The 61,246-nt window shown below is 41.9% G+C and overlaps 1 protein-coding gene and 2 long non-coding RNA genes across 3 annotated transcripts; all 3 read left to right on the forward strand.

Annotated features, from left to right (window-relative positions):
• The first annotated feature begins 8,595 nt into the window (after positions 1-8,595).
• Positions 8,596-59,219, forward strand: LOC121859316. Its single transcript, XM_042356111.1, is given in 14 exon segments — positions 8,596-8,707; positions 11,897-12,153; positions 16,773-16,892; positions 17,944-18,076; positions 18,496-18,683; positions 29,224-29,297; positions 31,667-31,862; positions 52,106-52,380; positions 53,045-53,126; positions 53,424-53,491; positions 55,846-55,972; positions 56,766-56,844; positions 56,847-56,920; positions 59,106-59,219. Coding segments are annotated over 11 exon segments (1,392 nt in total). The 5' UTR covers positions 8,596-8,707; positions 11,897-12,153; positions 16,773-16,892; positions 17,944-17,961.
• On the forward strand, positions 53,019-53,864 carry LOC121859253. The gene is made up of 3 exons (XR_006087625.1): positions 53,019-53,126; positions 53,424-53,578; positions 53,824-53,864. It is a non-coding gene; the product is annotated as an uncharacterized LOC121859253 (long non-coding RNA).
• LOC121859254 lies at positions 53,904-55,962 on the forward strand. The gene is made up of 3 exons (XR_006087626.1): positions 53,904-53,955; positions 54,932-55,069; positions 55,803-55,962. It is a non-coding gene; the product is annotated as an uncharacterized LOC121859254 (long non-coding RNA).
• Positions 59,220-61,246: the final 2,027 nt, after the last annotated feature.

A 61,246-nucleotide genomic window follows, 5' to 3' on the forward strand; every position in this document is an offset into this window, starting at 1 on the left:
CAATTACGATTACAAAGTATTAAGAGGCTGGATTTTTACACATGATCAGTTTTGGAAAATGTTTGATTATCATTAAATTATAATTACACACATACAAACTATTTTGATTACAATTATTATGAATACACCGTAATCATTTACAACTGTGATTACAAGATTATCATTATAATCAGCTCCTTGTTTGCTTGGTATATACAGGTGACAAATAATGGACACAATTGTTTAGTTAATTGTTCAATGTATAACGTCGGGTTACCAAATATTTAGATGAACACAGTATGGAAATATTGGTGAAATTCACACATGTGCATCTATTTTTCTTGCCACACAATCACTGCAACAAAGCAAATGTTGCAAAAGACTTTCCAAATCACGTCATTTCAACATTAGGGACATTCCATGGCTCCTTTAACACCTGACTTTACATCTCCAGACTATTTGTATTGGGGTTACCTCAAGTCCACGGTCTATGTAAATAAACCAAAAACATTACCTGAACTAAAGGAAATTTGGTGCACCTGAAGAACGCCGCGATGTTTGGTAGGCTCACACTCTTCTCACATCTGACCCGGGGATTGAACCTGGGACGTAGTAGTGAGAGACAAGGTCGTTTACCACAGTTAGGTACCCATTTACTGCTGGGTATATTGAGAAATGTCCAGACGGATCGTACGGGTAACTTTTATACTATTAAGCTTTTTGGGTCACTTCGTCACCCCCAGCTTATTTGACCTAAATATTAACCACCTTAATATTATTTGGGGGATGAGATTAAGTTGAATTGAATTGAAACAGTTTATTTAGCCAGAAAAACACAGATACAGAGTGGATAATAATAACAATATTAACATGGCTGAGCCAGTTGAGAACCTGAGCTCTCTTTGAGGCACCTGATATATACTATACATTTATCTCAAGGAAGTATTATGTAACATTTAGTATCATCTGGAATAGTACAATAACATGGTGGTAATAAGAACATCTCATAATGTTACCACGGTTATCACTTCAATATTTATTTATTTTATTATTTATTATTTATTATTTTTTATTTACTTATTTTTTATTATTTTTGTTTTATTATTATTTTGTTTATTTATTTATTTATACATACATATACACATATACACACACACATATATATATATATATATATATATATATATATATATATATATATATATATATATATATATATATATATATATATATATATATGTATGTATATATGTACACACATACACATACACACACATACATACACATACACATACATATAAATTACAGTGGAATTGAAAAACATAAGTATAATGGGGGAGCAGTACAACCTGGGTTGTACAGTAATAAGGTTGAACAAGAGGACAGAGCTGTCAGGATTATGTCTAGTTGGCAATTATGTTTATTGCAATGGTAATTACTTATTTATTTACATGATAATTTCCGATAAAACGGTTTTGATGGTACAATAAAAGCAGGTACTGTAAATATAGTAAGTGTTACAAGAAATATTAATACTTCGACAATAGATATTTTTTAAGAGATGGTTTAAAGGAAGGGAGGGTAGTCTTTGCTCGGATGGGTGGGGGTGAGCTGTTCCACACCTTCACACCTTGATATTTTATGGAGGTCTGGGACTGAGAGGAGCGCATAGGGGGTGGTCTTAGTAGCTCTGGGTGCCTTAAGTTGTATCTCTGATTATTCCGGAACTGGAAGTAATTATTGTCAAGCAAGTGATTGATAGATTTGTAAACAAAGAGGGCACAGCCGTAGGTGTTAATATCCTCGAATTTTAAAAATTTCAATATAGCAAATTTTTCGTTTGTGTGATCTGTTTTTTTCAAGTAGGTCATTGTCCATACAACCCTCTTTTGTGCAGTAACCAGAGATTGTGTTTTTGAAGAGCCAGAGGCCCCCCATAGAGTGTGACAGTGTATCAGGTGTTGGTAAACAAGATCATGATAGATTTCTTTCATTGCTGTGCGTTAGGTTAGGTTAGGTTGGGTTAGCGTTAGGGTGGTTAATCTTTAGGTTAGGTTAGGTTTGCATTAGGGTAGTTATTCTTTCGTTGAAATAAGCTGGGATGGAGATTCTTCAGGTGATCCAGCTTTTATTTTGCATGTTATCACCATCATAATCCATGTAAGACATTATACATTAACATAAATTTCTCGACATTTAATGAGTCGCCACCACAGTCATGCGTCAGATCATGAACTAAGGCCACACGTTTATATGATAATCCTGACCTGAAATAATTTTACAACCCCATTAAATACTTAAACTAGACTATTATTATATTTAAACAACGTGTAACCACATAATGCATTTTATATTTACGTACATACATTCACCACTATGTAATGACTAACCAATTCATAGACAATAATTTAATTCGCGCATTTTCAGGATAACTGGCTTATAATGGAAGTCTAACTCAGTCAAATACAAATTGCAGCAAAATTGCGAGATTAATGGAAATTGTATCATGAAACCATTCACGAAGGTTCTTGCATCTCTTTATTGGAAAAAAAATGACGCTCATGGAATATATATACTCTTATATTACTAAATATCAATTGTGATATGTTTTTGGGCAGAGAAATATGTTTGTGGGCTTAAAACAAATATTGTGAATAATTCGCCTCATACAGTATACTCGTAATTTATATTTTGCATTTGGTTGCTTAACATATGAAGCTTTATATGTGCTTCAATACAGGTCAACATGTTCACCTTTAATGGACCACAGCACAGCCACCCGATAATCTACTTCCGTCTACGTGTTGACCTCCTCACTCTTCTGATGCCATCGGTTATAATTGCACCAAGTGTCTCAATGTCAACAACTAGAGTCTGGAGAACAATCTTTGACCTTCCCCCACAAGTAGAAATCTAAGAGCGTAATATCAAGAGACCGTGGGGGGAGGGGGGACAGACCCATCACGTCCAATACATGTGCCAGGGAAATTTTCGTCAAGGGTGTCACGCACAATCAAAATCCACTGCTGGAAAAGAATGTTGCAACTCTACCAACTACGGACCACGTAACTGTACAGCATGTCAAGGTACTTCACCTCCCATTAAATATGCTTTGTTTATACTGTGTGAATTCAGATTTATCTATTACACATTCACTCACAAAGTTACAACTAGGGTGTGGATTATATTATACGTAAAACCAATTGCATCTTAGATATATTGTAGGGGTATCGAGATATTAATGTTGTCTAGCACTCAGGATGGAAGGAAACTCTAATGTGGTTTTCTTATATAATATATATAAGTTATATGATAGACAGTCTGGTGCTGGAGATGCCGTGTGGTGGGGAGCAGCACGGTAGAGACGTTCGGTGAGTAGCTTGTTGAAGGAGGTAGATGTGCAGGAGCTTCGTTAGAGAAGATGTTGCCTGTTGCTGGCCTCCTGGTTGAATGAAATGTTAACAGCGTGGAGCTTGCTGGAGGAGATGTTGCTTGTTGCTGGCCTCCTGGTTGAATGAAATGTTAACAGCGTGGAGCTTGCTGGAGGAGATGTTGCTTGTTCAGGAAAATGGGCAGAATGAGAGTTGGTTGGTGAGGAAGCTCAGGGAAGGACAGCTGGTGGGTAGCCATGCTCGCCGGCGGGAGGGAGGGCCGCCAGGCAGGCGAGGAGATGCGAGGGGCAGCCAGGCAGCGGCGGAGGAGGAGGTGTTGCTTGTTCAAGAAATATGGTCAGAATGAATCTCAATGGAGAGACAGAGCTTATATACACCCAGCAGCAGCCGCTAGTCCTCTATGAGTCATGTTGGGAAAACCCGAGAAGTCGCCGGTGAATAGTTTCGTTGCTAAGATACGGTAACATCTGGTTGGTTGCTAGGGAAGGCGGCACATTGGAATGCGATACGCAGTTTGTAGGGGAGACGTCCACTACAATATTCTCAAAATTCTATGGGGCAGCCTTGATACAGTTCCATTTTCAATTTCGGTGCAATGTCCACCTCTGACTATGGTGTTATGATGGTAGGCTCAGGGGTTGGAAGTTCACTACAATATAACAAACTAGACAAGCACATTCAGCATAAACAAAAGACATCATGATGGAGTATAGACGTGAATTTCATATTATCAAGACTGCTTAGATCTTTTGGAAACACTACTTACGGGAAACACGACTTATTTGACCTGAAGCACTACTTATTAAACGGGAGACACTACTTATTTGACTTGAATCACAACTTATTTTACAGGGAACACTTTATTGTGCAGGGAACACTATTTCACGGGAAACGACTTATTTTACAGTTAACGCTATTTATTTTGTGACCGGAATTTAGGAAAGCTGATCCTGATGAATTTAATTTAAATGCATTTTCGGTTATAATATATTTACGGGTTTATCCAAGTGTAAGAGGATGCACCTGGGGCGTACCAACGGTAAGGAGGGGTATCATATGTCCCAACGGGATGAAGAAACTGCACTATAATAATAATAATAATAATAATAATAATAATAATAATAATAATAATAATAATAATAATTAACGGTTTTTTGAAAAAGTTCTGCAGCCCGAAGGCTGAAAATATACATTGGACATAAATGACTTATTACATACATTGGTGGTTTAACAAAAGCTTTCATTAGAGAAAGGTAAAGGAACATACAGTGAACATACAGATTAATGTTTACAGTGGAGGTCACGTAGATCATGTGAGCTGAGGTGTTGAACAGCAGACACGTAGTGAGTGTAGTAACTTCCTCCCAGATGGTGTTAGGAGGGACCTCACGTGGTGTAGTAGTGTCCTCACAGATGGTGTTATGAGGGACCTGACGTGGTGTAGTAATTCCCTCACAGATGGTGTTATGAGGGACCTCACGTGGTGTAGTAATTCCCTCACAGATGGTGTTATGAGGGGCCTCACGTGGTGTAGTAATTCCCTCACAGATGGTGTTAGGAGGACCACGTGATGTAGTAATTCCTAACAGATGGTGTTATGAGGGACCTCACGTGATGTAGTAATTACCTCACAGATGGTGTTATGAGGGGCCCACGTGGTGTAGTAATTCCCTCACAGATGGTGTTATGAGGGACCTCACGTGGTGTAGTAATTCCCTCACAGATGGTGCTATGAGGGGCCTCACGTGATGTAGTAACTTCCTCACAGATGATGTTATGAGGGACCTGGTGTAGTAATTCCCTCACAGATGGTGTTATATGAGTGAGGTGTGGTCCCAGGCCTTCCTATCGTAGACGGATTAACACATCGCTGGTTGCTGTTGGGTCTCACGGGCCGTTATCACTGGGTACCTGGGACCTCACTGTGTGAAGGTTAGCTTGGGTACGACTGTTACTGTTGAGTTGTTCTCACTGACTTAAGCACTGTTCACCACTGTTCACCTCTGTTTTACACTGGTTTCATTCCTTTCCTAAATGAAATTGTAACTTCTGGCAAGAACTTGTTGATATCCCGGTGGGGAGGGGGGTTCAGGGGAGGGGGTTGGTATGGGCCAACTTAACAGTTGACCTGGCTGCTCCGAGAGGAGCGCCAGGTACGTCTTGAGCCTTCGGTAAATGTGAGAAAGACCTAGGTGTGTATGTTGACAATCAGCCGAAGTTCTCGGGCCATTGCGAGAAGAAGGTAAATCAGGCAAATAAATTATTGGGTCTTATAAGAAGGTCGTTCAGATATCTAGACGGTCCGTCCCTCATAACGATCTTCAAGAGTGAAGTGCTTCCCCATCTGGAGTACTGTCACCCCGTCTGGTACCCGAGATATGCTAGGGACTGTCAGTTGGTTGAAAATGTTCGAGGGAGGGCCACCAGACTGGTGCCTGCACCTCGGCACCTCAGCTACCCTGAAAGATTGGAGCGCCTGAACTTGCCTAGCGTATAATACAGACGGGCAAGGGGTGACCTAATTGAGGTGTATCTACTTTTCGGAGTGACAGTTGTGAACTTGTGGGGTATGTGATGTTTGGTTCACACTCAGGATGGGATGGAGAAAGGAAACTCACAATGTGCTCTCTGTATACATGTTGTATTGGATGTACAATGCAGCTTGGTGCTGGGAAGTGGCAGCGTGGTTACAAGCGTGATGTAGAGAGAGCTGGTTGGTGAGGGTGCTCAGAGGAGGACAGCTTGTGGGTCTCCATGCTCGCCGGCGGGAGCGAGGGCCGCCAGGCAGCGGCGGAGGAGGTGGTGTAGCTTGCGGCTGTAGCTGGAAGAAGAGAGAGAGGTCACCACGAGGTCAGGTCTTATATAGCGGAGGTAGGCGTGGCTTAATAGTTGACCTCCATCATGTAAGGCGGCGCTGGTTGACCTAGACCACGAGGAATACACTGGGGAATTCGCGGGGTTGGCTACTCAGCGACAAACAGCGTTTGTAGGGGAGGGATCCACTACAATACTCCCTCCTTCCCTCCAGGCGGTGTAGGAGACTTGTTGTCTGCAGGGTTGCATGGCACATGTGAGGCAAAACGGGCGGTGCATGCCACATGTTAGCCATAACGGCGAGGGCGTGGATGAGCCGGCCGCTAGAGGAGACAACTGTCTAGATACACAATATCTGTGGGAGTAGAGAGGGAGAAAAAGGGTGTGTGGAGGCGATGAATGTTGTGCTTCCCTCACGGCAGGTACAGAGTCGCCAGATGCGCCTGCTGGGGTGTTTGGGCCTGGGTCAGTAGCAGGGGCTGCGTCAGCAGGAGAGGAGGAGAGCAGCATGGTGCATGAGAGCAGCAGGGTCCACGACTGCAGCAGGGTGCAGGACAGTAGCAGGGAGTACCTGGGGGAGAAAAGAGGGGTGTGTGGGTCCGCGCTCAGGCGCATGGGCCGCGTCGGGAGCAGGGGCTGCATCAGGAGGAGCGGCAGGGGGTACTGCTGGGCCGGGGGCGGCGTCTGAGGCAGGACGGGTTTGTTGGGGTCGGTAGGACGTGGTGCTTGGGGCAGGAAGAGGAGCGGCTGTCTGCTTAGAGTAGCAGAGCTGCTCTAGGGTGTCTAACCTGCGGTGTAGAGACAGTAGCTGTAGAGCCGATGAGAGCTGCCTCTGCGTGGGTAAGCCAGTCTTCCATGTTGCTTGAAGACTGGGAGAGTGATCAGTTTCTCCTCCATCCTGTGTGAGTGCGAATCTCCGGGGGTCACCATTTGTGGGGTGAGAGATGTTTGTTCGGACTCAGGATGGGATAGAGAAAGGAAACTCACAATGTGCTCTCTGTATACATGTTGTATTGGATGTACAATGCAGCTTGGTGCTGGGAAGGCAGCATGGTTACAAGCGTTGAGTAGAGAGAGCCGGTTGGTGAGGGTGCTCAGAGGAGGACAAGCTTGTGGGTCGCCATGCTCGCCGGCGGGAGCGAGGGCCGCCAGGCAGGAGGAGGAGGAGGAGGTGTTGCTTGCTGGTTGGTGTAGGTAGAAAAGAGTGAGGTAGGTCACCACGAGGTCAGGTCTTATATAGCGGAGGTAGGCGTGGCTTAATAGTTGACCTCCGTCATGTAAGGCGGCGCTGGTTGACCTAGACCACGAGGAATACACTGGGGAATTCGCGGGGTCGGCTACTCAGCGACAAACAGCGTTTGTAGGGGAGGGATCCACTACAAACTCTTGGAACAATCTACCAGAAAGTGTTGTGACGGCACGGAGTGTGAGCTCTTTCAAGACAAGACTTGACCAACACTGGAGCAGGTTCAGGTACATTCAGGAGCCGGTACATGCCCAGTACTTGCCAACAGTGCGTGACAGAGACGTGACCGATCACCCAAGCAGCTAACGAGTCAATCATTTGGTGAAGAGGATAAAAAGAAACATGTAAGAATTATCTGGTTATTTATTCTAGAGAGGATCTTAGAGTCAGTCAAATGAGGGCGGCGCATAGTGAAGACATTTTTATAGAGTTGTAAGAGATATAAAATGAAACTTCTGTTAGTAGAAACTCTGAGTGAAAATTATCTGTTTCAACAAGCAAGATCCTTCAGGTTTAAGTGTTCCTTAGGTGAATAATAACGATGTGGATTCTTCCTGAAAAATCATAGAGGATAAAGTTTAGTATTTGATGGGAATTACATCCTGTATACACAAGGTCAAGTAGGGAACTTTAATGCATGTAGATAGATAATTATTCAGTAAGAATCAACATAGAAGTTCGCATTAATTCAACTTATAGATAGACATTGGAAGTATACAAACAATACACATATACAGTGTAGGTATAGAATGTACATAGACAGTACATAGACATTAGACATTAAGACAATTAGATCAAGGATAGCACGAGAAAGCCATTGAGAATAACTATATTTTAACAAAAAAATATAGATAACGTATATAATAATTGTGACTGAATATAACAAGCATTACACCATACTTAGAGGTTAGGAATAGAGTTAATCACTCCCTTGCTGTAACTATCATAAACTACGACGTAATTTTTTTTTATTCTAGTATTTTACTCTTTGATATCATTACTCGATTTAATATGTAAAAGTAATGTCTAATAACTTAATATAAACCTCAGAGGATACCAACACTCTAAGCTATAATAGTTTCAAATATCCCGCTGTTTAAACATAGTATTGAAAGTCTGGAGTAATTGGCTGGTCTTTACCTAACCATCCAATCCCAAGTCTCCTTTAACCTGTATTATCATCTGTGATGTTTTGGCAATACCTCTTACCATGAGGATATATACAGTCTAATCAGGGATAGTGACTGGGAACAGTACTTTCTGTGACCTTAAAGAGGTGAGTGGACCGGGGGAGTGACCTAGAGTACTGTAGAGGTTGTCTGTGTAAGGTGATTGATGGAATAAAAATTGGGTGTGAGGCGGTACAGAGCCACCCCATACACTAATATTTCTCTCATAGCTGTGTCTTGGCTTAACCTTTAATCTTCTATCAGTCATGGCTTCATTAATAAACCCAACAGCAAATAGGTTAGAGAAGTATAGAAGGTTACCGGGTGGTTTTGTCTGTCAGAACTGGTGTGGGAAATGTAACTTCTGGCTTGCCTCCTGACCACCAATAAAGGGTTGTCCTGTAGAATAATGTCATGGGATAACCAGAAACTTGAAGGAAATTTAGTAATCTTATATTTAAAGGTAAAATTACACACTTCTTTCTTTACATTTGTGTGTCTTGGGGTATACTGTACTGTACTCCTATAATATGATATATTTTTCATGAAATTATAGCCTAACCTTAACAGCTTAGATATAACCTGACCAGATCTAATCTAACCTACTTACTCAAAACAAACCTAAGCTAACCTATCTACCTAACCTGCCTACCTACCCTACCCACCTACCGTACCCACCTACCCTACCCACCTAACCTGCCTACCTAACCTACCCACCTACCTAACCTACCCTACCTAACCTGCCTGCCTAACCCCTTGCTTACCCACCTAGCATTGCCTGCCTAACGTGCCTACCTGGCATTGCCTGCCTAACCTGCCTACCCTACCTACCTACCCCACCTGCCTACACCACTACCCTACCTAACCTGCCTGCCTAACTATATACCTAACCTGTACCTGCCACCTGCCTACCTGCCTACCTACTAACCTGCTTACCTAACGTGCCTGCCTAGCGTGCCTGCCTAGCATTCTTACCAACCTACCTACCCTACCCACCACTACCTGCCTACCTACCTACCCCTACCTACCCACCACCTACCTACTAGCCTGCCTACTAACCTGCCCTACCTAACCCCTGCCTACCCTACCTAGCCTGCCCACCTGCCCCTACACAACACCTGCCTACCTAACGTACCTACCTAACCTGCCTACCTAACGTACCTACCTAACCTGCCTACCTAGCGTACCTACCTAACGTACCTACCTAACCTGCCTACCTAACCTGCCGACCTAACGTACCTACCTAACCTGCCTACCTAACCTGCCTACCTAACCTGCCTACCTAACCTAAAATGAAAAGCTAGTTGCGGCATCTGCTATTCTTATTTTGTAAAAAGAAACTATTTATGAAAAGAACCAACAAATCCATCCTTTAACAAACATGAGACAGTTGATTTTATGCCTGTTAATTACAAGATCACAAAAATTTTATACCCGTTCAGTATAAAATTATTGAAAACATTTCATTATTACTGGATAACGGTAGTTCACGTTAACCAGCAACTTAAGGAAATTTTTTTTGTATTAGATAAATACTTTCTTACCTCTTGAAAAACTATAAAAGTGGGAAGGAATAAAAATTTTGCAAGCGAGGTTTTAATCTATATTTTCCACCCCAAACATTTGTATGGTCATGCCCATTACACTCTGCAGTCTTCACTGTTTATCTCCGTAACAATTAACTTTTCCACAGCAATGTTGCACAGAGGAACACGTTGATGCCTATTGCTACACTTTATGATTTATAGTATCGGACAAAATGAGCAAATTTAACTTAATCCACATAATGTTTGTTAGGAAGTTACGTAGTTTTCGGTCGGTTTATATTAACACCTATTGATATTATAATGTACAGTAGTAATATTTGGTAAGTTTTTGGAAATGTTTCTGTGGATGAAACAAAATGTCCCGGATATAAACAATGGTGTTTAATGCAAGTGTACATTACTCTCAGGCATGGAAAAAAGTATGAAAACATTTAAGAAATTTTAATCTTTTCCCCTTTTTTTTTATTTTTCTGGGGGAAGAAACCATTCATCTTTTATAGAGAAAATTGGTGTGCTCAGCCATCATCCAGTTTAAAAAGAGGTCAATTTGTAGTTTCAACCAACCACAGCTCTTGAGTTGAGCTATGTGTTTTCTGATGGTTTAGACAATTTTAAGACTTCTCTTTGACATTTCCCTCACAAATGACTTAAATATACCGGGGGATCCGGAGGGAAGGAGCAGGCCCTAGTTAGGAGGTTAGGTTAGATAATTTTAGGTCATTTGCGAGGGAAACGTCATATACAAGAGTTAAAATTGTCTAAACCATCGGAAAACACATAGCTCGACTCAAGAGCTGTGGTTGGTTGAAACTACAAATTGACCTAAAAAAACTTATACAAATATAATTTATTTCTTACTTCAAGGAAATACCCCAAAATTGCAAGGATTTGCAATTTTTTTGCCGTTACTTTTTAAATTATGCGTAATAATTCCCATGGAGAATTCCTCCCATTTTTGTTTGGTTGCAGTTGTTCTTTTATAATTACCGGTATATACTGTATTGTACTGTGTAGTAATACAATATTTCTGATTATGGAAATTTTATAACTATTAAGCGGGCATAGAAATTATTGTAGTAAATTATATATTATTACCATACTATAATAAAAACAGTTAGGCTAAATTACCAGTCATGGCAATAGCTGACAGGCTGTATTGGGCTATTTTGTAAAGAAAAACATGATTTATGATGATATTTATATACAAAAAAATTATTTGTTAGGTTAAGTTAGTTTAAGGACCGACAAAATAACCCAAGCCGTCCTGTCAGCTATTGCCGAGACCAATAATTTAGCCACACCACCTTTCCAGAATGTCCTCTTTTTGGAAAGTTCATACACGGTGACCCTAACTCTGTCATGTATGACTGTACTGTAGTATTCTCACTGTGGATTCACCCCAGAGGTACCGGTAACATCCCAGAGGGGGAATGATAGATATTTTACCTTAATATATTGTTCTAATTAACTTAGCTATACTGTACTTTATTTTATTACAGTATATATTATTTTTGCAGTGTGTGTGCCTCATATTGTACAAGGCACTGTATTTTTTTCTGTAGGTGACCCAGTACACTGTTCAGCTTCCAACTAATGCTGCATGTCATTGATAATTATAATAAATGTCTAGTTCATTGGGGGGCTGCTGCCTCTTTAATTGCTTTTCTCCTAATACAGTTTGCCCTCACTTTACCACATTTCACTTATGGTATTCACGGTGAAGTAAATGTAACTTTATCTCTTATACAGTCCTCGGTTTGGATTCACTTTTACACAATTCAGCGCTGTCGCAATGTGGGCCCGAGGAGCGTATCTAGTGTGAATCCTGCATAAGTACATGTGCCGCCTCATCACCAAGTCCTGCCATACCCCCACCTCACATACTGCCTATTACGTCTTTGCAGTGTTCATCACATTGCTTCTTTGTTGATGGAAAAACAAAGAATGTATTAAAATGAAAAGGCAGTGTCCTACTTTTGAACGTAATTGGTTCCGGAGGTCTGTTCGTAAGTCCATTTGCTCGTAAGTCCAAATTCACCTCTATCATTTGCAAACAATTTGTTAAATTTAAAAATACCTTATACAGGTTGACAATCCCTTATCCGAAATCCTTGGGGCCAGAGGCATTTCGGATTTCGGAATTTTTCGGTTTTCAGAATGGTTAGTTTTTTTTTTTTTTCCACACCCGGGCACAAGTCACTGACCCACATTGGGACCTGGGGGGCAAAAATATAATAACAATTATAATAATAATAATTCACAGATCTAGGTCGTGTTTCTCACTTTTTATCTTTTTTTTCATTCTTGTATTTCTATATTATTATTATTATTACCGTATATACTCGTGTATAGTTCGAGTTTTTAAGACCAAATTTTTAGGCAAAAAATTGGGGGTCGTCCTATACATGTGTAATAGTTTTGTTAGGTTGAACCCGTGCATGATGGGAAGGGCGAGGAGCAACTTTTAGCTTCAGACTTGAAAAATATTTACCATTTACTGCCAGTAAACAATGGAAACGTAAAATATGTACCAATTAGTAATGAAAAGTTGTGCAGTTCCTTCAGCAAATGAAGCTCACCAACTTACAATAGGCTAAATTACCTTACAACGTGCTTTCAGTAGTCTATGTTGAAGTTCTTAGCACAGGCTAATTTATCATATCATATACGGTATCACAGTTCTCATTGATCTACAAGAAATACCGGTAATAAAAACCTTTTCGATATTTCACACTTAATATAATACCCGGTAATCTACTTCAACCTCCTATTGTTTACAACGACGCATGACACACCACCAGCTGTATCAGCTAGACGGTACACGTGTTTTTCGAATCGTTTTCAGTTAAAAAACTGTTACATCACATGTATATTTTACCTTAACTGTGCCTGAATGAATATATTCTCGGAAATAAATAGTAGTTTTGCTGAAACGTGATGTATTTTAATGTAAAATAGGATAAAATACATGACGAAAACAAAAGATTTTACCTAACCTTCCGATGTTCAAGAGAAGTTACTCATTTTTTAATAGTTTTTGGTTAAAATATTGTTATATTACAATGGTATTCTATTCATACTGTGCTTGATATAATGCATTCACGGAAATGTAATATTTTTGCTGAAATGACGTACGTATTACAGTGGAAAGTGGGATAAAATCGTGACGAAAACAATGACTTTTGCTTTCTTTCGTTCAAAAGATGTTACCGTAATCGCTTTTCGAATGGTTTTCAGTTAAAAAACTGTTGTATTACAATAATATTCTATCCTAATTGACTTGAATAAATACTACGATACCATATTTCTGAATATTTTCATTAAAATCCATCAAAATCATTTTCCTTGTCATCGTCTGCAGCACCAAACAGCTTCTCCCAGTCCTCTCCTTGAACAGGGCTAGAGGGTACACGTGTTTTTCGAATCGTTTTCAGTTAAAAAACTATTACATCACACGTATATTTTACCTAAACTGCGTCTGAATGAATATATTCTCGGAAATAAATAGTAGTTTTGCTGAAACGTGATGTATTTCAATGTAAAATAGGATAAAATACATGACGAAAATAAGACTTTACCTAAGCTTCTGTTCTTGAGATGTTACTCGTTTTTTTAATAGTTTTCGGTTAAAATTCTCTTATATCACAATGATATTCTATTCATACTGTGCTTGATATAATACATTCACGGAAATGTAATATTTTTGCTGAAATTACGTACGTATTACAGTGGAAAGTGGGATAAAATCGTGACGAAAACAATGACTTTCGCTTTCTTTCGTTCAAAAGATGTTACCGTAATCGCTTTTCGAATGGTTTAGTTAAAAACTGTTGTATTACAATAATATTCCCTCCTAATTGACTTGAATAAATACTTGAATGGAAATATACAATATTTTTGTTGAAACTATCCGCGTTTCAGTGTAAAGTGTCGTAATAATAAATGGTAAACAATTTGCCTCGGCACGCGTGTTTCAGGCACGGTGAGCCTCAGTTTATAGGACGTACAGCGTTTTTAGTGAAGGTTTTGTTGTTCCATTACCCTAAAAAATGTGGGTCGAACTATAAACGAGGAATATCGTAAATTAACGATTTCTTGGTCAAAAAATCAGGGTCGACCTATAAACGAGGGGGGTTATAGACGAGTATATACGGTATTTTATTAATACAGTCTTATTGTTGTTATTATATTTTATTATTATTATTATTATTATTGTTATCATTATTATTTTATTTTGGTGCATTTTTAAATTAAAAAATTTATTTACTATGAATAATTATTATTATTATAATTAGTATTACTATTACTTTTTCGCCCCCCAGGCCCTGATGTGGGTCAGTGATCTATGCCTGGGTGGGCTAATCCCTGTTTAAAAAAAAAAAAAAAAAATTGCTCTACAAAATTTTTTCGGTTTTCAGAGCTTTTCGGTTTTCAGAATTTTGGATAAAGGGTTGTCAACCTGTATACAGCTACAACACAGTATTCCATCATATAATGTTGATTTTGATCTTCCAGCCACAAACACTAAATTTTTCTATCATGCAATTTTCCTCTTTTCTTACTTATGATGGTCGATTGCATAGCCACAGGACATTTTACATGCTCCATAATGCTTTGTTTGTCCTTTAAAATCTTACCAACGGTCGAACGATTCAGTCCGAAAGCATGAGCCACATTTGCCATCTTATCGCCTCTTTCCACTTGCTTTATCATCACCACTTTCGTTTCCATTATTATCATGTGTCTTTCATCACTGGCACTACCTTTGTGTTTCTTGGACATATTGGGGGTCAGTAATGTCCGTAAAAGCCATGAGAAGCAAACTATCACGTCAGTAATGCTGCGAACGAGACAAGAACAACTAAAACGGCTGCCACTTGGCCGGGAATGCTGGGATTAGTGCACTAAGACCATCTATTGAGCTTCGGTAGAATTAACAACCCTTGCACTTTCGCACCGAACAGAAATTTTGTTATACCGACAGGTTTGTTCGTATTTGAGAAAGTTCGTAAGTAGAGGAAGTACCCTGCTGTATAATACATAGACATTTTATTTTTATATAGGTTAGAATGCAGTACTAAGAAACACAAAACGTATGACCAAACAAACCATATAAAGAAACTGTATGATGTAAGTTTGAGGGTAGCAAACAATGTGTACTGTACGGGGTTTTAATGATAACTAAATCATAAAATAAACCTTAAAAATAAAAGTCCTAAATGATCAGCAAGTGATAGTTGCTGATGTTCTTAGAAGAGATGAGACAAAGGAGAAGTGTTACATCTGAGGTGAAGATGGAGAAGTTTAAGTATATTGAAAAAGGGAAATGACCTGTGGATATTGCCAGAGCCAGTGACTCAGTGTTTAACACCTTGTACTGTATATAGGGTTCACCTCTTGAGCTGAATAAAAATCATCTGACATGAGCCAAATGAAATGTTAAAAGTGGCGCTCCCGTAGTGAAGGTGTTCTCGTAGGTCTGATATGTTCACATTTTTTCATTTTTTTTTTTTTTTGCTTGAAAGAAAAATATTTTAAAGTCTTTGTGTGAAGTACCGGTAAGTCTTGACATTAAGCATTATGTCTGACAGGCTCATATTTCTTCATTTAATATTTTTTGTTTTGTTTAAAAGAAAATGGAGGAGATCAACTGGGTCAAGAGATGCATGAGTTTGAATGTGGAGTGGAGGAGAGCCTGGGGTAGGTCAAGAATTGAGAGGTTGATAATAAGTAACCTGATGAGAGAGACTGCAAGAGACTGTAGCATGGAGAGCTGCCATCAAGTAATCAAGACTAACAGCGCAAAAAGAAAATGACAATAAAATGGTGATGATAATGATGACTTTAGTGTACAGTTTAATCTAAATAATAACAATAGATGTTTATGAGCACAGTAAGACCACTGCTGTATGATCTTATGTTAGGGTGTTTAATAGAGAAAAATATTTACTTTCCAGTAAGATAAACTTTTTACTTTTTCTAACATGTATCCGTATCTTATATAGTTTGAGTATATAATAATATACTGTACTGTGTTGGGAGGGGAGTGTGCCTCTTTGACAGATTGTTTGTTGGCTACACTGGAATTTTTCTTTTCCTAGACTGTCCCACGTAATACCTAGTTAGAGAAAGAGACGTACTATAATGTACTGTATTAGTAAAAATTCTCCCCAGAACATATACAAAGTTCTGGACAAACTATATACAGTAGAGCCCCGGTTATCCAGCACGTACGGGGATTGAGAGGTGCCGGATAGAGAGATTTTCCTGTTAGTTGAACCTCACTTAGGGTTCCCCAATATATTTTACAACTCACAGTGCTACAAACTGACCTCGCAAATTCAATTTTATTGTTTGTCAAAGCAATATTTATGGCAGCTCATACCTGTTGCAAGCGGTATTCAAACTTAAGAATCTCAGTGATTCTGGAAGAATCTTTATTATTATTTAATTTTAGTGCCAGTACTGTATTGTAGTTGAATCTGCCGGGTTACCCGGGCAACAGGTAACGGGGGTTCTAGTGTAGTTTGTTATATATGTAGAAATTTTTGTAAATAGTGATACTAGAGGAATATATTGAGAGACCCATGTACAGGTATTAAGATGCTTTTTTTTCTTTTACAAGCTGTCATAGCTGGAAAGGAGGATAATGGCAGATGACAGCAGTTCTCTCTGTATGAGTAAGTGGTGAACTGCTCATACCATAGTGACCTACCAGTGAAGAGTGCTGAGTGTTGCCCTATATGTAAGTTCCCACCAGTGAGACAGTAATAACCATTTCAGTACACAAGAGTACATGTGAGCAAGACTGTATTACTGCACATGATGGATAGTGCATGGGATCCTTCCTTGTCCCTATGACAGGGAGAGCTTTTTGCCTTCAATTTCTCTTACTCTTATCTGCAATACTTCACTCCCTGGGGGACCTCCTCTATGAAGTGATGACCATAACAGCAGAGCCTCTATGCAGCCATATCACCACATATCTCCTTTGCTCTTTCTGTTCCCCTTATTGTCTTTCAGTTTCTCTCCTTAATGCTGATGCAGGGTTTCCCTCCATGACCTCCTCCAACCCTTTTTTTAGTTGGTTGCATTCTATAAATTCACTTGACAATGACTCATAGGGCAGACAGAAAAGGATTTAACTTTCATATTCCATTTTATAGCCAAGAGGAAGAGTTGAGGATATTGGAATCCCTCCCTCCTCCCTTGGTAGGTTTATGTATAGTGGGACAAATTTGAGTGGGTTTAAGTTATGAAACCCAGGTTCTTGGCTGCGAGTTCAAGTTATGTGATATGGCAAGAGATTTGTCTTGCTGACTGTTAGACTTTCACACTTTAAAGCAACAACTGGACCAAGGTTGAGATATCGCCTTCACTGACCCCTGATTTATATAATAAGTGATTTTCCTGTAAGACAACCAGAAACTTATTATTTTTAGGATAGTTCTGCATACAGTACTGTACTTCAGCCTCCATTATAACCCTTGGACAGAGAAGCTTTGTTAAAGGAGTTCAGAGTTCATCTTCTCATAAGTCATGTAACTCTTCCTCTTGGCTGTAAAGCGCGATTTCCAAGTTAATTTTTGTTTTTTATGAATACATTAGCTCGAAATGTTGAGTCCATAATGATACAACAGCGGTTCATTTGATTATTTGTATTCGTAGTATTTTAGTGTGTTACTCATGAAATATTTCTTCTTTATTCTGTATTACATTCTAGCACATACCGGGGATAAAGAATTGTAAGTAGCTACGACACCTTTTCCCTATATGGTATTTGTTTATTTTTGCAGGGTGGTTGTTGATGCAGGATGCGTGTTGTGGGGTTGGTATCTGGCGGTAAGGACAGCTGCTATAATCTGCTGCAGTGTGTTGCTGCTGGACACAAGGTGGTGGCTTTGGCCAACTTAGCTCCCAGTCATGTCGGTGAGTTTATTTGAGTGAAAATATTTATTTGGCTTATTCTTTAATTATCTAAATAAAATTTAAGATACTTTGTAAAATTAATGTAATTTTTATTCTTTTCATTTGCAATCTTTTGTATGCTTGGGCAGAAGCAAGAGCTACAAAAACTCTTACATCATCAGCCATCTTTCACATTGTCTAACTACTGTAGTAGATATGTTCTATTGTTTATTATTCTTCCACAATGCAGCCCCAAGATTTCTCTCCTGTCTACCCCTTTTATTTCCCACAACTCAGCATCACTCTTCAACAACACATCCATCCCCATAAACCATGTGACACTTGCACACACACACACACATATACACACACACACACACACACATATACACACACACTCTTTGTGGTTATATTCTATGTACCAGGTGATTTCTTTTCAGATGAATTGGATAGTTACATGTATCAGAGTGTGGGTCACATGGGTGTTGCAGTTTATGCTGAAGCTGTTGGGGTTCCTCTGTACCGCCGAATTATCCAGGGCTCCTCACTTAACACTGCCACCATCACCTATAAACCCACAGAAGGAGATGAAGTTGAGGATCTCTTCTTTCTCCTCAAGGAAGTTAAGGTAGACCTATTGTTGTGTTTCATGTAAAATTTACACAAGTTATCAGGTGAAATTTTTAAGATTATTGCTTATAACTTCATCCAAGAATATGTATAGTTCATCACAGATGGGATATGATGAACATTTATGAAGTGAAAATTAAAGAGATTGAATTGAATACAATTTTAACTATTGTAAATTGAAAATTTATGGTGATTGTGGTAATAGTTATCCCCTGGCATGCTCTGTGAATATACTGTGTATATATAGCCCACTGAACTAGAGCCAGGCCAGAAGACCTGGTATAGATGGCCAGTACTAATAGTCTGTCCTCCCCTCCTGCAACCATTGCCTTGAGCGAGTGAGAGGCAGAGGATTTCCATTCAGTTAACTAGAGGGAAGAGACCCAATGACCACTTGACACTACATCAACTAGTGCCCATTTTGCCCTGTTTGTTAGGTTGGCCACAGATTGTATTCAGGCATCAACTCCCTCATATCTTACTACACCCACATACCAAGCAGGTGATCCCACTGTCTTTTCTGGATGTCTGTATATAAGTGATTCATCTCATGTGTTTAGTCTTGGTTAGGCAGTCCTCAGTACAGGGGTCCCCAAATTTGCGGATTTTTATTTCGTGGTCCTCAGTTGTTTGCGGATGAGACACTGGATGTACTCAAGAATGTCTGTGGGTAGTTTAAAAGTTGCCGTCATTTTCGCGGCTGGGACAGGGAGCCATTTGTTCTAGAGACAGTAATTTCCTGTATCTGTATTGTAAATATGTGTGTGTGTATCAACACACACACACACAAAACACATACAAATAAATATTATTGGGAAAAGTCTCGCACAAATAATCGGAATCAAATTTATTAAAAATGTGATGGTCTACCCTCAAGTTCGTGCTTTATTAATAAAGAAATAAAACACAGACTTGAGGGTAGACTCACATTTTCAATAAATTTGTTTCTGATTATTTGTGTGAGATTTTTCCCAATATTATTTATTTGTATGTGTTTTGTGTGTGTGTGTGTGCTGACACACACATATACAGTCCAAAAATCCGGATGCCAGAAATCCGGACCACCCGAGAATCCGGACTTTTCGAAAACTCAAACTTTTTTTTTTTAGCGGGCTTTTGTGCGTATATGAGTATGCGTGAGCGTCACAGCTGCACAGTGACAACAAGCGACCACGCGGTCGCCACTTTAAAACGAGCAATCAAACTGTGACAACGTATGTAATTTTGAGTTCTACTCTTTCCATTTACAGAGTACTGTACAAGCCCATAATAATGGCTCCCAAAGTAGATAAACTTCGTTGTGTGAAGAGAAAGAAGAACACGTTGAAATTGAGTGACAAACTTGAAATAATTAAGAAAATACAACGTGGTGTGAACAATACTGTTCTTATGGAAACATGAGACATTGGAAAGTCTACAATTTATGATAGAAAAAAAGGCAAAGAATAAAATTCTAGAATTCACAGCTTTTTCTTTAAAACTGCTCGTTTTGATAAATGGAACATGCTATATTTGCTAATGAATAAACTATCAAAATGTACCTGTTCATCTCTTCTTTATTCCTCCTTAAATTTGAATTTTAAAAGTACTGCCTGAGAATCCGGAAAATCCGAAAATCCGGACCGACCCAATCCCCAAGCAGTCCGGATTTTTGGACTTCTACTGTATACAATACAGGTAAAAGAAATATTGTCGTAAGGGCAAACTCATAAAGGGAATATACATTTCTTTGTACACAAATAAAAATGAACCCCGAACAGCAAATGTTATCCCTTGGCGATTCGTGGCCATTTTGAGAACCTAACACCTGCGAATTTGGGGGACCCCTTGTACTAGTATTTCAAAGAATTTATATACATGTCGTAGATCCTTTATCTGAAATTCTACAACCCAAAATATCCAGAAACTGAAAGCATAATGAATGGTCTGTAATATTGGAGAATTTGAAGGCAAGTGTCATGTGATAGCACCTTGGGATTAAGTCAAATCCCCAGTACTATATATTAAACATACAACTGGAACAAACAATGCTTTAGATTTATTCCTCGGCTAGAACCATACCAAAAATCAAATCCAGTATGAACAAAAAATTTTCAAACTTGAGTCCTGTAAGAACATACAGTATGTTTGTTTTTCTGTAGGCAGATAGTCTTTGATTACCTCAAGGAGTTACAACCGGTCTGTGCTAGCCATTATCACTCTTTGGGTTGGTGTTAGGAAGGGCATTGAGCTGTAAAACTTTGCTTCAACTGGGTCACCTGTGCCCATCCCCTGGTTAGTGGTGCTTACATCTTACACCATTACCACCACCTTGTGAATATGACCGTTTCTAGTGATTACAGTATTTTTGTTTCATGATTTATTATGATTGCATAAAATATAAATACAGTATAAATGTTTTATCATAACACTTGTTTTATCTTTACATGTGTACCGTACTTAACAAGGCCTTCACTGTGACTTGATTACAACTTGGGTAATGGAAATTAGTGGGAAGAGAGGACTCAGCACTGTACATATACAGAAAGTTGATTTATTGGCAATTATTTATGAATGTACGTAATCCGTGTGTAAATTGAGGAAGACCTGTACTAGCCAGTTTTCTTGCATTCACTCATGCATTTATTTTTTATCTCCAGTGGACAGGCAGTATGTTAGCTCAGGTATTTCAGTGGCCAGGGATTCTTCAAGTGGTACCCTAGCAGTGGTTTGTATTTGAAGTTGTCACATTGAATTATAGTTAAGCTGTCATTCACTGCCTTAAAACATGAGGCTCACCTCTCATACATGGAAATAAGTTTCTCAGTGGTATACATATTTAAAGAGGACCACTTTGGTCCATATTAATCTTGTAACCTATTTTATTGTTTATTAACCCTTTGTGGACATATTACACAACAGGTACAGTAAGGAGGGTCCCAGCACACTACACACATAATATCTCACAACAGTTGCGTTATATTTTTTGTTGGCCCATTACTGTATAAATTTCTCGTGCTTTGTTTCTACTGAGCATAATGTAAAGCCTTCTGGCAACTGCCCCATGACTGAGTAAAAATGTTCTGCATCCGCTTGTGTGTGCCGCCGTGTCCCATGCAGGAGGAAATTGACGCAGTTATATTTGATTCTGGAGACAAGGATGACCCTCCTAAGCATGGTGACAGTAATTAAAGTGAAGATGGAGATTTTCTTCAAGATTTGACAAGTGATTCTATTGAATCATAGAGGAACTTTGGGTGAAATAATGAATATGTTGATGGTTCTGGGACAGCTTCCACAAGTGATGTCCACCCATGAGGCTTTCATATGGGATTGGAGTGATTCTTTGTTTACTCCACCTGACCTGTGATGCATAAATCAGAAATTTATGGCAAGATTCAAATGTTTTATGATTTTTTCTATTTTGTATTCATCCTTCCAGTGGGTAATGACCACAAGTTGCTATCGCTGTCCTCAAAGGTTTAAAGATGGTCAAAGTACTGTATGGTGCTATCATTAAACCTCTCACTGACTGATGGTGCAGGTTGTGTAGAGCCTGGCAGATCACAGACCCCTTTCCTGCTGGCTGGTATCAGACACAGCCAACAGTTGTTCATAAAGAACTCATTGTTGATGATCCTGCTGCTTTATTAAACAAAATGTCTGAGTTCAGTTCACTTTTGGACCAAGTACTCGGTGTAGTCAGCCAGCAAGCAGGTCAGATTTGGATGATGCTACAAGATTGCTTGTTGCAACTTAGGTTAAATGAATACTGTACAGTGTCTTAGTTTTATGCCATATTTTGAGTGCTGCTGGCTGTGCACACCGTATTAGCTGTATAGAGATGACACTTCTGACAAAAATGAGTGACTGAGCCAGCCTTGAAATGTCAGTACTGTACACAGTTATATATATACCATAACGGCAGGAAACACTTCAACCTCCCATTGATCTCAATGTAACAAAAAAAATACACACTTAGGATTCGCCAGCTCGGTAAATAATGTTTTTTTTTCCCAATCTAGACGTTGAGCAACAATTACTGTGCCATCTGTGTTTTGTAGTGTATTGTACTGTATAGTGAATCATGCACTGTGTGGTAAAAGTTCTGGTGCCTGTATATTGAATTTTCCATTTTCTTTCGCAAGTTCCACATGGCTTCTGGCTGGCCAGCCACACTGCTAACACTTGGGAAGTCTGCCTAAGGCTACCGCATGGTTACATATTGTATGGCATTATCTTTTTTTTTTTTTATACACCGAGTAACGCTGTGAGGTCGCGCTTGCAGGGGATTGTAGCTACCACAATCAACAACAATTTCACCTCCCTATAAACCAATAAGGTTAGTTAATGTTTTTTTTATATATTTTGTTTCTACTGTATACCCTTTCACGTGTTATTTTGTAAAGTGCGTCGTGCCATCTATTGCACACTGGGAGGTACAGCGACCAAATCAGTTGTGCTTTTAAGGGGGTAAGCACAGCCTCCTGCCTGCCTCACTGCCTTAAACTTCTCAGGAGAGGCAACTGAGGCAGTGTGGTCAGCACTCACTGCCTCACCAATGAACTTAATTTTATGAAGAAACGGCTGCCTCAGTAACTTATTGCCCAACTCTTACTTGCCTGAAAACTGTCAGCAGATTCACTTATTCCTGACATAAAATGCTGTAAATTTTCATTGCCTTCTGGTGAATAATATTAGAAATTAGTGGCACTTAGATATGATTGTCATTTACCCTCACAGCTATTATTTTCTTCATCTTATCTAGTAAAGGATTCCTCACACAGCTGGTAAACCTGACAGACAAACCACATGTGTTGTACTGAGTTTTTCAAGGGTGTCTCAGCACATCTTTGGAGTGATCTGATCATTGATAGATTCACTTTTTAAACTCGACCGAGAGTTGTGATGGTCTCACTGTTGTCTGAAAAAATTTCCAGCTTTGGTTCCAATGAAAATATTTCCCTTGGCCTCTTCTCTGATTAATTTCTTGTAATACTACTTGCATGCTTAAGGACCTTGGTGTTGGTTTTAGGGTAAAAATAGTCTTCCAAGAAATGCTGTACCTACTTGAGACAAACGCCATGTGTGTGTGTGTACTTGCACATGAGGTTTGTTTACATTTCACCAACTATTCTGTATGTATAGCCTCCTAAGTATACTGTATTTTATGTGCACGGCGGCACCACTGTAATTCTTCATAATTTTTCATCCTTTTTTTTCTAAATTGTTTATGTAAGAACTATCCACAGTATATGTTGTATTGGTACAAATTTTTGGTTTAAAAATGTACAGTAATTTGTTAGCTTGCAAATTCAGCATTACAGAGGTCAGCACTTGTGAGGGTCATGTGTATTGTTGCTTTGTTAAAATCAAACAGTCTATAACTCCCTCCATGATTAGCCGGATGTGGTTTTTGATCTATCAACATATTATTACAAGTATAGGTCTTTTGTAATGTAAACAGCACAGGTATCCTTGTTCATTTTATTTTGAATAGTGAAATTTTTTACCGTGTTTAACTTCTTATATGAAAATATTGTAAATGAGTGCTTAATGTTCCAGTACACAGCCGTATTTATTTTTATAAAATAAACTACTTTGCTTCTGGGTGTGTGTGTTCGTGTTTCTGTGTCTGTGTCAGTGAGACAGAGAGGGGGAGAAGAGGAGGTTGTATGCCCTTGTCCCTAATTCTTAGATAGCATATTTGGGACTTCAGAAGACCATGTACTGCATTGGAATGTAATATTTTTTTTTTTATGTGTATATGAGGCAATAGCGGTGTAGGGAATGGAAGACTTCATTAATAGTTGGGTAATAATTCAAACTTTATACCTGATTGCATTCAGAGGATGCAAGACCTTAAGGACTCTGTTCAAGATGGCAGCTTGAGTAAGTCCATCCTTCAGAGAAGATCTGAGTAGCAGTTACTTAATAATAACTAGGGCATCACCTCAGGACAGCTTGGCTATGGGGAGCTTGAGGTTTGTTTCTTTATGTTTTATTCTAGAACCAATTTATGGTACAGTAGTTAGTTTTAGTAGGATTGATCCCATTGGCAGCTTCAGGTTGAGTATTGCATTAGGAGCGCACTGATACCTCCACCCTACCTTTTAGTTGGCTTTAGTTAGTAGCTATATAGACATTTTGACCCTTGATGTAAGGTTATAAATGGAGGATCTTTCCTGAATTCTATTTTGTAGCAGTTAAAATCCAGCAACTCAGCATTCCTCCTTCCAAGGTGAGCTGATTCTAGTCATTAGATGAATGAACCACATTGGAGTCTCGATAATTTGTGGGTTAAGTATCAGAAGACATCGTGAATTATCAAATCTTAGATTATAGTTTAATTGTTTTAAATGGAAATAAATAGTTTGGTTCCAGAAGTCAAGAAATACTGTACCTATAAACTTTTCAAGACTGCTTTAACAAACACTAAGCATCATACATAACAGCAACAAATACTGTACAGTAACATATAGATGTTGTACAACAAGGAGTAATACAGTCAGTTCCCGAGTTGTGAACGGATTATGTTCCTGGACCCTGTTTGTAAGTCGATTTATGTGTAAGTTAGGAGCAGTGTTAATTCCATAGTTTAGGGTCAGTTAAAGCACAATGCTGCCTATACAAAACAATAATAATATATTATACAAAAACAGGGAGGTACTACCGCCTGGGAGATATTGGAAGCATAATGTGTTATCTAATGGTAGACCCTGCTGCCATATGTGACCAAGTCCCAGGTTGGTGATCTGACTTTCTGCCTCATTTACACACAATTGCAGGGTCTCAATTGTTTCTCTATTACTGACAACACAACATACATCCTGTATATCGTTTCTCACTTTTAATTTTTTTTTTTTTTATTTATGGTCCTTTATTATTATTATTATTATTATTATTATTATTATTATTTCAGTATTATTATTATTATTATTATTATTATTATTATTATTATTATTATTATTGTTGTTGTTATTATTATTATTATACCTGTATTTAAAAAAAATCATATTTATGTATTAATTTTTATTATTATTATTATTATTATTATTATTATTATTATTATTATCATCATCATCATCATCATCATCATCATCATCATCATCATTATCATCATTTATTATTATTATAATTTTGCCCCCAGGTCCTGATGGGTTAATCCCGTAAAAAGAAAAGAAAAAAAATTATGGAAATGCTTTAAATAAAGTGGTGTTAAACAATATGGAATAATGCAAGTAATATTAAAAATGGGATTCTAGTTACAGATTTTTTTGATGAATATACAGTATTGGGATTCTGTTCGTAAGTGTTTGTGTTCGTCAGTCGGTCACTTGTTACTCGGGGACTGCCTGTATTACATAAGCTGCTCCTTCCCTTCTCATAATTGAGTGGGATTTTTTTTTTTTTTGGGGGTGAAAATTTTTTATTTTACGATAATGTCTTATTAACCCGGTACTGTACCAAATGAACCTAAATGACAAGGGAATTATGGTGAAACTGCATAATGTTGTATTAATGAGGTTGGAGGCAGAGGGTCGTCTAGCACTCGGGAATGAAGGGAAGCTCAGTCCATCAGCCAACCGCTCTGCCTCCCACAAACAGTTCACTTCCCACTACACATTTTTCCTAGTTTATAATGTAATATATTACATTTTCTTTATTTGTAAGTCAAATTAGAGTAATAAAATGAGATATCCACAACTTTTATGGTTTCATATGTAAATAAACACTGCGGTAATCAGCACTCAACCATGAATTAAGAATATCAGACCTAAAAAAAAATAGGTAGTAATAGAGGTACAGTAGCTGCGAATTTAAGAACACGGATTTATATTTCGTGAATAATTGTGACTCACTGTACAGTAATTGGAGTGCTGTGGTTGACAGCATTGTAACAAGAATTTGTGACTTTAAATTTATTAAGGTTTTAGATTCCGCTTGTAATCAGGACTGAAGTACAGTATAAAATTTTGATATGTGATGTTCTTTGTTATACAGAGTTGCTCACTCCCAATTCGGTAATTAAATGGGATTTCAGGATCAATCCTCCATTTTTGTAGATGTAGTTAGGGACCTTGGATTTTTCAACTAAGATTTCTTCTCATTGAAACAAAAATTTGTGACTTTAATATGAATGATTCTTCCTCACATGTGATTGTTTGTCTCCGAGACACGGCTTTTATGGGTAATATCATGCCCAGGGGTTAGCAAAATACAACATATCCAGATCAGATGGATCTTCTGAATTTTCAATGAGAAAAACTCACTTCTCCTGAATACAATATTCTCTTATTTGTTTTTGCATCAGCTTTTGGGCTTGGCAAACCGTATGCTGGACCAATCCTCCTCAGAAGGTGATCTTTTGAGATTGATGTGAGATCATGTGATCCATTTGATGGATAAAGATCAGTAGAACCATCGTGGCCATGAGGAAGGAAGTGGTTAGTAGTGTGTATTACCCTAAGGGGTTCTCAATGGAAGTGTTGTAATATTCGGATCACTTCTGTATCACGGTGTTGGACAAGAAACAATTGGCTAAGTTAAGGAATTATCTCTTACTTTGAAAAGGGTGCAGGTAATTCATCCTCTTTGAAGGTGGGCTATGTTGCTCATGAATCTAAACATACTCTGTCCTATCTTTTGTGGGGACACTGAGAGCAGGAGGAGAGGGTTGTAGGGGAAGGTGTTTCCCCAAAGGATGTCAGAGTCAGCAGTAAAGGGAAAGAGTGCTGAGTAAGGAAGTGTTTTTCCAAACGAGGTTTTGTTGTGAGTTTCACTCAAATGAAATGAATGCAGAACATTATGGTCTTTTTTCTGACAAGTGCTTGTTGTTGTGCAAACCTGCAATGTACTGTACTGTACAGCCAGTTGCTCTTGGAGAGAGCATTGGGAAATGGAACTCCTGTCTTAATTCTTTCTTATATAATGGATGCTTAGAGGAACCTGCTGGTACAGCTGGGTTAGTGAGTGATGGTCAGGAGGAGAGTATTCTTTTCTCTCCTTTCTCTGGGCTCTCTGTCTTTTCCAGCTTCAACCCTGGAAATATGGTGCTGGTTTCTGCAGAGTTCTCAGGAAAGTATGATAGATCTATAGACAGTTTTTTCATTTGGACTATGGAATTAAGCAATAAACAGTATATATTATCTTGGAGATGTTTTCAGGAATTTGTTGAGATAGAGAGACTGGAAACCTTTTCAATTTCTTCAATGTTAAGAGATTTTGTTTGGAGTTTTCAATAGACTTAATGGTGCTGTATTTATCTTTAGTGTGTATTCAAGGCTCACTCTGGAAATTGAAAGATAATTCTGATTGTTCTTATGTCCTGCCTGGGCTGTGTATTTCTATCCTAAATTCATGAACAGTTTCTTCTGCAAACAATATTTTTAAATCCTAACACTAAATGTGGAACTTTCAAGACTTATATGTCTAATGTGACTGTCAAAGTTATCACATTAACTCAGCAAGACTACACAGCTAAAGCTTGTATCTTTTATGGCTTTTCTTAATGGTATGCCCAATTAGTTCTGCACTGTAAGGAGGCCTCAGTTCTCAGCTCCTTGACAATTACAGTATTTGGATAAGGAAACAACACCAAGAGACAGTGTGGCTTTGGGAAGGTTGTAAGGTTACTTTCCTTGTCTACTATTATACAAGTATATTGTTTGTAAATATTGTTCAATTCCCTTTGGAGTACTATGTCACATTAGCAATTGGAAAACAATGCTGCACTATTTTCTGTCATTTTTAACTGGCATCAGATATTTAAGTCATTTAATGAAGGGTAGCTAGCCATGAATACAGGATTGATCCATAAATTTAATTTGATTGCTAAACCTAGAAACAGTTGGCTCAGAAACCCTTCCTCCTCCCATGGGTTGGTTTGGAAGTCTGCTGTAAATGAAGGGGTTTAAAGCCTGGAAGACCAGGCCAATCCAAAAGAAAGGGATGCACACTGCTTCTGTGATGGCACATGTCTGCCGCACCTCCTCCCTCGTTGTCCATAAGGGAAAATCTTTTGGTCCCAAGTACTGTACCCTGTTGAGGGCTATAGATGCAGCTTTTCCACCTCTCCGTGTTGAACACCGCTCCCAAACACTTGATTTCATTTAGTCTCTAGCCTTTCTTCATTAATAATGACATTTCACTGAGAAATCTTTTATTTTTTTCAAGGCAAGGCATTAGTGCATTTAGCTCTTTCCAGTATTTACCTTAAACATTTTTCTCCTGCAAGCTTCATTAAAATATACTTTTATTCTCTCCATCTCTCAGCAATACAGCTTTGTTCATATACATTAAATGTCACAGTGTACTCTGTAGTCGTGTCTCAGTTCCTTTCCACTCACCCTAACGTGCTAGCATTTCATGTATTGAACCATCACGTCACACACGCCTGATGTATAGCTTCTCTTACTTCAAACCATCATAAACGTTAACATCCATGTGTCCATACATGGTCACCTCTTCCACAAGATTCTCTTATTTACTTTTATCATGTGCTTTATCCAAGTCCCTGAGCTGCATACACAACATATAATTTTTTTTTTTTTTTGCAGGAGAAATGCTGTGTGGATGCTGTGAGTGTAGGGGCTGTACTATCTGATTACCAGAGAGTTCGAGTAGAAAATGTGTAAGTTCTTGAATGATGACTTGGCATGTACTGTACCTAATGTATTGTGATATTTTGAATTATAAATACTGTAATGTAAACACAGGCATATATTATTCATCTGTATAGTTGTCATACTTCAAACTGTGGAATAGTGCATGTTGCAGATATGAAACTTACCTTCTTAGGTTACCTTAGGTTGTTACTGGATGAAGGTCGTTAGACTTGTATGGTGTATCCAGATCATTTTTATGTTCTAACACATCTGAAGAGACATATTTTGAGTACAGTACTGGCCTCTGTGACATGATAACCTCAGAGCTTATAAAAATAATTAGGTTCATAATGTGGCCCATTAAAAAACCTTCACAATAATGCTTCCAGCCTAGAATAAATGAAATATATTATTATCTAATTAATAAACCTGTGATATAATGTAAAAGGTGCCTGAAAATTGTCACACAATACAGGTTGTACCTCTCTAGTCCGGCAACCTCGGAACCTGACCGGTGCCGGACCATGGAAAATCACCCTTTTTCTGGATAGATAATGACTTGTGCTTATGCTTGGAAGCACTAGCACCACTTTCTCTGCTTCATGGTGTCTTTGAAGACATATTGAAGGGTTAAATGTCGTACAGTAGCTTCTCAAATTTTGCGAGTTTTTAATTCGACTTTTTTTATTTGAACAAAAAAACAAAACAATTTAAAATTTTTGCGGCGGAAACTCGAATTTTGTTTGAACGGCCCACCAACGTTCAGACGATGTGCACAATCATGTAAACAGCGTCATTTCTCTTATGTACAATAGATTCATTATTGTTTATTACTGAATGTCTTTTTGATTGAATTAATGTTTATGTGTGCACAATGGGCAATACAATTTATTAATAATACATAGAATATTAAAACGCACAAGGAAATGAGACTGCATTGTTTTCGTTGATTACAAAATCAGTGACTGACTGGTTCTACATATAAAACTGAAGAAAATAAGACCCTGGTTGTAGCTGTAGTAAAATTAATATGGTTGTTTTAAGTTATGTTATTTAATGTTAATAAATGGAACAATAGAAGTAGCTAACGATAATGGTAAAGAAAAAAAGAGAGATCACGTATGTAAGTGCGCACACGTGAAAACATATCGTCATTACTCTATAGAAGAATATGAAAGCAACACTAATTTACCGTTCATATATATTTTAATTAATGTTTCTGAATTTTTTTTATTGAATTAATGTTTGTGTGTTCAAAATGAACAATACAGCTCATTAATAATACGTGGAATATTAACACGAGGAGACGAGACGAGACGGCTGCCGGCATTGTTTTTGTTAATACTTACAAAACCAGTGACTGATTGGTTCTACATACAAAACTGAAGAAAATAAGACCCTGATTGTAGCTGTAGTAAAATTAATGTAAAAAAATTAATACAGGTATGCTTGTTTGAAGTACAGTAATGTTATTTCATGTAATGAATGGAACAATATAAGTAGCTAACCATTAATGGTAAAGAAAAAAAAAAGTGAGACTGCGCGTATGTAAGTGCGCACATATGAAAACATATCATCATTACTCTACATAAGAATATGAAACCGACACTTATTTACTGCTCATATATATTGAAGGGTTAAATGTTGTACTCTGTATAGACAAGCAGAGAGAGAGAGAGAGCAGCCGAACTGCCGGATGTAAACAAACCTTAATTTCCCGGGGCTTTGTTGTTGTTTTTTTACGGGGATTAGCCCACCCGGGCATAGGTCACTGACCCACATTGGGGCCTGAGGGGCAAAAATTTAATACTCCTGTAATAATAATGCAGATAAGTATAAAAAAACAACAACAAAACAAAACTAAACAAAAGCTGCCTATCTACCTATTGGACAAACTAAAATCGTTCTGAACCACGGGAGTTTCCGGACCACAGAATGCCGGACTAGAGAGGTACAACCTGAATTAATTTTTTTTATTGTTCTATGTACAGTATTTCAGTAGGAAATACAGGACACAGGGCTGCAGCCCCATAATGTATACTCGTAAACTGTAGTGGAAGGGTCGACCAGTGGACAATTTCTCTTAACAACACAACAAAAAGTTAATAGATATGTACTTACAGAGTATGGTGACCACAAAAGACAATGTAAATTACAACAGTTATAATATTATTAAGAATACAGTATATACTGTATATATATATTGCAAATGTGACTGTGCAGACATACATGATTGAATAGTGCTCAACTGTATTTATCTTATTAGTTCTGTTTCTGTGAGTTATGCACTACGGGGTACTGTTTTGTTTTGAGTACTGTATTGTACTGTACTGTTGTAGTTTTAGGAAATTAAGTATTGATAATTTTTTTAAAAGTTTTTCCTGTTTGACTACAGGTGCAGTAGACTGGGGTTAGTTTGCTTGGCATTCATGTGGCGGCGTGATCAGTCTGAACTCCTGCGAGAAATGGTGGAATGTGGGCTGGATGCCATAATCATCAAAGTAGCAGCTATTGGCCTTGAACCCAGAAAACACCTTGGGAAGTCTATTAGTCAAATGATTTCATACCTTGAGAAAATGGTAAGAGAAAATGTTCCCTTTTAAAAGTACTGTTTGTTAATATTTCTTTAGAACACAATCCATATTAATTGATTCTTCTTCAGGAGCCTCAGAGCATGAACATCTTCCACCATCTTGGTCACTGATACTTTTGTATATTTTTGTAACACGTGTGCTGCTTCAACAAATCTGCAGTTGACATCCCAGGATTCCTTGGACCTTTAACCCCTTGAGTCAGAGGGGCTTACCTGGTGCATCCTTTAATCTCCATGACAGTAAGAAAAGCTGGGAAGGGGAATTTACTCTGATATGGCATTAGTGTTATCTATAGACACTGATTTGCCATTAGGCTTTGTCAGATTTGTTTCCCTTTTTTCTTTCTTTTTCCTCTTGTGTTGGGGTGAGTATTGAGCTTAATGAATTTATCTGTTTTCTTGTCTCTTCCTTTGAGTGGCCAGACAGTTCTGTTTGACAAGAGACTGATCAACACATGGTGGGCAGTCCCACTTTGGTCAGATTAAACCAAAAATTTGAAGTAATGTTTGCCAGATGCTTTTGTTGTCACATTGGATGATGGTGGAACATTTGTTGATGGTTCCCAGTGATTAAAAAAAATGGATTATTACCTAAAAACCAGGAGCCTTAGATTGCACCCACTTTAGAACAATTAGCTGAATAAGTCATGCCAGCAAAATATAGTAAACATAATTTTAAGTAGAATACAATTTTGAATAGACAGTCAGTTATCTCAAGATCAAAATGGATTTAGAAAGGGCAAAGGAACTGTATTTGGTTTGAGAATTTTGAGTGAGGGTTTTAGAGGTCAAAAGAAATTTGTGCATTTACTTTATTAATTTTATAGCCATACCAGAAATACCTAGTTATTGACTTACTTTCACGTCTGTTTCCTTAATGAACTGGGAGAAGGTACAACATAAATAATAAGACCTTGATCCATAGGTTGTGACATGTAAGCCATATTGGGTGCCATAAAAATTACCTGAACATGTTCAGATGAGTCATCAAGGTTGACAGAATGTCCTGGAACATTGTCCAGGTTAAGGAATGCTTTGTGTTCCAGATTGTTTTTGGCACAATTTCCATCACAACAGAGCAGAAATGCAAACTAAACCATTCTTGAAAAAAGTACCTTTGTTATCCAGGTTTTTTGTTTATATGTCAAATAACAGTGAGATATTGTTTTGAATAGCACTTCATAGTCCTTGGTGTGTCTTTAGGAGTACATCAGTAGGGGCTTAAGTCTTAAATTCCCTTGAAGCATTCCCATCAACAAAAGATTTAGACAACATTTGACTGCTTTGAGACCTGGCTTGATCTTCTCTTGCATTGTTATGAAGGTTCTAGCTGCCTGGAAAGCACTCTCTCATCCACGTTAAACACCTGTTGAGGTGCCTCGCCGCTGCCTTCAATTAATGCTTTCAAAATTTGCGAATAATATCAAGCCAATTGTGTCATCACAGCTTCACCAGTCACTTTAATTCTGTGCAGTTGCTACCTTTTTTAAAAGGTTCAGACCAAACACTACCAACCACAAAGATTTCCATGACTGAACTTTCACCACTATGTTTAAGTCTTCAAACAAACTCTCAGCTTTTTTATGAATACTGTCATCATCATCATCATGCTAATTGGCACATGATGTCATGTTACATCCAAATGTTTAAATATCTTTCTATGTCCTCCATGACTCCACTTATGCTACAAATTATTTTAATACTGTAGCAGTTAAAAGTGTCATACTGGGTATTTTCTTGAATTTCATCACATTTCACACAGATGTAGCGGGTAGGCCAAGCACGCCTGGAGATATTAACAGTTTGTTCTCCATCATCAAAAGGCCTTAAAACTAAGTTGACCTCTCGAGAGATACAGGTATACCACCGATTATCCTGGAACTAATGGTCTGGCATCTCCTTTAGTCCGGGCAAAATTACAAGAGGGTGTTCTAGGTCCTTTAACCGTTGATTCCGTCTGGGTTAATGAGGCTGGAACTTGTATATTATGTCGGGTTTTAGTAGCCAAACCCAATTGTCTGTTATCTATTTATTGAGGCACTATCTCAGATACAGTTCCAAGTGTATATCACCGTAACTTATCACTGTAGCCATGAGTGTTAAGAGGAGGACGGAGGCTCTGTTAAATAGCTCTGCTAAATACGTCCGGTTGGTGTGAGGGGTTGAGTGACAATGCCCATGAGTAGGAACCCATCGAGGGAGAACGGAAATATGTACGTCGTCCTCCCTCGAGGGAAGACGGAACCATGCACGATGGCTCTCAATAACGTCTTCCTCTAGTCAAGGATATCAAACTACTGCCGCAAGAGGTGGCCAGAGAGCCGGCTACTTAATGCCTTAGCTCAACACTAAGTGACACTACATCCCGTGGGCGCACCTTATCACGTGCTCTGAACATGCTACCTCATAGCCAGTGGAAATTTACAGGGGGTTATAGAGTACAGTGGTCCCTCGGTTAACGAACTCAATTCGTTCCAGAGGGTTGTTCATTAACCGAAACCATTGTTTCAATGGGATTTTGGGTAATTGGTTCCAGCTCACCAAAAATTACATACAAAGTAAAAAAAAAATGCAATAAAGTACACTTACTTTGAGGTGTGTATGTAGAAGGCTCCTGGTTGATGATACTGATGTGAATTTGAAGTGGGAGGTGGAAGAGGAGAAGAGAGAAGAGAAGGAAGTGGGGATGGAAGAGAAATCACCCCATGCTTGATGCTGTCATTTCACCAATAAAATTTAAGTTCACTAGGTATAATTCAAGATTATTTTCTTTAAATCAACACTGCACTGCACTATATATTGTCAATATGTTAAATAAAGTTCAGAATGACCTATAATTGCACTGTAAAAATGTAAAATTAGTTTATGTTTAAGAGAGCCACAAGCAAGATGTTACCTCCACTGAACAGACACACAAACAGACGCCTTGGTGGGTGAGTGAAGTGGCTGATGGGCACACCAAAAACTAGTTCCCTGTACTGCAATTATGTTAAATAAGTGTTAAAATGACTAATAATTTTATTATAAAACTTGGAAAAAATATTTAATAGCACAACCTTCCTGATATTTACTCAAATGGGAACGAATTTAAGCCCTAGAACCGATTACTGTATTGGCGGACTAATCTACCAGCTGATGAGCAAGCGAAAACATATTGACATGTTTTCGTAAGAATTTCGTTAACTGAATTTTTGTTCGTTAACCAAATTGAATATTCTTATGGAAGGTAATTCGTCAACCGAAATTTCGTTAACCGAGGGACCACTGTATATAAATCAAATGTAATTAACCCATTTATATAATACTTCTGCCTATAAGACAGGGGCTATTACAAGGGCACTTAACGTCCCTCCCTCCCTCCCAGCCAGGGTGAAGCTAGTTTTAGGCTTAAAGTTTTTATCTTATGAAATGTAGCTGACTTGACTTAGCAGAATATAAATAGCATTGCTGGAATCCTTGTAAGATAGTGATTAATTTGATTATAAAGATCACATAGTTTGCACAAAAGTACAAAGTGTGTACAGTAATGCTGCTCAAAATTATGGCCTTTTCACATTTAATTTACATTTAATATTTGTTTAATTTAAGTTTCTAGCAGTCCATGGTGCTTTAGAGACACAGGAGGTGTATAATTAGTGGGTCAGGTGTATTGAATTATTATTACCTAACCTCGGTTGGTCATGCAAGGCTTTGGAACCAAGGGTACCGGAAAATCGGTGGTGTACCTGTACTTTTCCTTGGTTTATCTTACCAGAGGCACAAATATCTCTTGCTGGGCATTTTCCACTCATTTCATAGAGTTGTGAGAAAGTTTTACACAGTCGGTTAACGAGCACAATTCGTTCCAGAAGGTTGCTCGTTAATCGAAAAATTCATTTACCGAAACCATTGTTTCAATGGGTTTTTGGGTAATTGGTTCCAGCTCACTGAAAATTGCATAAAGTCAACAAAAAAAGTAGTAAAGTACACTTACTTTGAGGTATGTATGTAGAAGGCTCCTGGATGATGATGCTGATGTGAATTTGAAGTGGGAGGAGAAGGGAGAAGAGAAGGAAGTGGAGGTGGAGGAGAAGCATTTTACTGCTTCTTGGAAGGTGAGTCACCTTCCACTGACCGATTCTCCAGCAGGAACATCCTCTCTCCTTCTTGAAGTGGAAGGCTGAGGGCTAGCATCTTTTTCCCGCTGCCTTTTAGTGAAGAAACTGTAAATTTTTGTTTGTGGGGCATGTCTCCTCCTCATCAATCACTGATGTTTGAAGGAGACCACTGTGTCCTCAACATTACACAAGCAAGTTCTGCTTTTTCCACATTAGGGTGCCTTGAAGCCAGTTTCCTGAACTTCTCCCAGTAGTGAACAACATCTTTCAAATCTGAAGTAGACATATGGTCATCACTCCTTTTCCACCTCACCACTGTCAGCCTCTAACATCTCATCCAGTTGCTGCAAGTCTTCAGGAGTAAGTTCCTGCTCATGAGACATCTCAAGCTCTTCTACATCATCCTCCTCCACTTCAAGGCCCAATGACTGACCAATGAACACAATCTCCTGGTCCAACTCTGCTTCTTCCTCAAATCCCTCAAAATCATGGACTACTGATGGCCACAGTGCTTTCCATGCAGAATTGAGGGATCTAGTGGAGACTTCTTGCCATGAGAACACAATCAATTTTACATCCTCCATGATGTTAAATTGTGTCTTCCAGAACTGTGCCAGTGTTAGCTCAGGATCAGTGGAAGTTGCCTGATGATACCTCCTGAACATTTTCTTCATGTACAGCTTCTTGAAGTTGCTGATCACATTCTGGTCCATTGGCTGTATGATTGATGTAGTGTTGGTAGGCAAAAACAACACTTTGACAAAGTCAAATTGAGACTCCAAAGTGCTGGCAAGTTGAGGGTCATGACCAGGAGCATTATCCATGAGGAGAAGAGCCTTTAAGGGGAGTTTATTGGTGGTTAGGTAGCTCTTGACAGAAGGGCAAAACACCTCAACAGCCCATTCATTAAAGAGCTGTCTTGTCACCCATGCCTTACGGTTGGACTTCCAATAAACTCCAAGCCGTCCTCTTACCTTTTTTTGTTGCTTGAACACCCTGGGGTTCTCAGAGTGGTAGACAAGCATAGGCTTCAGTCAGAAATCCCCTGAAGCATTAGCACCAAGCAATAGAGTGAGACGGTCTTTCATGGGTTTATGCCCAGGTAAAGTAGCTTCATCTCTGGTGATGAATGTCCTTTTGGGCACTTTTTTCCAGAACAGCCCAGTTTCGTCTACATTGAACACTTGCTGTGGAAGATAATTTTCTTCATCCACCAGTTCTTTAAAGTCCACTAAAAATTTTGCTGCTCCTTTCTTATCAGCACTGGCAGCCTCACCATGCCTAACAACACGAAAAATGTCACTTCTTTTCTTAAATTTTTTGAACCAGCCCTTGCTGGCCCTAAACTCTTCAAAGTCTGTGCCTGAAGAACCAGGTTGATCTGCCTTTAAATGTTCGTAAATCTCCCTGGCTTTTTCACAAATAAATTCGGTCGAAACTGAATCACGTTTCATTTGTTTTTCCCTAATCCAAATGAGAAGTAACCTCTCTGTTCCTGCTATTAGGATATCTACCTTTAAACACACTGGTAGATTTGTCTCCTACTTTCATTTCCTTGAATTTGTCTTTCTGTGAAAGAATTGTCGACACAGTTGATGTCGACATGCCATATTGTTTGCTAAGCACATTTGTTCTAATGCCTTCTTCATGCTTCGTAATAATCTCCTGTTTCACCTGGATTGAAATCGCTTTTCTTGATTTCTTAGGACCCATGCTGGATTAAAAAACAATTTCAACACTAAAATTTTAAGTTTAATTGCTGTAAGTAAAGAATATTTTCTTTAAATTAACACTGCACTATATATCAATATGTAAAATAAATTTCAAATGACCAATAATTTGACTGTAAAACGGGAAAAATATATATATATATATATATATATATATATATATATATATATATATATATATATATATATATATATATATATATATATATATATATATATATATAATATATATATATATATACATATATACATATATATACACACACACACACACACAGTATTACCCCGCTTTACATGGTTTCACTTTCCGCGATTTCTCATTTACGAGGTACCTTGCCAGAACCAGACTTTCACTTTCCTTGGTGCATCTACTCATATACGCGGTGAAGTATAATTTTTTTTATTTTTTATTTAGCTAATAAAATTCATACAAATTACCCGGCCAGAATATAATTTACATTGCTGGAATTCTTACAATATGATGATCATTTAGAATATAAACATCATGGATTTTGCATTAGACATACAAATTTTAGATCTAATGTAATAATTTGGTTTACACAAAGCAAATATTTTATCTTTTGTGCAAAATATATGAACTTTACATTCAAAATATTCCCTGACCTGCAAGGAATCCAGAAATGTCAATTATATTATCCTAACTTTAGCCTGAGGTATTATTTATTACTAAACGTTAAAATCTAGAGTTTTCACCCAAACATTAATCAGAGAGGTAGGAGCTAGTGAGCTGGGAAGAGTGGGGGGGGGGGGATTTGAGTCCATTATTTGAATGGACATTAACCTGGCGACTGTATTTCTCTTAAATATTAATTGTGTGAGCATACCATCATAAAATGTAGATGTTATTTTTACTACAACATAGGTATTGTGTCGGAAAAAGTGGAGTTTAGGGGTCGGGCCAGTCTCTATTGGAATTAATCCCATATGTTCTGTTGTTCACTTTACGCGGTTTTCACTTTCCGCGGTACCCTGTGGGTTCAATTGACCGCGTAAATCGGGGTACTACTGTATATATATACAGGTGTATATATATATATATATATATATATATATATATATATATATATATATATATATATATATATATATATATATATATATATATATATATATATATATATATATATATATATATATATATATATATATATATATATATATATATATATATATATATATATATATATATATATATATATATATATATATACATATATATATATATCTATAATTTGTTATTTATTTTTTGCTTTAATTCATCAACAGCGTATAAACAAAACATTGTACAGTGAACCTCACTTTACGTGGTCAATTGAACCCACGGAGGCCTGCGTAAGCGAGAAACGGCGTAAAGTGAACAACATAACATATGGGATTAAATGAAATAGACCAGTTGACCCCAAACTCCACTTTTCGACTTATCTAGTAAAAATAAAATTTTAATTTTATGATGGTACATCCACAATTAATACTTAAGAGAAAAAGAAAAATACAGTCGCCAAGTTAATGTCCATTCAAATAATACTCCCTCCCTCCCCTCTTCTCACACTCCTGGCTCTTCCCTCTTTGAGAAATTTTTGGGAAAACCACTAGATAAGGTATAATAATGAATAATACCTCAAACTAAGTAGGATAATATAATTGACATTGCTGATTCCTTGTAAAAGGATATTTTGAATATAAATATCATATATATTGCACAAAATATTATATTACTCAGAGCAAACAAAACTTACATTAGATCTAAAATTTGTATGTCTAATCAAAAATCTATGATGATATTCAAAATGATCATCAAGTTGTAAATTCCAGCAATGTAAATTATATTCGCAACGATATATGTATGAATTTGAGCTAAATAAAAAATTATACTTCACCAGCGTGTGGATCACTAAAAGTGGGAATTCAGTTCTGGCAGGGTACGCGTAAATGTAAAGCAGCAGTAAATAAGGTTCACTGTACTGTATAGCAAGGCAAGATACAGGTATATGTTCACAGTATATGCAATTGCCCTTTTCTGCACCTTATAATTTTTATCAAATGGGATCCATTTGGTATACTTGGAGAGACCTGAATGTGCTTGAGTCTTTAGTGAATTTAATTTTATATATTGAATTATATTTTCTGCTATTGTCTATATGTTAAGATATGCTACTATACTTTGTCCCTCTCTCATCAACAGAAAGAAAAAGTAGTCTGAGCGTGTGTGTGGTGAAGGGGCGATATGAATCTTTCACTCTTGACTGTCCAATTTTAAGTATAGTAGTGTGAGTAACTCTGTCAGTCTCTAATATATTATTTTGTGTATTCATTAAAGGATGTCAACATTATATATTTAAACTCTTTGGGGATGAAGGGTCTCTCTGTGCTGAATAAAATTATAGTGTTAACTAAATGAAATATTAAAAGTGGTGTCCAGTAGTGAAGGTTTTTGAACAGATACAACATAACTAACACAAAATTACAGTAATTGATATGCTGTAGAACATTGTTAAGCTTGATACACAGTTTAGTAGTTGATTATGTTGACTGTAGTGTTAATTCTAAAGTTTGCTATTGGTAAATTAATTCTCAGCATTTTGTCAGTTGAAAAAAATATTAGTAATTGTATTTATTTGACCCTTTTAGTTCTAAGCAAAATATAGGCAACTATTTGATTTATTGTCATGATAAAAGCCATAAACCTAAAAAATATTTTTGAGTAGCAGCTGCGGTTCCTTTAGATTCATTTTACGGTAAATAGTTTGGGTCAGTGTGTCTCCCAGATTCTCCCTATGCTGACAATTTGCTGATTTTATCACCATTATCATGTTCCTCTTCATCACTACTGTACTTCCATTAATTAGGTCTGGTTCTTCCCATATTGCCATGAAGTAATCTTAATATATGTGCCTCCCAGCAGGGATATTACTCCAGGGATATTACTCTCGAGGCTGCCAGATACTGTATGTATTTTGTTCCCCCATGTTATTGAAAGGACAACTGAACACCTGTTAAATTTCTGAAGATGAATTATTTGTGTTGTTGACATCATTGTATGGCTCATGACATATGGCTCCAGGATATTGGAAAGTTAAAACTTATCTCATATTATGTCTGTGACCACATCTGGGGACTGTTCCCAGGTGTACAGGGCACATCTGTAGGACTGTTCCCCAGGTGTACAGAACATCTGTAGGACTGTTCCCCAGGTGTACAGAACATCTGTGGGACTGTTTGATTACTAGGCACATCTGTAGGACTGTTCCCAGGTGTACAGGGCTTTTATCTGTAGGACTGTTCCCCGGGTGTACAGGGCACATCTGTAGGACTGTTCCCCAGGTGTACCCCTAGGCACATCTGACAGGACTGTTCCCAGGTGTACAGAGCACATCTGTGGGACTGTTTGGGGTGTACTGGGCACATCTGTGGACTGTTCCCCCATGCGAGCACATCTGTGGGACTGTTCCCAGGTGTGCAGGCACATCTGTAGGACTGTTCCCAGGTGTACTGGGCATCTGTGGGACTGTTCCCCAGGTGTGCTGGGCATCTGTGGGACTGTTCCCCAGGTGTGCTGGGCACATCTGTAGGACTGTTCCCCGGGTGTGCAGGGCACATCTGTGGGACTGTTCCCCAGGTGTGCAGGAGCACATCTGTGGGACTGTTCAGGGGTGTGCAGGGGCACATCTGTGGGACTGTTCCCCAGGTGTACAGGGCATCTGTAGGGACTGTTCCCAGGTGTACCAGGGCACATCTGTAGGACTGTTCCCAGGTGTACAGGGCACATCTGTAGGACTGTGCAGGTGTACAGGGGCATCTGTGGGGACTGTTCCCAGGTCTTACCAGGGCACATCTGTGGGACTGTTCCCAGGTGTACAGGGGCACATCTGTGGGACTGTTCCCAGGTGTACTGGGCATCTGTGGGACTGTTCCCAGGTGTGCTGGGCATCTGTGGGACTGTTCCCCAGGTGTGCAGAACACATCTGTAGGACTGTGTTCCCGGGTGTGCAGGGCACATCTGTAGGACTGTTCCCCAGGTGTACAGGGCATCTACTGTGGGACTGTTCCCCAGGTGCAGGCATCTGTGGGACTGTTCCCCAGGTGTACAGGGCACATCTGTGAGACTGTTCACGGTGTGCCAGAACTGTCCTGGGACTGTTCCAGGGGTGTGCTGGGGCACATCTGTGGGACTGTTCCCCAGTGTGTTTGGGGAGCACATCTGTAGGACTGTTCCCCAGGTGTACTGGGCACATCTGTGGGACTGTTCCCAGGTGTGCTGGGCACATCTGTAGGACTGTTCCCCGGTGTACTGGGCACATCTGTCAGGACTGTTCCCCAGGTGTACAGGGCATATCTGTAGGACTGTTCCCCAGGTGTACAGGGCACATCTGTAGGACTGTTCCCAGGTGTACTGGGCATCTGTGGGACTGTTCCCCAGGTGTACAGGGGCACATCTGTAGGACTGTTCCCAGGTGTACTGGGCACATCTGTAGGACTGTTCCCCAGGTGTGCTGGGCACATCTGTAGAGACTGTTCCCCAGGTGTACTGGGCACACTCTGTGGTCCCCAGGTGTACTGGGCATCTGTGGGACTGTTCCCAGGTGTACTGGGCACATCTGTGGGACTGTTCCAATTACAGGGCATATCTGTGGGACTGTTCCCCGGGTGTGCAGGGCATCTGTGGGACTGTTCCCAGGTGCTGGGCATCTGTGGGACTGTTCCCCAGGTGCTGGGCACATCTGTGGGGACATTCCCAGGTGTACAGGGCACATCTGTGGGACTGTTCCGGGTGTACAGAGGCTGTCTGTGGGACTGTTCCCCAGGTGTGCTGGGCACATCTGTGGGACTGTTCCCAGGTGTGCTGGGCACATCTGTGGGACTGTTCCCAGGTGTGCTGGGGCATCTGTGGGGACTGTTCCCCAGGTGTACAGAGACACATCTGTAGGACTGTTCCCAGGTGTTACAGGTACATCTGTGGGACTGTTCCCAGGTGTGCAGAATTTTATCTGTGGGACTGTTCCCCGGTGTTGCAGGGCACATCCTGTGGGACTGTTCCCCAGGTGTACAGGGCATCTCTGTGGGGACTGTTCCCAGGTGTACAGAGACTGCCATCTGGGACTGTTCCCAGGTGTACTGGGCACATCTGTAGGACTGTTCCCCGGTGTACAGGGCACATCTGTAGGACTGTTCCCAGGTGTACTGGGCACATCTGAGACTGTTCCCCAGGTGTCACCCCAGGGCACATCTGTGGACTGTTCCCGGGTGTGCCAGGCACATCTGGGATCCCAGGTGGCCAGGGCACATCTGTGAGACTGTTCGGGTGTACAGGAGGGCACATCTGTGGGACTGTTCCCCAGGTGTACAGGGCATCTGTAGGACTGTTCCCGGGTGTACAGGGGCACATCTGTAGGACTGTTCTCCAGGTGTACTGGGCACATGTCTGTGGGACTGTTCCCCGGGTGTATGGGCATATCTGTGGGACTGTTCCCCAGGTGTACAGGAGGCTTTTATCTGTGGGACTGTTCCCCAGGTGTACCCAGGGCACATCTGTAGGACCTGTTCCCAGGTGTGCAGAGGCACATCTGTGGGACTATGTTCCCGAATGGCCCTGGGGCACATCTGTGGGGACTTGTTTCACGGGTGTGCAGGGCATCTGTAGGACTGTTCCCGGGTGTGGGGGCATCTGTGGGACTGTTCCCAGGTGTACTGGGCACATCTGTGGGACTGTTCTGGTGTGCTGGGCATCTGTAGGACTGTTCCCAGGTGTACAGGGCACATCTGTAGGACTGTTCCCGGGTGTACAGGAACACATCTGTAGGACTGTTCCCCAGGTGTACAGGGCACACATCTGTAGGACTGTTCCCAGGTGTACAGGGCACATCTGTAGGACTGTTCCCCAGGTGTGCAGGGCACATCTGTAAGGACTGTTCCCCCACGGGTGTACAGGGCACCTCTGTGGGACTGTTCCCAGGTGTGCAGGGCACATCTGTGGGACTGTTCCCCGGGTGTGCCAGGCCCTCTGTGGGGCTTTGTTCCCCGTGTACTGGGCACATCTGTAGGACTGTTCCCCAGGTACTGGGCACATCTGTAGGACTGTTCCCAGGTGTACTGGGCATCATATCAGGACTGTTCCCCGGGTGTACAGGGCATATCTGTAGGACTGTTCCCCGGGTGTACAGGGGCATCTGTAGGACTGTTCCCCGGGTGTACTGGGCACATCTGTAGGACTGTTCCCAGGTGTACAGGGCACATCTGTAGGACTGTTCCCCAGGTGTACTGGGCACATCTGTGGGACTGTTCCCAGGTGTACTGGGCATCTGTAGGACTGTTCCCCAGGTGTGCTGGAGCATCTGTAGGACTGTTCCCCAGGTGTTGCAGGGCACATCTGTAGGACTGTTCCCCAGGTGTACTGGGCACATCTGTAGGACTGTTCCCAGGTGTACAGGGCATATCTGTGGGACTGTTCCCCGGGTGTACAGGGCACATCTGTAGGACTGTTCCCAGGTGGCTGGGCACATCTGTAGGACTGTTCCCAGGTGTACTGGGCACATCTGTAGGACTGTTCCCCGGAATTGTACAGGGCACATCTGTGGGACTGTTCCCGGGTGTTACAGGGCACATCTGGGACTGTTCCCCAGGTGTACTGGGCACATCTGTAGGACTGTTCCCCAGGTGTACTGGGCACATCTGTAGGACTGTTCCCAGGTGTACTGGGCACATCTGTGGGACTGTTCCCCAGGTGTACCCAGGGCACATCTGGGACTGTTCCCCGGGTGTACTGGGCACATCTGTAGGACTGTTCCCCAGGTGTACAGGAGCACATCTGTGGGACTGTTCCCCAGGTGTATGGAGCACATCTGTGCAGGACTGTTCCCCAGGTGGCTGGGGCACATCTGTAGGACTGTTCCCCGGGTGTACAGGGCATATATCTGTAGGACTGTTCCCCAGGTGTATGGGCATCTGTGAGACTGTTCCCGGGTGTACAGGGCACATCTGTGGGACTGTTCCCCAGGTGTACTGGGCTTTTTCTGTGAGACTGTTGTTCCCCAGGTGTGCAGGGGCATCTAGGACTGTTCCAGATATTTTGGGCATCTAGGACTGTTCCCAGGTGTACAGGGCACATCTGTAGGACAGTGTTCCGGGTGTACAGGGCACATCTGTAGGACTGTTTGGGTGTACAGGGCACATCTGGGACTGTTCCCGGGTGCAGGGCATCTGTGGGACTGTTCTCAGGTGTACTGGGCACATCTGTGGGACTGTTCCCCAGGTGTACTGGGCATATCTGTAGGACTTGTGGACTGTTCCCAGGTGTACAGAACTTTTATCTGTGGGACTGTTCCCCAGGTGTGCAAGGGCACATCTGTGGGACTGTTCCCAGGTGTGCAGGGCACATCTGTAGGACTTCCCCAGGTGTACAGGGCATATCTGTGGGACTGTTCCCCGGGTGTCTTGGGGCACATCCTGTAGGACTGTTCCCAGGTGTACAGGAGGCACATCTGTGGGGCTGTTCCCCAGGTGTACAGGGCACATCTGTAGGACTGTTCCCCACAGGTGTCTGGGGGCACATCTGTAGGACTGTTGTTCCCCGGGTGTACGGGGCACATCTGTAGGACTGTTCCCAGGTGTACAGGGCACATCTGTGGGACTGTTCCCAGGGTGTACAGGGCACATCTGTGGGACTGTTCCCCGGGTGTGCAGGGCACATCCTGTAGGGGACTGTTCCCCGGGTGTCACCAGGGCACATCTGTAGGACTGTTCCCCAGGTGTCTGAGGGCACATCTGTGGGACTGTTCCCAGGTGTCTGAGGCACATCTGTAGGACTGTTCCCCAGGTGTGTACAGGGGCACATCTGTAGGACTGTTCCCAGGTGTACAGAGACACATTTGTGGGACTGTTCCCCAGGTGTACAGGGGCATCTGTTGGGACTGTTCCCCAGGTGTACAGGGCATATCTGTAGACACACACAGAATGTGCAGGGCACATCTGTGGGACTGTTCCCCAGGTGTACAGGGCATCTGTAGGACTGTTCACGGGTGTCTGGGGGCACATCTGTGGGACGCTGTTCCCCAGGTGTACAGGGGGCACATCTGGGGACTGTTCCCCAGGTGTGCAGGGGCATCTGTAGGACTGTTCCCAGGTGTGTGGGGCATGTCTGTAGGACTGTTCCCCAGGTGTGCGGGGCATCTGTGGGACTGTTCCCCAGGTGTACAGGGGGCATATCTGTAGGACTGTTCCCAGGTGTGCAGGGGCACATCTGTGGGGACTGTTCCCCAGATGCCAGGGGCACATCCTGTAGGACTGTTCCCCAGGTGTTACAGGGCACATCTGTGGGACTGTTCCCCGGGTGTACTGAGCACATCTGTAGGACTGTTCCCCAGGTGTACAGGAGCACATCTGTAGGACTGTTCCCCGGGTGTACAGGGCACATCTGTGGGACTGCATTCCCCGGGCCTTGCTGGGCACATCTGTAGGACTGTTCCCAGGTGTACTGGGCATCTGTAGGACTGTTCGGGTGTACAGGGCACATCTGTAGGACTGTTCCCAGGTGTACTGGGCACATCTGTGGGGCCTACCAGGTGTGCGGGGCACATCTGTAGGACTGTTCCCCGGGTGTTGCAGGGCATATCTGTAGGACTGTTCCCAGGTGTACTGGGCACATCTGTGAGACTGTTCCCCAGGTGTCACAGGGGCACATCTGTGGGACTGTTCCCCAGGCAGCACAGGGCACATCTGTAGGGACTGTTCCCGGGTGTGCAGGGCATCCTGAGGACTGTTCCCCAGGTGTACAGGGCACATCTGTGGGACTGTTCCCAGGTGTACAGGGGCACCTATCTGTAGGACTGTTCCCGGGTGTACAGGGCACATCTGTAGGACTGTTCCCAGGTGTGCAGGGGCATCTGTAGGACTGTTCCCCAGGTGTTGCAGGGGCACATCTGTAGGACTGTTCCCAGGTGTACAGGGCACATCTGTGGGACTGTTCCCAGGTGTACAGGGCACATCCTGTGGGACTGTTCCCCAGGTGTGCAGGGGCATCTGTGGACTGTTCCCCAGGTGTGTACAGGGGCATCTGAGTTTGTTCCCGGGTGTACAGGGAGACATCTGTGGGACATTCCCAGGTGTACGGGAGGGCACATCTGTGGGACTGTTCCCAGGTGTACCCAGGGCATCTGTAGGACTGTTCCCAGGGTGTGGGGGCACATCTTGGGGCTGTTCCTGGGTGTGCTGGGCACATCTGTAAGGACTGTTCCCAGGTGTGCAGGGCACATCTGTAGGACTGTTCCCAGGTGTACAGAGGGGCATGTTGTGAACTGTTCCCAGGTGTACGGGCACATCTGTGGGACTGTTCCGGGTGTCTGAGGCACATCTGTAGGACTGTTCCCAGGTGTACAGAGGCACATCTGTAGGACTGTTCCCCAGGTGTCTGGGGAGACACATCATAGGACTGTTCCCAGGTGTGGGGCACATCTGTGGACTTGTTCCCAGGTGTACAGGGCATCTGTAGGACTGTTCCCCAGGTGTTACAGGGCACATCTGTGGGACTGTTCCCGGGTGTACAGGAGCACATCTGTAGGACTGTTCCCGGGTGTACAGGGCACATCTGTGGGACTGTTCCCAGGTGTTACAGAGGCACATCTGTAGGACTGTTCCCAGGTGTACAGGGCACATCTGTGGGACTGTTCCCCAGGTGTACTGGGCACATCTGTGGGACTGTTCCCCAGGTGTACTGGGCATCTGTGGGGCTGTTCCCCAGGTGTACAGGGCACATCTGTAGGACTGTTCCCGGGTGTACAGGGCACATCTGTGGGACTGTTCCCCAGGTGTACAGGGCTCCATGAGACTGTTCCCAGGTGTACAGGGCACATCTGTAGGACTGTTCCCAGGTGTGCAGGCATCTGTGGGGACCATTCCCAGGTGTACAGGGCATATCTGTAGGACTGTTCCCCGGGTGTGCAGGGCACATCTGTGGGACTGTTCCCCAGGTGTGCAGGGCACATCTGGGACTGTTCCCAGGTGTGCTGGGCACATCTGTGGGACCTGTTCCCAGGTGCTGGGCACATCTGTGGGACTGTTCCCCAGGTGTGCTGGGCTGTCAGGACTGTTCCCCAGGTGTTACAGGAGGCTATCTGGCGGACTGTTCCCAGGTGTACAGGGCACATGTAGGACTGTTCCCAGGTGTACTGGGCACATCTGTAAATTGTTCCCCAGGTGTACAGGGGCACATCTGTAGGACTGTTCCCCAGGTGTACTGGGCACATCTGTGGGACTGTTCCCAGGTGTACTGGGCACATCTGTGGGACTGTTCCCAGGTGTACTGGGCACATCTGTAGGACTGTTCCCCAGGTGTACAGGGCACATCTGTGGGGCTGTTCCCCAGGTGTACTGGGCACATCTGTAGGAGGACTGTTCCCAGGTGTACAGGGCACTTATCTGTGGGACTGTTCCCAGGTGTACAGGGCATCTGTGGGACTGTTCCCCAGGTGTGCACTGGGCACATCTGTAGGACTGTTCCCAGGTGTACTGGGCACATCTGTAGGACTGTTCCCCAGGTGTACAGAGGCACATCTGTGGGACTGTTCGGGTGTACAGGGCACATCTGTGGGACTGTTCCCGGGTGTGCCTGGGCACATCTGTAGGACTGTTCCCAGGTGTACTGGGCACATCTGTAGGACTGTTCCCAGGTGTGCTGGAGCACATCCTGTGGGACTGTTCCCAGGTGTACAGGGCATCTGTGGGACTGTTCCACGGGTGTGCTGGGCACATCTGGGACTGTTCCCCAGGTGTACAGGGCACATCTGTGGGACTGTTCCCCAGGTGTGCATGGGCACATCTTGGGACTGTTCCCCAGGTGGCCTGGGGCACATCTGTGGGACTGTTCCCCAGGTGTACAGGGCATATCTGGGACTGTTCCCAGGTGTACTGGGCACATCTGTGGGACTGTTCCCGGGTGTACAGGGCACATCTGGCCAGGACTGTTTGGGGTGTACTGGGCACATCTGTGGGACTGTTCCCGGTGTGCGGGGGCACATCTGGGACTGTTCCCGGGTGTACTGGGCATCTGTAGGACTGTTCCCAGGTGTACAGGGCACATCTGTACAGGACTGTTCCCGGGTGTACAGGGCACATCTGTGGGACTGTTCCCCGGGTGTACAGGGGAGGCACATCTGTGGGGACTGTTCCCGGGTGGGGCACATCTGTAGGACTGTTCTCCAGGTGTACTGGGCACATCTGTAGGACTGTTCCCAGGTGTACTGAGCATATCTGTGGGACTGTGCTGCAGGATATTTTGGGGCACATCTGTAGGACTGTTCCCAGGTGTACAGGGCACATCTGTTGAGACTGTTCCCCAGGTGTACAGGGCACATCTGTGGGACTGTTCCCAGGTGTGCAGGGGCATCTGTAGGACTGTTCCCAGGTGTACAGGGCATATCTGTGGGACTGTTCCCAGGTGTGCAGGGGGCACATCTGTGGGACTGTTCCCCAGGTGTGCAGGGGCACATCTGTAGGACTGTTCCCCGGTGTGCAGGGCACATCTCTGTAGGACATTTGGGTGTGCGGGGCACATCTGTAGGACTGTTCCCCAGGTGTGCAGGGGCACATCTGTGGGACTGTTCCCCAGGTGTACAGGGTATATCTGTGGGACTGTTCCCCAGGTGTACAGGGCACATCTGTAGGACTGTTCCCCGGGTGTGCAGGGGCACATCTGTGGGACTGTTCCCAGGTGTGCAGGCACATCTGCTGAGACTGTTCCCCAGGTGTGCAGGGGCATCTGTGGGGCTGTTCCCCAGGTGTGGGGGACACATCTGTGGACTGTTCCCAGGTGTGCGGGGCACATCTGTGTAGGACTGTTCCCCAGGTGTACAGGGCACATCTGTAGGACTGTTCCCAGGCCTGTACGGGGCACATTTGTAGGACTGTTCCCCAGGTGTACAGGGCATCTGTGGGACTGTTCCCAGGTGTACAGGGCATATCTGTGGGACTGTTCCCCAGGTGTACAGGGCACATCTCTGTGGGACTGTTCCCAGGTGTACAGGGGCACATCTGTAGGACTGTTCCCGGGTGTGCGGGGCACATCTGTGGGACTGGTCCCCAGGTGTACAGGGGCATCTGTGAGACTGTTCCCCACGATTGTGCAGGCACATCTGTGGGACTGTTCCCCGGGTGTGCGGGGCATATCTGTGGGACTGTTCCCCAGGTGTCGGGGCACATCTGTGGGACTGTTCCCAGTGTACAGGGCATATCTGTGGGATATTTCCCCAGGTGTGCCAGGGGCACATCTGTAGGACTGTTCCCAGGTGTACAGGGGGCATCTGTAGAGTTCCCAGGTGTACAGGGGCACATCTGTAGGACTGTTCCCAGGTGTGCTGAGCACATCTGGACTGTTCCCCAGGTGTACAGGGCACATCTGTAGGATGTTCCCCAGGTGTACAGGGCACATCTGTAGGACTGTTCCCCGGTGTGCTGAGCACATCTGTGGGATGTTCCGGGTGTACTGGGCACATCTGTGAGACTGTTCGGGTGTACTGGGCACATCTGTAGGACTGTTCCCGGGTGTACCAGGGCACATCTCTTTGGGACTTCAATTTCCCCAAGGTGTACAGGGCACATCTGTGGGACTGTTCCCCAGGTGTACTGGGCACATCTGTGGGACTTCCCAGGTGTGCAGGGCACATCTGAGACTGTTCCCAGGTGTACAGGGCATATCTGTGAGACTGTTCCCAGGTGTACTGGGCATCTGTAGGACTGTTTGTTCCCAGGTGTACGGGGCACATCTGTAGGACTGTTCCCCAGGTGTACAGGGCATCTGTGGGACTGTTCCCCGGGTGTACAGGGCACATCTGTGGGATGTTCCCCAGGTGTGCAGGGCACACATCTGTAGGACTGTTCCCAGGTGTACAGGGCATATCTGTGGGACTGTTCCCGGGTGTACAGGGCATCTGTAGGACGCTGTTCCCAGGTGTGCAGGGGCACATCTGTGGGACTGTTCCCAGGTGTGCAGGGCACATCTCTGTGGGACTGTTCCCAGGTGTACAGGGCACATCTGTGGGACTGTTCCCCAGGTGTGCAGGGCACATCTGTGGGACTGTTCCCCAGGGGTGTACCCAGGGCACATCTGTGGGACTGCCCCAGTGTGCCCAGGGCACATCCTGTGGGACTGTTCCCCGGGTGTACAGGAGACACATCTGTAGGACTGTTCCCCAGGTGTGTGGGGCACATCTGTGGGACTGTTCCCCAGGTGTACAGGGCAACATCTGTGGACTGTTCCCAGGTGGCACAGGGGGCATCTGTAGGACTGTTCCCAGGTGTGCTGGGCATCTGTGGGACTGTTCCCCAGATTGTACAGGGGCACATCCTGTGGGACTGTTCCCAGGTGTACAGGGGCATGTTGTGGGACTGTTCCCCAGGTGTCTGAGGGGCACATCTGTAGGACTGTTCCCGGGTCTCTGGGAGACTTTGTCTGTGGGACTGTTCCCAGGTGTACAGGGGCACATCTGTAGAGGACTGTTCCCCAGGTGTGCAGGGCACATCTGTGGACTGTTCCCCGGGTGTACAGGGGCACATCTGTGGGACTGTTCCCCAGGTGTACAGGGCACATCTGTGGGACTGTTTCCCGGGTGTACCAGGGCACATCTGTGGGACTGTTCCCCAGGTGCTGGGCATCTGTGAGACTGTTCCCCCAGGTGTACAGGGCACATCTGTAGGACTGTTCCCAGGTGTACAGAGCATATTTTGTAGGACTGTTTCCCAGGTGTACAGAGACATGTATCTGTAGGACTGTTGTTCCCCAGGTGTACAGGGGCACATCTGTGGGACTGTTCCCAGGTGTACTGGGCACATCTGTAGGACTGTTCCCCAGGTGTACAGGGCACATCTGTAGGACTGTTCCCCAGGTGTACAGGGCATATCTGTAGGACTGTTTGGGTGTACAGGGCACATCTCTGAGACTGTTCCCCAGGTGTACAGGGGCATATCTGTGGGACTGTTCCCAGGTGTACAGAATATCTGTAGGTTGTTCCCCGGGTGTGCAGGGGCACATCTGTGGGACTGTTTGTTCCCAGGTGTCTGAGGGCACATCTGTGGGACTGTTCCCCAGGTGTACTGGGCACATCTGTAGGACTGTTCCCAGGTGTGCTGGGCACATCTGTGGGACTTTGTTCCCAGGTGTACTGGGCACATCTGTCTTAGGACTGTTCCCAGGTGTACTGGGCACATCTGTGGGACTGTTTGAGTGTGCTGGGCACATCTGTAGGACTGTTCCCCAGTGTACAGGGCATCTGTAGGACTGTTCCCCAGGTGTACAGAGCACATCTGTGGGACTGTTCCCAGGTGTACTGGGCACATCTGTAGGACTGTTCCCAGGTGTGCAGGGCACATCCTGTGGGACTGTTCCCAGGTGTGGGGAGGCACATCTGTAGGACTGTTCCCCAGGTGTGCTGGGCACATCTTCAGCAGGACTGTTCGGGTGTCTTGAGGGCACAGCTGTGGGACTGTTCCCCGGGTGTACAGGAGCACATCTGTGGGACTGTTCCCCGGGTGTACAGGGGCACATCTGTAGGACTGTTCCCCGGGTGTACAGGGCATATCTGTGGGACCTGTTCCCCGGGTGTACAGGGCACATCTCTGTGGGACTGTTCCCAGGTGTACAGGGCATCTCTGGCAGGACTGTTCCCCGGGTGTACAGGGCACATCTGTAGGACTGTTCCCGGGTGTACAGGCACATCTGGGACTGTTCCCCAGGTCTCCCGGGACACATCTGTATGACTGTTCCCCAGGTGTCGCAGGCACATCTGTAGGACTGTTCCTGGGTGTACAGGGGCACATCTGTAGGACTCTGGGTGCAGGGCACATCTAGACTGAAAAGATTAATGAAGAAAATTTTAATGGTTATGAATTCTTAAAAGTTGCAGAAAATTTATTATTCATTAAAAATTAAGAATTGTAGATGAAATCCCATTTTGCTGTAGAGTACAAATGAGTAAACTGTAAAATATAAGCAAAAATCATCCCTGACAAAGCCTGCCATTGCTTAGAATGTGCACAGTGGTTAGTGGCAGGGATGGATTATCCACATGGACACTGTTTATGCTGAAGGCAACCATATCATCATTTAGAAATCTTGAAACAAACAAATATTATTGTCAACAACGATTCAAAAACTTTGTAAAGCATGTGATGTCAATGTGCAGTTGGATTATGTGACTAGCTTTAAAATTATTAATTATTAAGTTGAGAGCATTACACACTTCCTAAGTAGTGATGGACTGTGGAGTATTCACTGGTAGAATCTCGAGGAGATCCATAGATCATAACAAAACTGTTGGGATATTAACGTAAATACCCTTTCATATTTTCAGACATGAAACAGAAATAGTGGAAACTGCAGGAGGTGTTGGTTACTTGAATCTGAAGTCTTTAGAACTAGTTGATAAAGAGATAGTAAGTATCTTTTGTTTTGTATCCATCAAGAACCATATTCTTATAAAATGTTATAGCTATTAAGCCTAAAATATTAGTAGAGCTAAAGCATAACACCTGTACACATTAGTAGAGCTAAAGCATAACACCTGTACACAGTATATTATAGCCTGGTGTCACTCCAAACACCCTCATGAGACATTAACTGCTCATAACCCTCATGTTGTGTATGCCCTTGTACAGTATATTAAGTATTGTCATTATATTAGCTTTAAGGTAAGCTTGATGCATGTGGCTAAATGATGATTATCTGTTCAGCCTGATGACATGAGTCAGCTGGAGTTAGTGAAAGCGGCTGGTATTCGTGGACCCAGAAGAGTTCCTGAGTGACCTAAACTTGGCAGAGGAAGAACAGCAGGCAGAGGACCAGGCCAAGGAATCTATATAGAAGACAATGATGCTTCTATAACCAGGTGTGTAGTACTGTAGGTGAATATTGTAATGTAGATCCTGCAACAGGTATTGTGGATTTTTTAAGGAATAAAGTGTAAGAAGTGAGTTCCAGTTTCGTGGTATCTTTATTGACTGCATTACCAAATATTTGAACTTTTATATCATCTTCATCTTTGAACTGTATTTAAAATTAAGATCTCTCATTTTGAACAATACCCATTGCTTATTTATCCACATAAACCATAGTTTGATTTAACTTCTACAGGTATGAGCCCTTTCATGCGACCACAAACTCTTCCTGAAGTGGATGACCTGCATTGTGGTGTTGTCCGCACTTCTCTGGGCTACTTTTAGTTTTCCGGTAATACTGCAGATGAAGTTATCACTAGACTTAAAGGTGAGTTATCTTTAGATCACAGCTTACTGAACACCACATGAAAAAGCCCATTAGGTGTCATTGGGTAGAATTATTCAATGGCAGGACACATGATATTATATTAACACTTTCTTTCATGTGTGTCTGTGTGTTGACAGTCATGCAGAGAGCCTGCTGGCACAGAACTTATATATTCCATTTATATTCTCTGAATTTTTTTCTGTAAATTTTTTCTCTACATATCTTTTCAGTATCCTATCTAACTCATGAAGTTATAATAATTTAGATACAGTATTTAAAAAAATGATGGAAGAAATATGAGAACATCACTCAGGTGTGCAGAGTCAGCCAGTGTGAGTTGATCATGTAGTTAGACCACTAGGACACTAAGTGTTAATAAAAAATAACCCACCTTTTCTATAACCCCTAATATGAATGATGTGTCATTTTCTATAGGACAAATGTTTGAACTTTTCCTTTTCTGATAAAGGGAGAAGTATAGTCAGAGCTGGTGAAGGCATAAGAACTTGGTAAGGCTGCACATCAGTACATTGTCCAGAGACACAGCTTGATCTGAAACATTACTTCTCTTACCTACTGAGCCCAGAACCCTTTGGGGGTATAGTGGTGGTGATGGTTGAAGGCCAAAATGGACAAGTGTCCCATTTTTCCACCTGTTGTAGGCAGTGTCTCACATATAGTTTAATTATGAGAAATTGATAAATAGACATTAAGTTGGTAAAAGTCATCACGCAAGTTCTCAATGTTATAACATATACATGGACAGTGAAGGAATACAAACAGTGGCATTTAGTACATTATTTCAACCGACGATAACCCAAATATGTAGCATTTAATGCTAGACATTACGGAGGAGGAAGAGAAGGGATTTGGTAATCATAGCTCTGCAGATCATTCACTGCAATAATGAGTCTGGCAAAGCAGTGTGTTACTATAGTGCTTATATTGACAACTAATACCAGCTTTTCTTTTTCAGAATGTTTGCTTGGCGAAGAAATGGAATTACATGACTTAGTTTGTGTGAAGATGTATGTACAAGATATAGATGATTATAGCCTGCTCAATGCTCAGTACATCAAACATTCTCTGTCAACTCCTTAGAGTTTGTGTTGAGGTAGGTAGACCAAAAGTGAATTCTGTCATTAACACCTCCATTGCACCTCTGAAATATCACCAATCTAGTTTTGGAAATTAATACCGTAGTTGAACATGTAAATGTGTATCATTTATTTCTGGCTATGCCTCCAGTGTTTTTATTACTGGTCTCATTTCTCTAGGTTAGGTTAGATTTTTCTTCCGTGGCTACATTTTTTTTTTGGGCATTAGCCCACCCAGGCACAGGTCATTTTATGATCCACATCAAGGCCTGGGATGAAATATACTAAATAATAATAATTATAAAATATTAACATTTAATATAAATTATAATAATAATTATAATAATAATAATAGTAATATTAAAAAGCCATAAATAAATAAAAAAAATAAAAAATATAATAGTGAGAAATGATATACGGAGTATGTATGTTGTGTTGTCAACAGTAAGAGAAACAATTGAGACCCTGCAATTGTGTGTAAATGAGGCAGAAAGTCAGATCAGCAACCTGGGACTCGGTCACAATTTTCGTGATGCCATATGGCAGCAGGGTCTACCATTAGACAATACATTATGCTTCCAATATCTTCCCAGGATGTAGTACCTCCCTGTTTGGTAGCTGCCTACTACCTACTAGTACATGGTTTGCCTCCACATATACAAACTCAGTTGGTTTGTGTTACTTCAGATAAATTGCAGTTGTTTGTGCATAATTATAAAATATTTCAAATTTTATTTGGTTTTTATTTAGGTGCCTCTTCCAAGTGATATTCGATTACAATTGATGTGTCCAGTTGGAAACGAAGTCACGTGACCACGGATGAAGAAAATGACCAATTACACCCCACATCTCGCACAACAATGCACGCTCAGGGCATATCTCACTGGCCAGCTATCGGTCCATACAGTCAAGCAGTAAAGGTATGGTATAGTGAGGAATTTATTTGAGATAGTAACACAACTAAACTATTCCACTCCATAAATTGTTGCCTGTAAGGTAGGAGCAACCATATTCTCTCTCTCTCTGTCTCTGTTCTGTCCTCTCTCTCTGTGTCTGTCTGTCTCTCTCTCTCTCTCTCTCTCTCTCTCTCTCTCTCTCTCTCTCTCAACAAGGCCATAAATTTAGTTTATACCTGTTGCTCCACATAATCAGGCATCCCATGTCAGCAGGACATCCTTTCCCAAAAACTTACTGAACCCATATTCTCTGCCCTTCAGCAATAACCTTGGCTTCAAAACTTATTTTTAGAGGCTCTGGTTGTTATGGGTTGGTTACAGTATTCCTACGCCCAATAACAGCTGCTCCGCCCAGTACCATGCACTTAATTTTCCCAGCTGTGGATATCATCATCATTGGCAACATCTCTTCTATTTTAAATAAACACATTATGCAACACAACCTGGTTATCTATAGTACATGTACTTTTATTTTTATGTTCTACTTCTCACATACCTGCAATAACTTTAAAACAAATATGTTTTATTTAGCTTATTTGCTTCTACTGGTGGTGCACATCTACACATTGCTTTTATGTTAATGCATGTAACAGAATTTATTTTGCACTGTAATGTAAAAAATTAGTGGGAACTTTGCTGTCTGATGTAATCAAGTAGCCCAGTTGTCTTGATGTAGGTTTCCATGAGTCTTTTTTCAACTCTGTCATAAAATGGGATTCAGAAACGATTCTTATTTTCTGTATTTTCTTTTCATCAGGTTAGTGTGGTGGTGGTTGCAGGCATGATAGGATTGGTGCTAAGCACATTACAGGTAGTGAGTGGAGGAGTTGAAGAGAAGTCTTTGCCCTACGACATGTCTCCAGAGTCGTAGCAGCAGTTGCCTCCACCAAGGACATAAGAGCTGTTGTACAGGTATGTGCTTCTGTCATTCTTCACCAACATACTGGGACTGATATTGACAGACATGGTTTACAGTGGCAGAAACATACACACTCCCAGCTTCTGTTATCCAATTATGGCGACTTGCAACCTATTTGTGGTTCACAGATTTTAGGATGTATCCCCACCAGTGATATGCCTCATTTGTACAGTCAAAACTCAGGTGCTTGGAGTTGTTGCATTTACAGTAATATTTCACAATCGAATCCTCAAACCCGGACCTCCGATAGCCAGAATTGAAATTTTTTCGGAATCGTTCCTCAAAGCCAGAATTTTCCAGAAAATTCCAGCTTTGGGAATGATTTTCCGAGGGCAAATTTTCGAAAATTCTGAGAAAATTTTCCGACAGGCGGAAAATTCGGGGATGAGGATCTTTTTCTGACTTGAGAGAGTTGTCTGCTACCTGGAAATCTCTTATTCCCAGATGTGTTTTGCACCAATTGTTCCGGCTAACGGAGATTTTTTTTTTTATTTTTTGATGGGAATAGCCCACTCAGGCACAGGTCAACGACCCACAACGGACCTGAGGGCGAAAAAAATAAGAATGGAAAGAAATTAAAAATAGAAAAGGAAAAGGTTATACAGTGATATCCCCATTAGCCGGAAACAATTGGTGAAGAGCATTTCGATGAGAGATTTCGGTAACCAGACGACTTTCAAATCCGAAAATCCCCATCCATGGAAATATTTCTTACTGGAAAAACTTTCCAAGTGTCTAAACTATGCATCTTGCACAGACAAACACTAGCCCACATCCTCATAATGTTTCTGTGTGCTGGGGAGTCCAAGAATCTAAACTAAAAATCTATATCATATGGTTGTGAATGAAGTGTGTTAGAACAAAGACTGGTATTTTCCACTTTTTGCTGTGGGGGATTAGCGGATCTCATGTAACTGACCTGACCTGATACAATGTCAGGTGGAGGTAGGGTGGGGTATTGGTGGTCTCATATTACTGACCTGATACAATGTCAGGTCACCCACTGTTGGGGGATTGTAGGTTTCAGGACCTGAAGATGTCTTGAATAAACATGAAAGCTAAAGTACTGTACAGTATTTTGTATGCTTACACTTATCACATTGTATCCCTTCAACATTACGTTACATAAGATTTAAAATGGAGGAGAAAGCTGAAAGGTGTGGGTGATTAGAGAGATGGGGTGGAAAATGAGTGATAACATGCACCAGTGTTGCTACCAAGCTTCAAAAAGCTGATCTTTCAATTCACCACGTAGTTAACCACGATAAATTTATGTCATACAATATGGGAGTTTAGGTGGATAGTGGTATTAATTAATGAATAAGCAATATTGCATATCAGTGACAGTCGTTTGAAGAATAGCAGCGTACTACAATTGTCACTACTATTCATCAGACTACTGTACAGTACTGTCATTAATACTATATTGTTTATTATTCATTAATTAATACCCCAACACCACATTCATGAAATCTCGTGAGGCACTGCAAGTTGGAGGGGCAGGGGGAGGCAAGGTGCTGGCAGGGGGAGGCAGGGTGCTGGCAGGGGAGGCAAGGTGCTGGCAGGGGAGGCAAGGTGCTGGCAGGAGGCAAGGTGCTGGCAGGAGGCAAGCTGGCAGGAGGCAGGGGGGAGGATACACACACCAACACACACTCTCCAACATTTATTATTATATACTGTATTCTCGTATGATCAGCCTCTTATGGTGTATTTTTTATCTTGGTTAATATAAATATTAAACACACTCGAAAAAATACAATGTATAATTATTAATTTGACATCAAAATTACATGACAAGTCGAATAATAAGGCAATTTTTTTCACCCACATTTCTTACTGAGGAGAGTAGGTGGTGGTGTTTAGCCACTGCCAAATTTACCGTCTTTTATTTGAGGCTCCAGTGTTGGAAGGGGTGAAGCTAAACCCGCCAAAATGCGTTTTTTGAAGGATATCACTATTTTCACCCTTCCTACATGTTGGGTTGGATGTAACCTCTAGCTAGAAAAGATATATGGTTAAAAGTCCTTCAAAAATAAGGTGTGATTTCACCCGGCCTGAGCTACGATCTGGCTGCCAGTTCCAGAAAGTGACAACATCCCATTCAGAGCGAGAGGAGGCCAATGACAGCCTCGATCATACCCCGAGGCAGCCAATCACAATGGATTTCTGCTATGTCAGCTCCTCGCCATTCTCATGGGTCCAGATGCTGCCTCCGCCTTTAGTTTTGGCTTGTATTTTAGCATCAGGAGGTTCAGTGTTTGTTCTACTGCTATTTTGATAACTTCGGCATAGCATTCACGTTATTTGTGTTCCCGGTGTGAGAAGTGCTTTGCAATATCTGCCCGATATTAGAGCAAGACTCGAGTGAGGCCAGGCCTTCTGCTGTGGGTTCAGGAGCCCATTATTCCTGAGCTTGTGTTTGATGCCAGTGTTCATGTGGACACCCCAGTAATGTGGTGATAGTGATTTTGGCGGTGAATTTAGTGTTGATTATGGTGATACAAGTGAATCTGGCAATGGTGCAGGTAACGTGCATGATTGCAGAAAAATCCATAGATCACGTTATGAACCATTGGAAGATCGTTTTAGAGACTATGATGATTTACCTGTCGACAATGAAAGTGACTCACAGCATGATGAGGTGATTATCATAATGACAATAACACTTTGAACACTTTTTAGCGTGCTACAAAGCATCAAAGATCTTTTTGCTGACTATGGCGAGTTAAAAACAATGTGACATGCATTGATGATGGTAATGATTAATAATGGTGAAAGTGAGCTTGAAGTTGATGAAACTGAGTATACTTATAATACAAAAAGTGATTGTTATTGCATTGTAAGGCCTGGGACTTAGGGATATGAATCCTTGCCAGCCTAATCAGGATCTTATAAAGGAAAGTCAAGAACCATGGGTTTCTGAGGGATAACAAACAACCGTTCGAGATTGACATCTCTAACTATGAAAATAACACAAAACTCTGACACCACTCACACAAATATCAAATAACAATTAGAGTCAAACAATTAAAGGAGTCAACAATTAAGGAGTCAAGCAATTAATGGAGTCCACAATTAAAGGGAGTCAACCAATTAGAATCAAACAATGAACAGAAATATTTCATACGGCGGTGGCCCGTTGGATGGTTCGATAAAGCAGTGATCGCTCTTGGGGTGGCGGGGAAGGTTAAGCAGCTTCCTCTTGGCTGTGAGGCGATGTCTTGCTACTGGGAGAAGCGCCAGGGCACGGGACGGTGGAGGCGTGGAGGAAGGTGATGGCGTAGCAGCCGACGGTGCTGGAGCAGGTGTCCGGAGATTGACAGCCAAATAGTGAAGGTCTGGGGAATCAGCCCACGGTCCAGGACCTCAGATGAGTACACAACCAGAATTTGAATGAACAGCGGGTGCAAACACAGCTGTGTTGACAACTGGTAGTGTCTGATGTGTCACGAGGCAGTACGGACCTTCTCACCTCCGTCTACCCCCAAGTGGGGGCCGCAAAGCAGCGGCGGGCAACCATCCTGCTCGTTACAGCCCTGACATGCATCACAAGACCTTTTGCAGACTGTGATCCGGTACAAGAGTTACGTGAATGCACTGATGGCAATAATGACGATGGAAACGGTGAAAGTGCATCTAATGGTAACACAAACAGTGACACTAATGTATTACAACAAGAACATAGACTGTGAGGAGGTAGAAGTGGACAGTGACGAGACATGCATTGACCTTGATAGTGATGAAAGTGAGCCTGACAGCAAATGCTTGTGAAAGTGAGCCCATAACTCAGTCTTATAGTGAAACTGAACTGTTGCTGGCATCAATTAATCAATGATTTAGATGATGAAGAATCTGTGTGGCGATTTTTAGAGTGCAGAGAAAGACTTTGATCAGTACGTGATTGATTATGACGTGCGCCATTAGACTTATACTCACTCCTCAGGATTTACGTAACTTCAAGTTGCTACGATCTTCAGGGATAATAAAACGAAGGAACTAAACAAAGAAAGATTGTAATACTATTGTCATAATACTGTTTTTACCAAATATTATTCAAACTTTCTCCGCCTTTTGTATTCGTGATGTTAATTACGTTGGGGGAGGAGAGAGGTTAATGGTGGGGGATGAGTGTAGTGGTGTTTCCTTATTACTACACATATTATACTTAGCAATACTATAAATATTTGGCTAATACAGTAATAGGGACGGAGAGATAAATACTGATAGGCAAATGAGTTTTTATTATTATTTCTTGGGAGTTGGGGGTTTATGGGGAGAGGGTTAAGACGAGTGCTGTTTTGAATTGATTTGAATTGAAA

This window comes from Homarus americanus, unplaced genomic scaffold (assembly GCF_018991925.1).
Source record: "Homarus americanus isolate GMGI-L3 unplaced genomic scaffold, GMGI_Hamer_2.0 scaffold36188, whole genome shotgun sequence".
Classification (NCBI taxonomy): Eukaryota; Metazoa; Arthropoda; class Malacostraca; order Decapoda; family Nephropidae; genus Homarus; species Homarus americanus.